The following is a 72089-nucleotide window of genomic DNA, read 5'->3' as shown; positions in this document are numbered from 1 at the left end:
TATGAGTTATGAACGTTATATCTTACAAGTTGCAAGTCTCATGCATAGTATACTAATAGTGCCCGCACCTTGTCCTAATTAACTTGGACTACCGGATCTTTGCAATGCACATGTTTTGACCAAGTGTCACAATGGGGTACCTCCATGCCGCCTGTACAAAGGTCTAAGGAGAAAGCTCGCATTTTGGATTTCTCGCTTTTGATTATTCTCAACTTAGACATCCATACCGGGACAACATGGACAACAGATAATGGACTCCTCTTTAATGCATAAGCATGTGGCAACAATGATTATTCTCTTATGAGATTGAGGATATATGTCCAAACTGAAACTTCCACCATGAATCATGGCTTTAGTTAGCGGCCCAAAGTTCTTCTCTAACAATATGCATGCTCCAACCATGAAGGTGGTAGATCTCTCTTGCTTCATACAAGACGGACATGCATAGCAACTCACATGATATTCAACAAAGAATAGTTGATGGCGTCCCCGTAAGCATGGTTATCGCACAACAAGCAACTTAATAAGAGATAAAGTGCATAAGTACATATTCAATACCACAATAGTTTTTAAGCTATTTGTCCCATGAGCTATATATTGTAAAGGTGAATGATGGAATTTTAAAGGTAGCACTCAAGCAATTTACTTTGGAATGGCTGATAAATACCATGTAGTAGGTAGGTATGGTGGACACAAATGGCATAGTGGTTGGCTCAAGTATTTTGGATGCATGAGAAGTATTCCCTCTCGATACAAGGTTTAGGCTAGCAAGGTTATTTGAAACAAACACAAGGATGAACGGTACAGCAAAACTCACATAAAAGACATATGGTAAACATTATAAGACTCCATACCGTCTTCCTTGTTGTTCAAAACTCAATACTAGATGTTATCTAGACTCTAGAGAAACCAAATATGCAAACCAAATTAGCAAGCTCTAAGTATTTCTTCATTAATGGGTGCAAAGTATATGATGCAAGAGCTTAAACATGAGCACAACAATTGCCAAGTATCAAATTATCCAAGACATTTTAGAGTTACTACATGTAGCATTTTCCAATTCCAACCATATAACAATTTAACGAAGAAGAACTTCGCCATGAATACTATGAGTAGAGCCTAAGGACATATTTGTCCATATGCTACAGCGGAGCGTGTCTCTCTCCCATAAAGTGAATGCAAGGATCCATTTTATTCAAACAAAACAAAAAAAAAACAAACTGACGCTCCAAGCAAAGTACATAAGATGTGACGGAATAAAAATATAGTTTCGGGGAGGAACCTCGATAATGTTGTCGATAAAGAAGGGGATGCCTTGGGCATCCCCAAGCTTAGACGCTTGAGTCTTCTTAGAATATGCAGGGTGAACCACCGGGGCATCCCCAAGCTTAGAGCTTTCACTCTCCTTGATCATATTGCATCATACTCCTCTCTTGATCCTTGAAAACTTCCTCCACACCAAACTCGAAACAACTCATTAGAGGGTTAGTGCATAATAAAAATTCACATGTTCAGAGGTGACACAATCATTATTAACACTTCTGGACATTGCATAAAGCTACCGGACATTAATGGATCAAAGAAATTCATCCAACATAGCAAAAGAGGCAATGCGAAATAAAAGACAGAATCTGTCAAAACAGTCCAGTCCGTAAAGATGGATTTTATTAGGCCACCAGACTTGCTCAAACGAAAATGCTCAAATTGAATGAAAGTTGCGTACATATCTGAGGATCATGATCGTAAATTGGCTTAATTTTCTGAGCTACCTACAGGGAGATAGACCCAGCATTCGTGACAAAGCAAAGAAATCTGGAACTGCGCAGTAATCCAAATCTAGTACTTACTTTACTATCAAAGACTTTACTTGGCACAACAAAACATAAAACTAAGATAAGGAGAGGTTGCTACAGTAGTAAACAACTTCCAAGACACAAATATAAAACAAAAATACTGGAGTAAAAACATGGGTTGTCTCCCACAAGCGCTTTTCTTTAACGCCTTTCCGCTAGGCGCAGAATGTGTATCTCAAGTAACATCAAAGGATGAAGCATCAACATCATAATTGGTTCTAATAATAGAATCATAAGGTAACTTCATTCTCTTTCTAGGGAAGTGTTCCATACCTTTCTTGAGAGGAAATTGATATTTAATATTACCTTCCTTCATATCAATAGTAGCACCAACGGTTCGAAGAAAAGGTCTTCCCAATATAATGGGGCAAGATGCATTGCATTCAATATCCAAGACAACAAAATCAACGGGGACAAGGTTATTGTTAACCATAATATGAACATTATCAACTTTCCTCAAAGGTTTCTTTTTAGCATTATCAGCGAGATTAACATCCAAATAACAACTTTTCAATGGTGGCAAGTCAAGCATATCATAGACTTTCTTAGGCATAACAGAAATACTTGCACCAAGATCACATAAAGCATTACAATCAAAATCTTTGACTCTCATTTTAATGATGGGCTCCCAACCATCCTCTATCTTTCTAGGAATAGAAGTTTCAAGTTTTAGTTTCTCTTCTTTAGCTTTTATGAGAGCATTTGTAATATGTTTTGTGAAAGCCAAATTTATAGCACTAGCATTGGGACTATTAGCAAGTTTTTGTAAGAACTTTATAACTTCAGAGATATGGCAATCATCAAAATCTAAATCATTACAATCTAAAGCAATGGGATTATCATCCCCAAGGTTGGAAAAAATTTCAGCAGCTTTATCACAAGCAGCTTCAGTAGCTTTAGCAGCTGTCAGTAATTTTGCGCGCTTTGCACTAGGAGTAGAAGCATTGCCAACACCAATTATTTTATCATGGATAGTAGGAGGTGCAGCAACATATGAATCATTAGCATTGCGAGTGGTGGTAATAGTCCAAACTTTAGCTACATTTTCCTTTTTAGCTAGTTTTTCATTTTCTTCTCTATCCCACCTAGCACGCAGTTCAGCCATTAATCTTATATTCTCATTAATTCTAACTTGGATGGCATTTGCTGTAGTAACAATTTTATTTTCAATATCCCTATTAGGCATAACTTTCGATTTCAAAAGATCAACATCAGAGGCAAGACTATCAACTCTAGAAACAAGAATATCAATTTTATTGAGCTTTTCCTCAACAGATTTGTTAAGGGCAGTTTGTGTACTAATAAATTCTTTAAGCATAGCTTCAAGTCCAGGGGGTGTATTCCTATTATTGTTGTAAGAATTCCCATAAGAATTAGCATAACCGTTACCATTATTATAAGGATATGGCCTATAGTTATTACTAGAATTGTTCCGATAAGCATTGTTGTTGAAATTATTATTTTTAATGAAGTTTACATCAACATGTTCTTCTTGGGCAACCAATGAAGCTAATGGAACATTATTAGGATCAACATTAGTCCTATCATTCGCAAGCATAGACATAATAGCATCAACCTTATCATTCAAGGAAGAGGATTCTTCAACAGAATTTACCTTCTTACCTTGTGGAGCTCTTTCCGTGTGCCATTCGGAGTAATTAACCATCATATTATCAAGGAGCTTTGTTGCTTCACCAAGAGTGATGGACATAAAGGTACCTCCAGCAGCTGAATCCAATAAATTCCGCGAAGAAAAATTTAGTCCTGCATAGAAGGTTTGGATGATCATCCAAGTAGTCGATCCATGGGTTGGGCAATTTTTAACCAAAGATTTCATTCTTTCCCAAGCTTGAGCAACATGTTCATTATCCAATTGTTTAAAATTCATTATGCTACTCCTCAAAGATATAATTTTAGCAGGGGGGTAATATCTACCAATAAAAGCATCCTTGCATTTAGTCCATGAATTAATACTATTCTTAGGCAGAGATAGCAACCAATCTTTAGCTCTTCCTCTTAATGAGAAAGGGAACAATTTTAATTTTATAATGTCACCATCTACATCTTTATATTTTTGCATTTCACATAGTTCAACAAAATTATTGAGATGGGCAGCAAGCATCATCGTAACTAACACTGTAAAATTGCTCTCGCATAACAAGATTAAGTAAAGCAGGTTTAATTTCAAAGAATTCTGCTGTAGTAGCAGGTGGAGCAATAGGTGTGCATAAGAAATCATTATTATTTGTGCTACTGAAATCACACAACTTAGTATTTTCAGGGTTGGCCATTTTAGCAGTAGTAAATAAAGAAAACTAGATAAAGTAAATGCAAGTAAACTAATTTTTGTGTGTTTTTGATATAGGAAACAAGACAGCAAATAAAGTAAAGCTACCAACTAATTTTTTTGTGTTTTGATATAATGCAGCAAACAAAGCAGTAAATAAAATAAAGCAAGACAAAAACAAAGTAAAGAGATTGGGAAGTGGAGACTCCCCTTGCAGCGTGTCTTGATCTCCCCGGCAACGGCGCCAGTAAATTTGCTCGGCGTGCGTGCGTTGACGTGGGAGTTAGAAATCTTTGTGGAGTAACTTTTCTTCAGGTCCCCGGCAACGGCGCCGTAAATTTGCTTGATGCGTGTAGTTGACACGTCCGTTGGGAACCCCAAGAGGAAGGTGTGATGCGCACAGCGGCAAGTTTCCCTCGAGAAGAAACCAAGGTTTAATCGAACCAGTAGGGAGTCAAGAAGCACGTTGAAGGTTGATGGCGGCGGGATGTAGTGCGGCGCAACACCGTAGATTCCGCGCCAACGTGGAACCCGCACAACACAACCAAAGTACTTTGCCCCAACGAAACGAGTGAGGTTGTCAATCTCACCGGCTTGCTGTAACAAAGGATTAACCGTATTGTGTGGAAGATGATTGTTTGCAGAGAAAACAAGAAAACAAGTATTGCGAAGCAGATTTGTATTTCAAGTATTAAAGAATGGACCGGGGTCCACAGCTCACTAGAGGTGTCTCTCCCATAAGATAAAAGCATGTTGGGTGAACAAATTACAGTCGGGCAATTGACAAATAGAGAGGGCATAACAATGCACATACATGACATGATAAGTATAGTGAGATTTAATTGGGCATTACGACAAAGTACATAGACCGCCATCCAACCGCATCTATGCCTAAAAATTCCACCTTCGAGGTTATCGTCCGAACCCCTCCAAGCATTAAGTTGCTAAACAACGGACAATTGCATTAAGTATGGTGCGTAATGTAATCAACAACTACATCCTCTGACATAGCGCCAATGTTTTATCCCTAGTGGCAACAAGCACAACACAACCTTAGAACTTTCTCGTCACCGTCCTGTGTGTCAATGCGTGCATGAACCCACTATCGAGCATAAATACTCCCTCTTGGAGTTAAAAGTAAAAACTTGGCCGTAGCCTCTACTAGTAACGGAGAGCATGCAAGATCATAAACAACACATATGTAATAACTTGATAATTAACATAACATGGTATTCTCTATCCATCGGATCCCGACAAACACAACATAGAGTATTACAGTATAGATGATCTTGATCATGTTAGGCAGCTCACAAGATCCAACAATGAAGCACAATGAGGAGAAGACAACCATCTAGCTACCGCTATGGACCCATAGTCCAGGGGTGAACTACTCACTCATCACTCCGGAGGCGACCATGGCGGTGTAGAGTCCTCCGGGAGATGAATCCCCTCTCCGGCAGGGTGCCGGAGGAGATCTCCGTAATACCCCGAGATGGGATCGGCGGCGGCGGCGTCTCGCAAGGTTTTCCGTATCGTGGTTTTTCGCATCGGGGTTTCGCGACGCGAGGCTTTAAGTAGGCGGAAGGGCAGAGTCGGGGCCGACGAGGGGCCCAAACCATAGGCGGCGCGGCCCCTCCTTGGCCGCGCGGCCCTATGGTCTGGCCACCTCGTGGCCCCACTTCGTATGCTCTTCGGTCTTCTGGAAGCTCCGTGGAAAAATAGGCCCCTGGGTCTTCGTTTCGTCCAATTCCGAGAATATTTTGTTACTAGGATTTCTGAAACCAAAAACAGCATAGAAAACAGAACCGGCACTTCGGCATCTTGTTAATAGGTTAGTTCCAGAAAATGCACGAATATGACATAAAGTCTGCATAAAACATGTAGGTATCATCAATAATATGGCATAGAACATAAGAAATTATCGATACGTCGGAGACGTATCATAACTCCAAGAGGGAGTATTTATGCTCGATAGTGGGTTCATGCCTCCATTGAATCTGGGACAGTGACAGAAAGTTCTAAGGTTTTCGATGTGCTGTTGCCACTAGGGATAAAACATCAATGCTTTGTCTAAAGATATTTGTGTTGATTACATTACGCACCATACTTAATGCAATTGTCTGTTGTTTGCAACTTAATACTGGAAGGGGTTCGGATGATAACCTGAAGGTGGACTTTTTAGGCATAGATGCATGCTCGATAGCGGTCTATGTACTTTGTCGTAATGCCCTGATTAAATCTCATAGTAGTCATCGTGATATGTATGTGCATTGTTATGACCTCTCTATTTGTCAATTTCCCAACTGTAATTTGTTCACCCAACATGCTATTTCTTATTGGAGAGACACCACTAGTGAACTCGTGGACCCCGGTCCATTCTTTTACATCTGAAATACAATCTACTGCAAACTCTGTTCTTTACTGTTCTTCGCAAACAAACATCATCTTCCACACTATACATTTAATCCTTTGTTTACAGCAAGACGGTGAGATTGACAATATCACTGTTACGTTGGGGCAAAGTACTTTGATTGTGTTGTGCAGGTTCCACGTTGGCGCCGGAATCCCTGGTGTTGCGCCGCACTACACTCCGCCACCAACAACCTTCACGTGTTCCTTGACTCCTACCGGTTCGATAACCTTGGTTTCTTACCGAGGGAAAACTTGCCGCCGTACGCATCACACCTTCCTCTTGGGGTTCCCAACGGACGTGTGTCTTGCACGCCATCAAGCAACTTTTTCCGGCGCCGTTGTCGGGAGATCAAGACACGCCGCAAGGGGAGTCTCCCACATCCAATCTCTTTACTTTGTTTTTGTCTTGCTTTAATTTATTTTATTTACTGCTTTGTTTGTTCTCTATATCAAAAATACAAAAAAATTAGTTACTAGCTTTACTTTATTTACTGCCTTGTTTGCTTTCTTTATATTAAAAACACAAAAAAATTAGTTACTTGCATTTACTCTACTTTATTTAGTTTGCTTTATTTACTACTGTTAAAATAAATACCCCTGAAAACACTAAGTTGTGTGACTTCACTAGCACAAATAATAATGATTTCCTATGCACACCTATTGCTCCACCTGCTACTACAGCAGAATTTTTTGAAATTAAACCTGCTTTACTAAATCTTGTTATGAGAGAGCAATTTTCTGGTGTTAGTTCTGATGATGCTACTGCCCATCTTAATAATTTTGTTGAACTTTGTGAAATGCAAAATATAAGGATGTAGATGGTGACATTATAAAATTAAAATTGTTTCCTTTCTCCTTAAGAGGAAGAGCTAAAGATTGGTTGCTATCTTTGCCTAAGAATAGTATTGATTCATGGACTAAATGTAAGGATGCTTTCATTGGTAGATATTATCCTCCCGCTAAAATTATATCTTTGAGAAGTAGCATAATGAATTTTAAGAAATTGGATAATGAACATGTTGCTCAAGCATGGGAGAGAATGAAATCTTTGGTGAAGAATTTCCCTACCCATGGACTGACTACTTGGATGATCATCCAAACCTTTTATGCAGGATTGAAATTTTCTTCGCGGAACCTATTGGATTCAGCTGCAGGAGGTACTTTCATGTCCATCACCTTAGGCGCGGCAACAAAGCTTCTTGATGATATGATGATCAATTACTCTGAATGGCACACTGAAAGGCTCCACAAGGTAAGAAGGTAAATTCTGTTGAAGAAACCTCCTCCTTGAGTGATAAGATTGATGCTATTATGTCTATGCTTGTGAATGGTAGATCTAATGTTGATCCTAATAATGTTCCTTTAGCTTCATTGGTTGCTCAAGAAGAGCATGTTGATGTGAACTTCATTAAAAGTAATAATTTCAACAACAATGCTTATAGGAATAATTCTGGTAACAACTATAGGACATATCCTTCTAATAATGGTAATGGTTATGGTAATTCTTATGGGAATTCTTACAACAATAATAGGAGTGTACCCCCTGGTCTTGAAGCCAAGCTTAAAGAATTTATTAGTACACAAACTGCTTTTAACAAATCTGTTGAAGAAAAGCTTGGTAAAATTGATATTCTTGCTTCTAAGGTTGATAGTCTTGCCTCTGATGTTGATCTTTTAAAATTGAAAGTTATGCCTAATGAATATAAAGATATTAAGTCATTTGCTACAGCAAACGCCACCCAAGTTCGAATTAATGAAAACATTAGATTGATGGCTGAATTGCATGCTAGGTGGGAAAAGAGGAAAAACTAGCTAAAGAGAATAATGTAGTTAAAGTTTGGACTATTACCACCACTATTAATGATGATGTTTCACATGTTGCTAAACCTCCTACTATTAATGATAAAATAATTGGTGTTGGCAATGTTTCTACTCCTGAAACTGCTGAAACTGATAAAACTGCTGAAATTTTTCAAAATATTGGGGACAATGATCCCATTGCTTTAGATCGTAATGGTTTAGATTTTGATGATTGTCACATCTCTGAAGTTATTAAGTTCTTACAAAAACTTGCTAGAAGTCCTAATGCTAGTGCTATAAATTTGGCCTTTACAAAACATATTACAAATGCTCTCATAAAAGCTAGAGAAGATAAATTAAAACTTGAAACTTCTATTCCTAGGAAGTTAGAGGATGGTTGGGTGCCCATCATTAAGATGAGGGTCAATGATTTTGATTGTAATGCTTTATGTGATCTTGGTGCAAGTATTTATGTTATGCCTAAGAAAATCTATGATATACTTGACTTGCCACCATTGAAAATTGTTATTTGGATGTTAATCTTGTTAATAATGCTATAAAGAAACCTTTGGGAAGGATTGATAATGTTCGTATTATGGTTAACAATAACCTTGTCCCCGTTGATTTTGTTGTCTTGGACATTGAATGCAATGCATCTTGTCCCATTATATTGGGAAGACCTTCTCTTCGAACTGTTGGTGCTATCATTGATATGAAGGAAGGTAATATTAAGTATCAATTTCCTCTCAAGAAAGATATGTCACACTTCCCTATAAAGAGAATGAAGTTACCTTATGATTCTATTATTAGAACAAATTATGATGCTGATGCTTCGTCTCTTGATAATACTTGATTCACACTTTCTCCGACGTATCGATAATTTCTTATGTTCCATGCCATATTATTGATGATACCTACATGTTTTATGCACACTTTATGTCATATTCGTGCATTTTCTGGAACTAACCTATTAACAAGATGCCGAAGAGCCGATTCGTTGTTCTCTGCTGTTTTTGGTTTCGAAATCCTAGTAACGAAATATTCTCGGAATTGGACGAAATCAAGACCCGTGGTCCTATTTTGCCACGAACCTTCCGGAAGACCGAAAGGGATACGAAGTGGGGCGACGAGGCGCCGCCACCATAGGGCCGCGCGGCCGGAGGGGGCCCGCGCCGCCCTATGGTGTGGGCCCCTCGTCGGCCCTCCGACTCGCCCTTCCGCCTACTTAAAGCCTCCGTCGCGAAACCCCGATGCGAAAAAACCACGATACGGAAAACCTTCCGCGAGACGCCGCCGCCGCCAATCCCATCTCGGGGGATTCACGGAGATCTCCTCCGGCACCCTGCCGGAGAGGGGATTCATCTCCCGGAGGACTCTACACCGCCATGGTCGCCTCCGGAGTGATGAGTGAGTAGTTCACCCCTGGACTATGGGTCCATAGCAGTAGCTAGATGGTTGTCTTCTCCTCATTGTGCTTCATTGTTGGATCTTGTGAGCTGCCTAACATGATCAAGATCATCTATCCGTAATACTCTATGTTGTGTTTGTCGGGATCCGATGGATAGAGAATACCATGTTATGTTAATTATCAAGTTATTACATATGTGTTGTTTATGATCTTGCATGCTCTCCGTTATTAGTAGAGGCTCACGGCCAAGTTTTTGCTCTTAACTCCAAGAGGGAGTATTTATGCTCGATAGTGGGTTCATGCCCGCATTGACACCTGGGACAGTGACAGAAAGTTCTAAGGTTGTGTTGTGCTGTTGCCACTAGGGATAAAATATTGGCGCTATGTCCGAGGATGTTTGTTGTTGATTACATTACGCACCATACTTAATGCAATTGTCCGTTGCTTAGCAACTTAATAATGGAGGGGGTTCGGACGATAACCTGAAGGTGGACTTTTTAGGCATAGATGCAGTTGGATGGCGGTCTATGTACTTTGTCGTAATGCCCAATTAAATTTCACTATACTTATCATGACATGTATGTGCATTGTTATGCCCTCTCTATTTGTCAATTGCCCGACCGTAATTTGTTCACCCAACATGCTTTTATCTTATGGGAGAGACACCTCTAGTGAACTGTGGACCCCGGTCCATTCTTTAATACTGAAATACAAATCTGCTCGCAATACTTGTTTTTACTTGTTTTCTCTGCAAACAATCATCTTCCACACAATACGGTTAATCCTTTGTTACAGCAAGCCGGTGAGATTGACAACCTCACTCGTTTCGTTGGGGCAAAGTACTTTGGTTGTGTTGTGCAGGTTCCACGTTGGCGCCGGAATCCCTGGTGTTGCGCCGCACTACATCCCACCGCCATCAACCTTCAACGTGCTTCTTGGCTCCTCCTGGTTCGGTAAACCTTTGTTTCTTTCTGAGGAAAAACTTGCTGCTGTGCGCATCATACCTTCCTCTTGGGGTTCCCAACGAACGTGTGAGTTACACGCCATCAAGCTCTTTTTCTGGCGCCGTTGCCGGGGAGATCAAGACACGCTGCAAGGGGAGTCTCCACTTCTCAATCTCTTTAGTTTGTTTTTGTCTTGCTTTATTTTATTTACTACTTTGTTTGCTGCACTTATATCAAAACACAAAAAAATTAGTTGCTAGCTTTACTTTATTTACTGTCTTGCACTCTATATCAAAAACACAAAAAAATTAGTTTACTTGCATTTACTTTACCTAGTTTGTTTTATTTACTACTGCTAAAATGGCCACCCCTGAAAATACTAAGTTGTGTGACTTCACTAGCACAAATAATAATGATTTCTTATGCACACCTATTGCTCCACCTGCTACTACAGACAGAATTCTTTGAAATTAAACCTCGCTTTACTTAATCTTGTTATGCGAGAGCAATTTTCCGGTGTTAGTTCTGATGATGCTGCTGCCCATCTCAATAATTTTGTTGAATTGTGTGAAATGCAAAAGTATAAAGATGTAGATGGTGACATTATAAAATTAAAATTGTTTCCTTTCTCATTAAGAGGAAGAGCTAAAGATTGGTTGCTATCTCTGCCTAAGAATAGTATTGATTCATGGACTAAATGCAAGGATGCTTTTACTGGTAGATATTATCCCCCTGCTAGAATTATATCTTTGAGGAGTAGCATAATGAATTTTAAACAATTGGATAATGAACATGTTGCTCAAGCTTGGGAAAGAATGAAATCTCTGGTTAAAAATTGCCCAACCCATGGACTGACTACTTGGATGATCATCCAAACCTTCTATGCAGGACTAAATTTTTCTTCGCGGAATTTATTGGATTCAGCTGCTGGAGGTACCTTTATGTCCATCACTCTTGGTGAAGCAACAAAGCTTCTTGATAATATGATGGTTAATTACTCTGAATGGCACACGGAAAGAGCTCCACAAGGTAAGAAGGTAAATTCTGTTGAAGAATCCTCTTCCTTGAATGATAAGGTTGATGCTATTATGTCTATGCTTGTGAATGATAGGACTAATGTTGATCCTAATAATGTTCCATTAGCTTCATTGGTTGCCCAAGAAGAACATGTTGATGTAAACTTCATTAAAAATAATAATTTCAACAACAATGCTTATCGGAACAATTCAAGTAATAACTATAGGCCATATCCTTATAATAATGGTAATGGTTATGCTAATTCTTATGGGAATTCTTACAACAATAATAGGAATACACCCCCTGGACTTGAAGCTATGCTTAAAGAATTTATTGGTACACAAACTCGCCTTTAACAAATCTGTTGAGGAAAAGCTCAATAAAATTGATATTCTTGCTTCTAAGGTTGATAGTCTTGCCTCCGATGTTGATCTTTTGAAATCGAAAGTTATGCCTAATAGGGATATTGAAAATAAAATTGTTACTACAGCAAATGCCATCCAAGTTAGAATTAATGAGAATATAAGATTAATGGCTGAACTGCGTGCTAGGTGGGATAGAGAAGAAAATGAAAAACTAGCTAAAGAGAAAAATGTAGCTAAAGTTTGGACTATTACCACCACTAGCAATGCTAATGATTCACATGTTGCTGCACCTCCTACTATTAATGGTAAAATAATTGGTGTTGGCAATGCTTCTACTCCTAGTGCAAAGCGCGCAAAATTACCTGAAACTGCTAAAGCTGCTGAAACTGCCTGTGATAGAACTGCTGAAATTTTTTCCAACCTTGGGGATGATAATCCCATTGCTTTAGATTGTAATGATTTAGATTTTGATGATTGCCACATCTCTGAAGTTATAAAGTTCTTACAAAAACTTGCTAAAAGTCCTCATGCTAGTGCTATAAACTTGGCTTTCACAAAACATATTACAAATGCTCTCATAAAAGCTAGAGAAGAGAAACTAAAACTTGAAACTTCTATTCCTAGAAAACTAGAGGATGGTTGGGAGCCCATCATTAAAATGAGAGTCAAAGATTTTGATTGTAATGCTTTATGTGATCTTGGTGCAAGTATTTCTGTTATGCCTAAGAAAGTCTATGATATGCTTGACTTGCCACCATTGAAAAACTCGTTATCCGGATGTTAATCTCGCTGATAATGCTAAAAAGAAACCTTTGGGGAAAGTTGATAATGTGCATATTATGGTTAACAATAACCTTGTCCCCGTTGATTTTGTTGTCTTGGATATTGAATGCAATGCATCTTGCCCCATTATATTGGGAAGACCTTTTCTTCGAACCGTTGGTGCTACTATTGATATGAAGGAAGGTAATATTAAATATCAATTTCCTCTCAAGAAAGGTATGGAACACTTCCCAAGAAAGAGAATGAAGTTACCTTATGATTCTATTATTAGAACAAATTATGATGCTGATGCTTCGTCTCTTGATGTTACTTGATTTACACTTTCTGCGCCTAGCTGAAAGGCGTTAAAGAAAAGCGCTTATGGGAGACAACCCATGTTTTTACTACAGTATTTTTGTTTTATATTTGAGTCTTGGAAGTTGTTTACTACTGTAGCAACCTCTCCTTATCTTAGTTTTGAGTTTTGTTGTGCCAAGTAAAGTCTTTGATAGTAAAGTAAGTACTAGATTTGGATTACTGCGCAGTTCCAGATTTCTTTGCTGTCACGAATCTGGGTCTACCTCCCTGTAGGTAGCTCAGAAAATTAAGCCAATTTACGTGCATGATCCTCAGATATGTACGCAACTCTCATTCAATTTGGGCATTTTCATTTGAGCAAGTCTGGTGCCCTAATAAAATCCATCTTTACGGACTGTTCTGTTTTGACAGATTCTGCTTTTTTATTTCGCATTGCCTCTTTTGCTATGTTGGATGAATTTCTTTGATCCATTAATGTCCAGTAGCTTTATGAAATGTACAGAAGTGTTAAGAATGATTGTGTCACCTCTGAACATGTTAATTTTTATTGTGCACTAACCCTCTAATGAGTTGTTTCGAGTTTGGTGTGGAGGAAGTTTTCAAGGATCAAGAGAGGAGTATGATGCAATATGATCAAGGAGAGTGAAAGCTCTAAGCTTGGGGATGCCCCGGTGGTTCACCCCTGCATATTTTAAGAAGACTCAAGCGTCTAAGCTTGGGGATGCCCAAGGCATCCCCTTCTTCATCAATAACATTATCAGGTTCCTCCCCGAAACTATATTTTTATTCCGTCACATCTTATGTACTTTGCTTGGAGCGTCGGTTTGTTTTTGTTTTTGTTTTGTTTGAATAAAATGGATCCTAGCATTCACTTTATGGGAGAGAGACACGCTCCGCTGTAGCATATGGACAAGTATGTCCTTAGGCTCTACTCATAGTATTCATGGCGAAGTTTCTTCTTCATTAAATTGTTATATGGTTGGAATTGGAAAATACTACATGTAGTAATTTGAAAATGTCTTGGATAATTTGATACTTGGCAATTGTTGTGCTCATGTTTAAGCTCTTGCATCATATACTTTTCACCCATTAATGAAGAAACACTTAGAGCTTGCTAATTTGGTTTGCATATTTGGTTTCTCTAGAGTCTAGATAACATCTAGTATTGAGTTTTGAACAACAAGGAAGACGGTGTAGAGTCTTATAATGTTTACAATATGTCTTTTATGTGAGTTTTGCTGCACCGTTCATCCTTGTGTTTGTTTCAAATAACCTTGCTAGCCTAAACCTTGTATCGAGAGGGAATACTTCTCATGCATCCAAAATCCTTGAGCCAACCACTATGCCATTTGTGTCCACCATACCTACCTACTACATGGTATTTATCCGCCATTCCAAAGTAAATTGCTTGAGTGCTACCTTTAAAATTCCATCATTCACCTTTGCAATATATAGCTCATGGGACAAATAGCTTTAAAACTATTGTGGTATTGAATATGTACTTACGCACTTTATCTCTTATTAAGTTGCTTGTTGTGCGATAACCATGTTTCTGGGGACGCCATCAACTATTCTTTGTTGAATATCATGTGAGTTGCTATGCATGTCCGTCTTGTCTGAAGTAAGAGAGATCTACCACCTTAATGGTTGGAGCATGCATATTGTTAGAGAAGAACATTGGGCCGCTAACTAAAGCCATGATTCATGGTGGAAGTTTCAGTTTTGGACATATATCCTCAATCTCATATGAGAATAATAATTGTTGCCACATGCTTATGCATTAAAGAGGAGTCCATTATCTGTTGTCCATGTTGTCCCGGTATGGATGTCTAAGTTGAGAATAATCAAAAGCGAGAAATCCAAAATGCGAGCTTTCTCCTTAGACCTTTGTACAGGCGGCATGGAGGTACCCCATTGTGACACTTGGTTAAAACATGTGCATTGCAAAGATCCGGTAGTCCAAGCTAATTAGGACAAGGTGCGGGCACTATTAGTATTGTAACACCCCAACTTTTTCAATCTTGATTAGTTGTCCATATTTCAAAAATCAGGGGGAACAAAAACTTTTTCTATAGACTAATTATGGTGAATTGCCTTGATCTGTTTGCTATGATGAATTGCCTTGATCTGTTGGTAGATGAATTGTCTTGATTTGCTTGTTGAATTTTTTGTCTTGAGCTACCTCATAGAACGACACCCCTAGTGGTTAAACAAGCAACTCACCAAGTAAAACACATGTGTGGCTTAGGAAGAATTGTTTTCCTTCTTACTACATCAAACCCTTCTCCCGATGGCAACTTGAGTGTACCATCTTGATATTCCTCCTTGTGATAATCTAGCTCAAATCTTCCTTAATTCAAAACTTGGTATCATCTACCCCTTGCTAGATCCTTCTCTTATACCCACTCATCCGGGTTGATTTTGAAGCCAAGTCAACAATCTGTTTCGGCAGACTTGTAAGATTCCAGACTTTGGCAGTTGATATCTAAGCACCCACCACTGTTATTGGTGACCTCAATGCATGGATCTCATCTATGCAACAACCTCTGCAACTTCCACGTCTTGCACGTCACATCCTCCACTTGCAACTCTTATATTCACTTGATCCTGTACCCTATCCAATGTTTAACCTCAAGATCACTTCCTTCACTTTTACCTCTTGTTTCCATTCAAGTTTAATCTTCACAAAACCAAGAGTGGGAATGATGGGTACATTTTGTAGCCACCATCTACTCTTGAGAACACTCCTCCCTAAATAAGCTAGTTTTCTTTCTCAGAAACTCTTTTGTTTTTCCTTCTCTAGTTTTGATCACAAAACTACTTCTAGTTTTATTAAAACTCTTCAAATGGTTTCTTCAAATAACAAGAGGGAATTGTGGATGGTATTTTATCATCTCATTTCCTTCTACCCAAAATACCTTTCATAAAAGAGTTTTATTCCTTCTTTTAAAGGCATGGTTTTGGTACATGTGCCATCCTTGCACCTTCTAAAACAAATGGCCTAAAGAAAACTCTACTATGCTTTGTTTTGCAAATAGACCTATTTCATTTTAAACCTCACTTTGTCCCTTTCAAAATGATTTCAAAGGCAAGTTAAATATAAACCCTATCCAAATATTTTGATCAACTCTCATAGTGGTGGAGACCCATCTCCGTAAAGTTCCATATCTAGTTAACAACTTCCATTCATTCATCACATCTCACTCTTGTATGGTTTACCATCATCATCTTGACCTCATGAATTGAAGATTTATGCCACCATATTCACCCTTGTGAGTATGGTTATTTTACTCACCATCTCTTTTAGTCTTTCTCTGCAATTGTCTAACTCACCATCACCCCCATCATCTCTTGGACAAATTGTTATTTTGATCAAATTGCATTATTCTTCAACATTGGCACCAATGTATATTATCATATCTCTCCCTAATTTGAAGACATCATCAAGCCACTATTATCCAACCCTCCCGACACTCAACCTTGGTCGACCGGCATTAAGTGGCGAGATGCACTTGACTTGTCCACTTGTAGTAACAAGAAGTAGCCGGCCATGCCAAACTCTTGGCATGCATGAGCTGAAATCTCTTCATCTCCATTCCTTCCTCCACAAGCCTTGCCTCCCAACTACCCCAATCACTAAATGTACAGCCACCCATCTTAGCCAATCACAAAGGAGGCAGCCAACTCACTCTCCCTCTATAAAAGCTCCTTGGCCGGCCACCACCTCCACCTTTGGCTTCATTTTTCACTCCCCACTCACTCCCCCACCTTATCTACACCCTCATAACTCTCTTCTACCTCTCTCCCACGAAATTGCTGCTGCCCCTTGCTCCCATGGCCGGCCATGGCCATGGAAACTACTCCAAGATGAAGCTCCCTCCTCCCTCAAGCTTTCCCTCACCATGAGAGCATCTCTCTCACTCTCTTCTCCCCTAACCTTGGATGAATCCAGCTCCCTTTCTCCCTTCTCCTCTCACAAGATTGGATCTTGATGCAGGTGCATGTTGGTCCAAGCATGGAGAAGGTTGAGCAATCCTCAGATCTGAAGCTCTTGACCAAAGTTCGTCCAAAATCTTGCTGTAATTTCTGCTTTCTTGCTGTTTCAGATTCTGGTACGATCTTGTAAAATCCGCCAAATCTCGTGTGCAGATCCAAATCGAGTGATTCAAAGTTCTGCAGATAGATACGGAAAATATCTACAGTTTGGCGTTGGTCTCATCCTCAAATTCGTTACGGATTGTCCGTGGTAAATAAAGTTCTGTAAACATGCAGGTTCACTGTTTGTTAGATTTGTTCCGTTTTACGAAACCTTTTTGAGCAAACTCAACTGTAGGTGAAAGCCCTCTTCAATACCTTCATTTTGGCGGTGGTTTCACTTCGATTGACCTCCTGAAACTGAAATGGTTCACAGATCAAAATCTGGTCAGATCTGACTTTGTCGAATTAAACCAGAAGCTTGGAAACGAATTTTGGAATGAAACCAATTGGGTAAGAACCAGCTTTTCAATGCCTTTCAGACGCAACTGACCTCATATTTTTATGATTGATGTACGATTTGTGGTGAATTAAACTTGTTCTGTGTGTTCTGCAGACATGGCTGTTAGCTTTTAATTCATCAAAAATCCATTTTTGAACCTAATTGAGTGATTCCACTTCTGTAGGATTACTGAATGTTTTCTTAATCATCTCAAACAAGTTTCAAACCTTCATCTATTATGCAACTCCATAGTTAAAGCAAATGGTGAAAACATGCAGTAAACTTGTAAATCCATTTATGAGAGTTTCAGAAATATTTTGAACCCAAATCCAATTGTGTGTGAATCTCTGTTTAAATATCGTTCAAATGCCAGTGGCCTCATATTTTTAGGATTTTTCTACGATTTATGGCTTACAGATCTTGTTTTCTGTACAGTCAGATTCAAAGAAATTCCTAAAATTGTAGGTTTAATATTTTTAGGTGATTCTAATTGGGTTAGTCTTGTACTAGTACTGGCTATATAGGAAAAATATTATTAGTCTCTGTTCATACATATTTGTTACTGTTAGTAAGGTATATGTGTGACATGCATTGTTGGACCAAAACTTGTTGGTCTATTTAAAACCCTTGACCAACTCTCTTTATTAGGAATGGACAACCTTTGTTTTATGCTTGCAAAACAAAACCTCTGCAACTTAACATTAGCCCTATTGTTTTGCTTAAGCTTTCAAATGATGTGGAATATGGTTTGCTTCCTATTTTGGATGTTGTGTTGTGTGAGCCAACTAAGTTAGGAAAACTGTTTTCTACTTTTCCCAAAATGTTTGAAAATGTACTCGTGAATGTGTTTGATGCCAAACTAATGCTCTTGTCCTCTTTATGATGTTATCTACCAGGGGATGTTTGGTTTATACCATGGTGATAACCGAGAGAGGCAATTGCTAAGTTGTGATGCACTCATACCTCTACTAGGTAAATAAATGGGGTTTTCTAAATTAAAACTCTTGAAGTTGTTTTGTGGTATCTATAAGTCCTTAGTATGTTATACCTTGGCTGCATGGTTAGTTGTTGATTGTTGAATGTTGTCTTGTTGATGCAATGTGATTGATTGTGTTCCTTTTATATTTTCCGGCGCTAGATGCGAACAATTACGGAGAAGAAGAAGAAGTGGAATTGGACAAGGATTTTATTTATATTGTTGGGATTCTTATATTGATAGAGTTGAAGAAGTACAGGGACAAATAAGCCAAGGCAAGCCATCTCTTGATCTCTGAATGTTGAATCACATATTGTGGTTACTTTGTTGTTATTATTGTCTCTCAATCTATCTTGTGTTGTTTCTACTTTTGTTGTTGGAGCATGCTCACCGTGAGCATGTTTAGTCTCTTTGGCACCTCACCGACAACCCCCTTTAGTGACATGGTGGTTGTCATCTTCATGATCTCGGTGTACCCTCTAAGTGTGATGGCTATACCCACTTACCTTGAGTGTGTCGACCTCTCGACACCCTTTTTGCACCCCTTCGTGGTATGATAGTTAGTATCGTGCCCTTGTTATATCTTCTACTTTGAGTGATGCTATGCATACTTACTCCCAAGTGTGCCGAACCTCTTGTTGATGTTATACATACTTACTCTCAAGTATGTTGCACCCCTTGTTGATGTTCTCGCATACTTACTCTCGAGTATGTTGAACCCCTTGTTGATCTTATGTATGCTTACCCTAAGCATGTATGCCCCCCCTTGACCATATCCATGTTGCCATCTTCTTAGTGGTATGATGATTAACATCATGACCCCTGTTTGAATCACCTTAATTATGTTGTCCCTATACATGCTTATCCTAAGTATGTATGATCCCCTTAACACCTCAATTTTCATCCCCTTAGTGGTATGATGGCTAGCATCATGTCATTGTGACTCTTAGTTCCTTCATAAAACTATAGGTTGGGAACCCCCTTGGAAAAATACCTTGTTGAAAAGAATTTTTGAAAACATTGGGTGAGTTGGACTTACCCAAGCGTGTGTTTATGAAAGGAAAGGATCTTGGCAAAGATGGTTGGAAAGAAAATCTTGTTTTCGAAAACTTTGGCGCCTAAGTATTCACCCGTGACAATTAACCCGCGCAACCACAGCTACTCCAACGTGGGCACGGAGCTTAGCTTGACGTTTGTTCTTCTTAGCATGAGGCACCGCACAACTATACAAGGGTACGGTTACCCCCGAGTCCGGGTTGTCATGGTTGGGACAATAGTATAACGGGAGGCCTTCGGGGCTGACCCGTCCGGAAGACACTATGGGTCTCCCGGCTTGGCGGTGGAGCCACGCTCAAAGGGAGGTGAGCTGCCACGGTGCCGGGGAGGTACATACTCCATAGGGTAGGACCTCTTGCTAAGTCGAATGGGCGAAAGGCTATGTTCGGGTATCCGTCGTGGCATATGTTGTTATGCGGGGATGATGCCCACACGATAGGTATCCGGATAGAGGTGGGGAAAGTGTGCAAACTCTGCAGAGTAAAATCTATTCGAATAGCCGTGTCCGCGGTCATGGACGGTTGGAATGGCTGTTGCTTAGCCTGATGAGTTTTGTTTTACAAAATTGTTTGACAAAGGAAAGGAAAGACTTGTTTGAAGTACCGAAAGGGTACGGGAAAGGATGTGTCGACCATATGGAGATGGTCGGGAAGGATAAATAAAATTGGGTTACCCCATCCTAGTGTTTTATGTTGTGGAACCCTTTTGAAGTATCTCCTTCAACAAAAATATAGAGATGTCATAGGATATCTTTTGAAGTATCTTCTTCAACAAAGATATAGAGATGTCATAGAACCCTCTTAGTGTCCCCTTCAACTGTGATGTGGGATGCTATATCCACAAGAGAAACTGATTCTCTTTCACATGCTATATCCACAAGAGGAACTGATTCTCTTTCACATGCTATATCCACAAGAGAAACTGATTCTCTTTCACATGTTATATCCACCAGAGAAACTTTTCTTCCTCTCTTGTCTTCTTTAGTTAGAATTGTTATCACCTTCTTGATGGTTTGCGAGTACAATTTAAATGTACTCACGGCTTTGTCCCTGGCTATTTACTTGGCCAGACCTGGAGGACTTCGACAGATGAAGAAGGAGTTGACGACGTCTATGCGAGCTAGGAACGTCTTCCCGGTCGGATGCTCGTAGGGTTATGGCAGATGACTTGGGTACTGCGCTGCTGAAGTGATGATGCTACTCTGATGTTTAGTTAGGCCCTTTGAGGCTATTATGTAATTATCGGTCATGTGACCATGTTGTAATTTTCTTATTCCGCTTTGTAATTGGATGGTGTAATTTGATATCAGTTCGGTTATGTGTTCACGGCGCACTGATCATGGGATCGTGAACTGTATACATAACAGGGAATTTCGGACCGTTAGTCCGAGGTCCCCACAGAGCTGGTATCAGAGCTATCCTGACTGTAGGAGACCTTAGTTAGCATGGACGTTAGTTAGGAACAAGTAATTGGGAAAAACTATTTACGAAACAAATTATTTCTTTAGTAGGAAGCATAGCTTCTACTCCTCTTATTTCTTCAAAGCTTCTAAATTCTTATCTCTCCGCTTTATTAAAATGTTTGAAAATTCTTACTCTATTGTCTCATCCACTTCAAACCCACATGTTAGACGATGTCCCCAACTCAGACCGGAGACTCAAACTCAAAGATGGATCAATCCCTCGGGAAGACTCGTGTATCTCCAACGACAGCTATTGAAGATTGGATGCCGACTTAGCCGTGCACATAAAGGGATAAAGGATCATGTCTTTGGTTGTCACCAAAGTCTGTCAGAGAGCTGACCTTGTTCCTCTTTGGACTCGCACTTTCGCAGTCGTCAAGGATCAAGTTCTCAATTTCTTGACTAGTTATTTTTAGGCCAGCCACGAGAAGATCTCTACTTCAGAAGCACCTCAACAGCTACCTCTTCGAAGACCTCATGTTTCCGGGATGTCGAGACTAGAAGTTCTACGCAGCTTTCTCCTCCGCCTCAACATCAACGACTCAACACCCGGCCCCTTCACCACCAACTGCTACAAGGATCCAAGTTGAAGCTGATGCTAATGTGATGAAGACGTCAACATATGCGACCAGCCCCAAACCTATAGGATGGATAGGACAAAACTCAATCGCTTTGATTGAGCTACCCCGCGCATTAGGAATTTCTGGGTACTTAGAGTACCATGTCTGGTGTGATGATTGCTTGTGGTTCCCTAGTGTGCTGCCTTGAGTGTTTGTATCTGTTTGCTGTGTGCATGTATGTCTTGCTATTTAGACGTTCCCGCCCTTTTTAATTGTTTGAAATTTGTGAAACAGAAATTAAAAATGGAAATCTACCAGTGTACTGTTTTGCTAATAAAAATAGTTTGGTAGCTCCGATTGATGTGATTCCAATTGCACTAGAACCAGTATGAAATTATCTTTCAGACGCCACTGACCTTGTATTTTTAGGATTTTTGTGCGATTTTTAATAAATAAAACTTGATCACTGTTTCTGGTTAGTATTTTGAGTCTCAAAAATTGAAAAATAAATATTTTTGAATGATTCCAATTGTGTTGATCTTGTTTTGTTACTGTGCATCTAGGAAAAATACCAGTAGCCTCTGTTAGTGGTATTGTGTCTCTGGTTATGGTTGTATGGGTGTCACATGCAATGATAGGATTAAAGTTTGCCTCGCCGATGTATTGCTAACTATTAGTTAAATTGGGTAGACTAACGAAAGACTCTAACTCTAAACCCGTTAGAAGTTGTTTTTCAACCGTCAAGAAAACTAACCCGACCCCTATCTACGCTGACTTCCTTCAAGATCAGCTGGAGCATCTCCACTACGCCAAGAAAGAAGAAGCCCTACCTTCAAGAGTGACTGCACCTCTACGAGAAGACATGCTAACTTGGTCTAACCTTGGAGTATACTCGCGCTAACCGCGAGGATATCTTTTTGAAACTACCCTCGAACACACCGTCTAACAAGTTGAGAGAACAATAGCGTCAAAGCCGAGCTACACCACATGGTTCATCTGGTCCTCATCAAATGAAGCTTCGAAGATACTCCAAGACTCAAGACTTTAGGCGTAGTTTACCCGCTAACTTCTTAGTTGTTACTGAAATCAGCACCGACCCTCAAGCTGAAGATTGTCTTCGACGACCCCTGTTGCTGCTTCATATGGGTACCAACCAGGCGTTTCTTCAACTTTCTAACTCGCCGCGCGTCCCATATGGTTCAGTTAACACCGTGAGTGCCTCTTGAAGTGGTGGTTTGCACGTCGCCCCCGAAGATTCTTCAGCTGAACAAGGAAGACCGATGACTTCTTCCGAAGCCCCAGACAGAACTACGAGGCAGAAGCTCCGAGTTTTTCCGAGAACCCGATGAAAAATCTTAAGGGTGGAAGACTTCGTCTTCCACTAAAATCAAGCTAACTCTAAAAAGGTTTTCAGCCCTGCTCAAGCACCGTTGGGTGCACTAACCCTCCCACGAGTCTTGAACCTCCGCCAGGATCGTGAAGAAGCTACGGATCCAACACCTGCATGGAGTAGTCAACCTCTTCATGAAGCTCGCCATCGGCCGAAATCCAACATGTCTCCCAGAAGATGAAGCAAACGACTTTCTCTACAACGGCACGTCTACAGAAGAATGGAGTCCGACTTTGGTTAAACTTTATAACCCCTCTAGTTCTACACTCAGTAATCTCGGGACGAGATTATTTTAAGGGTGGAAGATCTGTAACACCCCAACTTTTTCAATCTTGATTAGTTGTCCATATTTCAAAAATCAGGGGGAACAAAAACTTTTTCTATAGACTAATTATGGTGAATTGCCTTGATCTGTTTGCTATGATGAATTGCCTTGATCTGTTGGTAGATGAATTGTCTTGATTTGCTTGTTGAATTTTTTGTCTTGAGCTACCTCATAGAACGACACCCCTAGTGGTTAAACAAGCAACTCACCAAGTAAAACACATGTGTGGCTTAGGAAGAATTGTTTTCCTTCTTACTACATCAAACCCTTCTCCTGATGGCAACTTGAGTGTACCATCTTGATATTCCTCCTTGTGATAATCTAGCTCAAATCTTCCTTAATTCAAAACTTGGTATCATCTACCCCTTGCTAGATCCTTCTCTTATACCCACTCATCCGGGTTGATTTTGAAGCCAAGTCAACAATCTGTTTCGGCGGACTTGTAAGATTCCGGACTTTGGCGGTTGATATCTAAGCACCCACCACTGTTATTGGTGACCTCAATGCATGGATCTCATCTATGCAACAACCTCTGCAACTTCCACGTCTTGCACGTCACATCCTCCACTTGCAACTCTTATATTCACTTGATCCTGTACCCTATCCAATGTTTAACCTCAAGATCACTTCCTTCACTTTTACCTCTTGTTTCCATTCAAGTTTAATCTTCACAAAACCAAGAGTGGGAATGATGGGTACATTTTGTAGCCACCATCTACTCTTGAGAACACTCCTCCCTAAATAAGCTAGTTTTCTTTCTCAGAAACTCTTTTGTTTTTCCTTCTCTAGTTTTGATCACAAAACTACTTCTAGTTTTATTAAAACTCTTCAAATGGTTTCTTCAAATAACAAGAGGGAATTGTGGATGGTATTTTATCATCTCATTTCCTTCTACCCAAAATACCTTTCATAAAAGAGTTTTATTCCTTCTTTTAAAGGCATGGTTTTGGTACATGTGCCATCCTTGCACCTTCTAAAACAAATGGCCTAAAGAAAACTCTACTATGCTTTGTTTTGCAAATAGACCTATTTCATTTTAAACCTCACTTTGTCCCTTTCAAAATGATTTCAAAGGCAAGTTAAATATAAACCCTATCCAAATATTTTGATCAACTCTCATAGTGGTGGAGACCCATCTCTGTAAAGTTCCATATCTAGTTAACAACTTCCATTCATTCATCACATCTCACTCTTGTATGGTTTACCATCATCATCTTGACCTCATGAATTGAAGATTTATGCCACCATATTCACCCTTGTGAGTATGGTTATTTTACTCACCATCTCTTTTAGTCTTTCTCTCGCAATTGTCTAACTCACCATCACCCCCATCATCTCTTGGACAAATTGTTATTTTGATCAAATTGCATTATTCTTCAACATTGGCACCAATGTATATTATCATATCTCTCCCTAATTTGAAGACATCATCAAGCCACTATTATCCAACCCTCCCGACACTCAACCTTGGTCGATCGGCATTAAGTGGCAGATGCACTTGACTTGTCCACTTGTAGTAACAAGAAGTAGCCGGCCATGCCAAACTCTTGGCATGCATGAGCTGAAATCTCTTCATCTCCATTCCTTCCTCCACAAGCCTTGCCTCCCAACTACCCCAATCACTAAATGTACAGCCACCCATCTTAGCCAATCACAAAGGAGGCAGCCAACTCACTCTCCCTCTATAAAAGCTCCTTGGCCGGCCACCACCTCCACCTTTGGCTTCATTTTTCACTCCCCACTCACTCCCCCACCTTATCTACACCCTCATAACTCTCTTCTACCTCTCTCCCACGAAATTGCTGCTGCCCCTTGCTCCCATGGCCGGCCATGGCCATGGAAACTACTCCAAGATGAAGCTCCCTCCTCCCTCAAGCTTTCCCTCACCATGAGAGCATCTCTCTCACTCTCTTCTCCCCTAACCTTGGATGAATCCAGCTCCCTTTCTCCCTTCTCCTCTCACAAGATTGGATCTTGATGCAGGTGCATGTTGGTCCAAGCATGGAGAAGGTTGAGCAATCCTCAGATCTGAAGCTCTTGACCAAAGTTCGTCCAAAATCTTGCTGTAATTTCTGCTTTCTTGCTGTTTCAGATTCTGGTACGATCTTGTAAAATCCGCCAAATCTCGTGTGCAGATCCAAATCGAGTGATTCAAAGTTCTGCAGATAGATACGGAAAATATCTACAGTTTGGCGTTGGTCTCATCCTCAAATTCGTTACGGATTGTCCGTGGTAAATAAAGTTCTGTAAACATGCAGGTTCACTGTTTGTTAGATTTGTTCCGTTTTACGAAACCTTTTTGAGCAAACTCAACTGTAGGTGAAAGCCCTCTTCAATACCTTCATTTTGGCGGTGGTTTCACTTCGATTGACCTCCTGAAACTGAAATGGTTCACAGATCAAAATCTGGTCAGATCTGACTTTGTCGAATTAAACCAGAAGCTTGGAAACGAATTTTGGAATGAAACCAATTGGGTAAGAACCAGCTTTTCAATGCCTTTCAGACGCAACTGACCTCATATTTTTATGATTGATGTACGATTTGTGGTGAATTAAACTTGTTCTGTGTGTTCTGCAGACATGGCTGTTAGCTTTTAATTCATCAAAAATCCATTTTTGAACCTAATTGAGTGATTCCACTTCTGTAGGATTACTGAATGTTTTCTTAATCATCTCAAACAAGTTTCAAACCTTCATCTATTATGCAACTCCATAGTTAAAGCAAATGGTGAAAACATGCAGTAAACTTGTAAATCCATTTATGAGAGTTTCAGAAATATTTTGAACCCAAATCCAATTGTGTGTGAATCTCTGTTTAAATATCGTTCAAATGCCAGTGGCCTCATATTTTTAGGATTTTTCTACGATTTATGGCTTACAGATCTTGTTTTCTGTACAGTCAGATTCAAAGAAATTCCTAAAATTGTAGGTTTAATATTTTTAGGTGATTCTAATTGGGTTAGTCTTGTACTAGTACTGGCTATATAGGAAAAATATTATTAGTCTCTGTTCATACATATTTGTTACTGTTAGTAAGGTATATGTGTGACATGCATTGTTGGACCAAAACTTGTTGGTCTATTTAAAACCCTTGACCAACTCTCTTTATTAGGAATGGACAACCTTTGTTTTATGCTTGCAAAACAAAATCTCTGCAACTTAACATTAGCCCTATTGTTTTGCTTAAGCTTTCAAATGATGTGGAATATGGTTTGCTTCCTATTTTGGATGTTGTGTTGTGTGAGCCAACTAAGTTAGGAAAACTGTTTTCTACTTTTCCCAAAATGTTTGAAAATGTACTGTGAATGTGTTTGATGCCAAACTAATGCTCTTGTCATCTTTATGATGTTATCTACCAGGGGATGTTTGGTTTATACCATGGTGATAACCGAGAGAGGCAATTGCTAAGTTGTGATGCACTCATACCTCTACTAGGTAAATAAATGGGGTTTTCTAAATTAAAACTCTTGAAGTTGTTTTGTGGTATCTATAAGTCCTTAGTATGTTATACCTTGGCTGCATGGTTAGTTGTTGATTGTTGAATGTTGTCTTGTTGATGCAATGTGATTGATTGTGTTCCTTTTATATTTTCCGGCGCTAGATGCGAACAATTACGGAGAAGAAGAAGAAGTGGAATTGGACAAGGATTTTATTTATATTGTTGGGATTCTTATATTGATAGAGTTGAAGAAGTACAGGGACAAATAAGCCAAGGCAAGCCATCTCTTGATCTCTGAATGTTGAATCACATATTGTGGTTACTTTGTTGTTATTATTGTCTCTCAATCTATCTTGTGTTGTTTCTACTTTTGTTGTTGGAGCATGCTCACCGTGAGCATGTTTAGTCTCTTTGGCACCTCACCGACAACCCCCTTTAGTGACATGGTGGTTGTCATCTTCATGATCTCGGTGTACCCTCTAAGTGTGATGGCTATACCCACTTACCTTGAGTGTGTCGACCTCTCGACACCCTTTTTGCACCCCTTCGTGGTATGATAGTTAGTATCGTGCCCTTGTTATATCTTCTACTTTGAGTGATGCTATGCATACTTACTCCCAAGTGTGCCGAACCTCTTGTTGATGTTATACATACTTACTCTCAAGTATGTTGCACCCCTTGTTGATGTTCTGCATACTTACTCTCGAGTATGTTGAACCCCTTGTTGATCTTATGTATGCTTACCCTAAGCATGTATGCCCCCCCTTGACCATATCCATGTTGCCATCTTCTTAGTGGTATGATGATTAACATCATGACCCCTGTTTGAATCACCTTAATTATGTTGTCCCTATACATGCTTATCCTAAGTATGTATGATCCCCTTAACACCTCAATTTTCATCCCCTTAGTGGTATGATGGCTAGCATCATGTCATTGTGACTCTTAGTTCCTTCATAAAACTATAGGTTGGGAACCCCCTTGGAAAAATACCTTGTTGAAAAGAATTTTTGAAAACATTGGGTGAGTTGGACTTACCCAAGCGTGTGTTTATGAAAGGAAAGGATCTTGGCAAAGATGGTTGGAAAGAAAATCTTGTTTTCGAAAACTTTGGCGCCTAAGTATTCACCCGTGACAATTAACCCGCGCAACCACGAGCTACTCCAACGTGGGCACGGAGCTTAGCTTGACGTTTGTTCTTCTTAGCATGAGGCACCGCACAACTATACAAGGGTACGGTTACCCCCGAGTCCGGGTTGTCATGGTTGGGACAATAGTATAACGGGAGGCCTTCGGGGCTGACCCGTCCGGAAGACACTATGGGTCTCCTGGCTTGGCGGTGGAGCCACGCTCAAAGGGAGGTGAGCTGCCACGGTGCCGGGGAGGTACATACTCCATAGGGTAGGACCTCTTGCTAAGTCGAATGGGCGAAAGGCTATGTTCGGGTATCCGTCGTGGCATATGTTGTTATGCGGGGATGATGCCCACACGATAGGTATCCGGATAGAGGTGGGGAAAGTGTGCAAACTCTGCGAGTAAAATCTATTCGAATAGCCGTGTCCGCGGTCATGGACGGTTGGAATGGCTGTTGCTTAGCCTGATGAGTTTTGTTTTACAAAATTGTTTGACAAAGGAAAGGAAAGACTTGTTTGAAGTACCGAAAGGGTACGGGAAAGGATGTGTCGACCATATGGAGATGGTCGGGAAGGATAAATAAAATTGGGTTACCCCATCCTAGTGTTTTATGTTGTGGAACCCTTTTGAAGTATCTCCTTCAACAAAAATATAGAGATGTCATAGGATATCTTTTGAAGTATCTTCTTCAACAAAGATATAGAGATGTCATAGAACCCTCTTAGTGTCCCCTTCAACTGTGATGTGGGATGCTATATCCACAAGAGAAACTGATTCTCTTTCACATGCTATATCCACAAGAGGAACTGATTCTCTTTCACATGCTATATCCACAAGAGAAACTGATTCTCTTTCACATGTTATATCCACCAGAGAAACTTTTCTTCCTCTCTTGTCTTCTTTAGTTAGAATTGTTATCACCTTCTTGATGGTTTGCGAGTACAATTTAAATGTACTCACGGCTTTGTCCCCGGCTATTTACTTGGCCGGACACGGAGGACTTCGACAGATGAAGAAGGAGTTGACGACGTCTATGCGAGCTAGGAACGTCTTCCCGGTCGGATGCCCGTAGGGTTATGGCGGATGACTTGGGTACTGCGTCTGTCTGAAGTGATGATGCTACTCGATGTTTAGTTAGGCCCTTTGAGGCTATTATGTAATTATCGGTCATGTGACCATGTTGTAATTTTCTTATTCCGCTTTGTAATTGGATGGTGTAATTTGATATCAGTTCGGTTATGTGTTCACGGCGCACTGATCATGGGATCGTGAACTGTATACATAACAGGGAATTTCGGACCGTTAGTCCGAGGTCCCCACAAGTATACTATGCATGAGGCTTGCAACTTGTAAGATATAATTTACATAACTCATAGGCTTTATTACTACCGTTGACAAAATTGTTTCATGTTTTCAAAATAAAAGCTCTAGCACAAATATAGCAATCGATGCTTTCCTCTTTGAAGGACCATTCTTTTTACCTTTATGTTGAGTCGGTTCACCTATCTCTCTCCACCTCAAGAAGCAAACACTTGTGTGAACTGTGCATTGATTCCTACATACTTGCATATTGCACTTGTTATATTACTCTATGTTGACAATTATCCATGAGATATACATGTTACAAGTTGAAAGCAACCGCTGAAACTTAATCTTCCTTTGTGTTGCTTCAATACCTTTACTTTGATTTATTGCTTTATGAGTTAACTCTTATGCAAGACTTATTGATGCTTGTCTTGAAGTACTATTCATGAAAAGTCTTTGCTTTATGATTCACTTGTTTACTCATGTGATTACCATTGTTTTGATCGCTGCATTCATTACATATGTTTACAAATAGTATGATCAAGGTTATGATGGCATGTCACTTCGAAATTATCTTTGTTATCGTTTTACCCGCTCGGGACGAGCGGAACTAAGCTTGGGGATGCTGATACGTCTCCGACGTATCGATAATTTCTTATGTTCCATGCCATATTATTGATGATACCTACATGTTTTATGCACACTTTATGTCATATTCGTGCATTTTCTAGAACTAACCTATTAACAAGATGCCGAAGAGCCAGTTGCTGTTTTCTCGCTGTTTTTGGTTTCAGAAATCCTAGTAACGAAATATTCTCGGAATTGGACGAAATCAAGACCCGGGGTCCTATTTTGCCACGAACCTTCCAGAAGACCAAAAGGGATATGAAGTGGGGCGACGAGGCGCCGCCACCATAGGGCCGCGCGGCCAGAGGGGGGCCCGCGCCGCCCTATGGTGTGGGCCCCTCGTCAGCCCTCCGACTCTGCCCTTCCGCCTACTTAAAGCCTCCGTCGCGAAACCCCTGATGCGAAAAAACCACGATACGGAAAACCTTCCAGAGACGCCGCCGCCACCAATCCCATCTCGGGGGATTCGGAGATCTCCTCCGGCACCCTGCCGGAGAGGGGATTCATCTCCCGGAGGACTCTACACCGCCATGGTCGCCTCCGGAGTGATGAGTGAGTAGTTCACCCCTGGACTATGGGTCCATAGCAGTAGCTAGATGGTTGTCTTCTCCTCATTGTGCTTCATTGTTGGATCCTGTGAGCTGCCTAACATGATCAAGATCATCTATCTGTAATACTCTATGTTGTGTTTGTCGGGATCCGATGGATAGAGAATACCATGTTATGTTAATTATCAAGTTATTACATATGTGTTGTTTATGATCTTGCATGCTCTCCGTTATTAGTAGAGGCTCTGGCCAAGTTTTTGCTCTTAACTCCAAGAGGGAGTATTTATGCTCGATAGTGGGTTCGTGCCTGCATTGACACCTGGGACAGTGACAGAAAGTTCGAAGGTTGTGTTGTGCTGTTGCCACTAGGGATAAGACATTGGCGCTATGTCCGAGGATGTAGTGGTTGATTACATTACGCACCATACTTAATGCAATTGTCCGTTGCTTAGCAACTTAATACCGGAGGGGGTTCGGACGATAACCTCGAAGGTGGACTTTTTAGGCATAGATGCGGTTGGATGGCGGTCTATGTACTTTGTCGTAATGCCCAATTAAATTTCACTATACTTATCATGACATGTATGTGCATTGTTATGCCCTCTCTATTTGTCAATTGCCCGACCGTAATTTGTTCACCCAACATGCTTTTATCTTATGGGAGAGACACCTCTAGTGAACTGTGGACCCCGGTCCATTCTTTAATACTGAAATACAAATCTGCTGCAATACTTGTTTTTACTGTTTTCTCTCGCAAACAATCATCTTCCACACAATACGGTTAATCCTTTGTTACAGACAAGCCGGTGAGATTGACAACCTCACTGTTTCGTTGGGGCAAAGTACTTTGGTTGTGTTGTGCAGGTTCCACGTTGGCGCCGGAATCCCTGGTGTTGCGCCGCACTACATCCCGCCGCCATCAACCTTCAACGTGCTTCTTGGCTCCTCCTGGTTCGATAAACCTTGGTTTCTTTCTGAGGGAAAACTTGCTGCTGTGCGCATCATACCTTCCTCTTGGGGTTCCCAACGAACGTGTGAGTTACACGCCATCAGTGATCCTCAGATATGTACGCAACTTTCATTCAATTTGAGCATTTTCATCTGAGCAAGTTAAGTGCCCCAGAAAAATTCGTCTTTACGGACTGTTCTGTTTCGATAGATTCTGCCTTTTATTTCGCATTGCCTGTTTTGCTATGTTTGATGGATTTCTTTGTTCCATTAACTTTCGGTAGCTTTGTGCAATGTCCGAAGTGCTAAGAATGATTATGTCACCTCTGAATATATGAATTTTCGATTATGCACTAACCCTCTAATGAGTTTGTTTTGAGTTTGGTGTGGAGGAAGTTTTCAAGGGTCAAGAGAGGAGGATGATACAATATGATCAAGAAGAGTGAAAAGTCTAAGCTTGGGGATGCCCCTGTGGTTCATCCCTACATATTTTAAGAAGACTCAAGCATCTAAGCTTGGGGATGCCCAAGGCATCCCTTCTTCATCGACAACTTATCAGGTCACCTCTAGTGAAACTATATTTTTATTCCGTCACATCTTATGTGCTTTACTTGGAGCGTCTGTTTGTTTTTGTTTTTGTTTGAATAAAATCGGATCCTAGCATTCTTTGTGTGGGAGAAAGACACGCTCCGCTGTTGCATATGAACACATGTGTTCTTAGCTTTACTTTTAATGTTCATGGCAAAGGTTGAAACTGCTTCGTTCATCATTATTATGGTTGGAAACAGAAAATGCTTCATGTGGTAATTGGTATAATGTCTTGAATAATTTGATACTTGGAAATTGTTGTGCTCAAATAGATCATGTTTAAGCTCTTGCATCATGTACTTTGTACCTATTAATGAAGAACTACATAGAGCTTGTTAAAACTTGGTTTGCATGATTGGTCTCTCTAGAGTCTAGATATTTTCTAGTTAAGGTGTTTGAACAACAAGGAGACAGCGTAGAGTCTTATAATTCTTGCAATATGTTCTTATGTAAGTTTTGCTGTACCGGTTGTACTTGAGATTGCTTCAAACAACCTTGCTAGCCTAAGCCTTGTATTGAGAGGGATTACTTCTCGTGCATCCAAATCCTTGAGCCAAAAACTATGCCATTTGTGTCCACCATACCTACCTACTACATGGTATTTCTCTGCCATTCCAAAGTACATTACTTGAGTGCTACCTTTAAAATTCTATTCTTTGTCTTTGCAATATATAGCTCATGGGAAAATAGCCTTAAAAACTATTTGGTAAAGAATATGTAGCTTATGTATCTTATTTCTTATAAGTTACTTGTTGAGCGATAACCATGTTTCTGGGGATGCCATCAACTTTTACACCGTTGTTGAATATCATGTGAGTTGCTATGCATGTTCGTCTTGTCTGAAGTAAGGGCGATTTTCATGATCAAATGGTTTGAGTATGCATATTGTTAGAGAAGAACATTGGGCCGCTAACTAAAGCCATGGATCATGGTGGAAGTTTCAATTTGGACACTAATCCTCAATCTCTTATGAGAATATTATTGTTGAATGCTTATGCATTAAAGAGGAGTCCATTATCTGTTGTCTATGTTGTCCCGGTATGGATGTCCTAAGTTGAGATCTATCAAAAACGAGAAATCAAATGCGATCTATCTCCTTGGACCTTTGTACAGGCGGCATAGAGGTACCCCTTTGTGACACATGGTTGAAACATATGTTATGCAATGATAATCCGTGTTAATCCAAGCTAATTGGGACAAGGTGCGAGCACTATTGGTAATCTATGCATGAGGCTTGCAACTTATAAGATGTATTATGCATAACACATATGATTTATTACTACCCTTGACAAAATTGTTTCTATGTTTTCAAAATGAAAAGCTCTAGCACAAACATAGTAATCCATGCTTCTCTCTGCGAAGGGCCATTCTTCTACTTTATGTTGAGTCAGTTTACCTACTTCTTTCTATCTTAGAAGCAAACACTTGTGTCAACTGTGTGCATTGATTCTTACATGTTTACCTATTGCACTTGTTATATTACTTTGTGTTGACAATTATCCATGAGATAAACATGTTGAAGTTGAAACCAACTGCTGAAACTTATATCTTCCTTTGTGTTACTTCAAAGCTTTCTACTAAGAATCTATTGCTTTATGAGTTAACTCTTATGCAAGTTTTATTGATGCTTGTCTTGAAAGTACTATTCATGAAAAGTCTTTGCTATATGATTCAGTTGTTTATTCATTGTCTTTACCATTGCTTCGAATCGCTGCATTCATCTCATATGCTTTACAATAGTATTGATCAAGATTATGATAGCATGTCACTTCAGAAATTATCCTTGTTATCGTTTACCTACTCGAGGACGAGTAGGAACTAAGTTTGGGGATGCTTGATACGTCTCAAATGTATCTATAATGTCTTATGTTCCATGCTACTTTTATGATGATACTCACATGTTTTATACACACTTTATGTCATTATTATGCATTTTCCAAGCACTAACCTATTGACGAGATGCCGAAGAGCCAGTTGCTATTTTCTGCTGTTTTTGGTTTCAGAAATCCTACAAAGGAAATATTCTCGGAATTGGACGAAATCAACGCCCAGGGTCTTATTTTTCCACGAAGCTTCCAGAAGACCGAAGGGATTACGAAGTGGGGCGACGAGGCGCCGCCACCATAGGGCCGTGCGGCCTGGGTGGGGCCCGTGCCGCCCTATGGTGTGGGGCCCCCGCGCCGCCTCTAACCCTGCCCTTCCGCCTACTTAAAGCCTTCCTCGCGAAAACCCCAGTACCGAGAGCCACGATACGGAAAACCTTCCAGAGACGCCGCCGCCGCCAATCCCATCTCGGGGGATTCAGGAGATCGCCTCCGGCACCTCCGCCGTAGAGGGATTCATCTCCCGGAGGACTCTTCATCGCCATGATCGCCTCCGGATTGATGTGTGAGTAGTTCACCCCTGGACTATGGGTCCATAGCAGTAGCTAGATGGTTTTCTTCTCCTCATTGTGCTATCATGTTAGATCTTGTGAGCTGCCTATCATGATCAAGATCATCTATTTGTAATGCTACATGTTGTGTTTGTTGGGATCCGATGAATATGGAATACTATGTCAAGTTGATTATCAATCTATCATATATGTGTTGTTTATGTTCTTGCATGCTCTCCGTTGCTAGTAGAGGCTCGGCGAAGTTGATACTTGTAACTCCAAGAGGGAGTATTTATGCTCGATAGTGGGTTCATGCCTCCATTGAACTGCGGGACGATGATGGAAAGTTCTAAGGTTGTGGATGTGTTGTTGCCACTAGGGATAAAACATCAATGCTTTGTCTAAGGATATTTGTGTTGATTACATTACGCACCATACTTAATGCAATTGTCTCGTTGTTTGCAACTTAATACCGGAAGGGGTTCGGATGATAACCTAAAGGTGGACTTTTTAGGCATAGATGCATGCTCGGATAGCGGTCTATGTACTTTGTCGTAATGCCCCGATTAAATCTCATAGTAGTCATCGTGATATGTATGTGCATTGTTATGCCCTCTCTATTTGTCAATTGCCCAACCGTAATTTGTTCACCCAACATGCTATTTCTTATTGGAGAGACACCACTAGTGAACTGTGGACCCCGGTCCATTCTTTTACATCTGAAATACAATCTACCGCAAACTCGTTCTTTATCGTTCTTCGCAAACAAACATCATCTTCCACACTATACATTTAATCCTTTGTTTACAGCAAGCCGGTGAGATTGACAACCTCACTGTTACGTTGGGGCAAAGTACTTTGATTGTGTTGTGCAGGTTCCACGTTAGCGTCGGAATCCCTGGTGTTGTGCCGCACTACACTCCGCCACCAACAACCTTCACGTGTTCGTTGACTCCTACTGGTCGATAACCTTGGTTTCTTACTGAGGGAAAACTTGCTGCTGTACGCATAACACCTTCCTCTTGGGGTTCCCAACGGACGTGTGTCTTGCACGCCATCAAGCGTGTAAACGCACTGACCCAGCTATCATCAGCAGACGAAGTTTTCTGGAGGGAACAGTCGAAAGCTTCGACTGTCGCGAAGTTCCAAGACCGGGTCCAATAGGTGCATCGGTTCTTCTACAAGTGCAACAAGGGGCTGAGAGTAATATGGAAGACGATGTTTCCTTTGAACGCAGTTCCTCCCACGTTGTTAACTTTAATGTCAGAATTCAGCAATGCCAAGAAGATCCGAGACTTGGTGCGAGCTCAAGTTTTTGCGGGAGCCAGATTTACACTTGCCCTCGTCCTTGCGCGTTATCCTTCTGCAAACCTTCTGTCCATCGCCAATGCAGTGGGTGATTTGGAGCTTCTCTACCCGAAGGTAGTACTGCCTGCCAATATAATTGTCGACAGGCTAGAAAATGACTCGAAGGCACCTGAAGAAAAAGAGACTCCACAAGGGTAATTCAGGGTCATGCTCCTACTGTAAATAGAAGACTTTGGTTTCTTATTACACCCGAGTTTTTTGGGTCTTTAAGTTTAAACTACTTTTATTGGTACGTGCATGTACATGCATTTTTACCATCTTAATGTCGTTTGGCAAATTTTGAAGGAGCAAATCTTAATTGCTCGTTTAAGCGTATGTGTATTCGTTGGTCAGAAAATTGTTTGAGTGATCAGCTCATGTTGCGGGTCTTGCTAAACCCGTTGTATGTGCAACTTTGCTTTCAACCGATGCATGTCTTGACAGCAGCTCCCGAATATATCGAGAGCACTAATTCTGCCGATGACTCCGTCGTTCTTTGGTACTTCCATAAGCAAAGTGCCAAACGTGGGGTCATTAGTATATGTGTTTCACGTCTCTTGCTATTTACAGCACTCGTTGAGGCATCTTATAGCGAAAAGACAATAGCTGGGTCCTCGTTGTTTTCGCATCCTTTAGCACTTGAATTTCAGAGGCTTTGGACGTGTTCTTCATTGCCTCAACGTTCGCCAAAATATGCAAACCAGGCTCATGACGATGTGGTTTGGGTGTTCCGAACTACTGCAATACTTTTCAAGGAAACAAAAACTTAAGTTCTCATTAATAAAGTAAGCGAGGGACTTAGGGGCGAAAAGAAGCCCTGTTGAAAAGAAAAGAGAAAACTAAATGCTACCCATCCTCTTAAGAAAGAGGAGGGTTCTTCTTATCTTCTGGCTTGATCACCGCGTCAGCGATTTCGGAAGCGTCATTGGTTTCGCCAGGGGTCCCGGCAGTGATTGCCAGCGTTTTGTGTTCTTCTAAGGCCGCTGTACCATTGGCTGCTGAAGTTTTTACTGTCGAAGCTTCTAAAGTAAGATCGGCTGGCTTCTTCTTCGTCTTCCTGATGCGTTCATCTTCCTTGCTATCGCGTGCCGACGATTTTGGAGGGAGATCGACAGCCTCCTGCATGAGCCCAAACTTTGCAGCGATCCTCTGGAAATCGCGATCATAATTATCCGAGCGTGAAAAACTTCCATAGACTGTGATGTTTGTCCCGTTGTTCCCAGGCATTTTCAGCTTGAGGTATGCATAGTGCGGCACATCCATGAACTTGGCATAAGCTGATCTTCCGAGTATAGAATTGTACTGTGATTCTCAATTGACCACCTCGAACTCGATCTTTTCTTTCCTGAAGTTGTCGGGTTTACCAAAGACGACGTTCAGATACACTTTGCCAATAGAGTACGCCGGTGAGGTTGCGAGGATCCCATGAAAACAGGTATCTGTCTCTTCTAGCATCCTCATCGTAATTCCCGTAGTTTTAATTGTGTCGAGGAATATCAGGTTTAGCCCGCTTCCACCGTCCATAAAAACTTTGCTCATCTTAAATCCTCCAATTTGCGCTTCGACAACTAGCGCAGCATGTCCTGGCTTTGGGATTGTCATCGGGTTATCTGCCCTACTGAACGTGATAGTCTGGGATGACCAGTCGATATACTTAGGGATATTGGCCATGATACTTTCCGCCAGGTTGATTTCTTGGGTAAGCTTCTTCATCTCCCTCCTTGAAACACCAGTCCTGTGAATCATGCTCATTTGCCCACGAGGCGGTGGAAAGGACTCGTTAGGGTTGTGGGGCTGAACTCCGCTGGACCCGATGCTGAGGTGGAGGTGGTGGTGGTGGCGGTTGCTGCTGCTGAATGAGCTTCTGCATCTCGATGAACTGTCGACAATCTCTGAGCAAGTGGCTTGATTTCTTTTTATTGTCTTTGGAGTCGATGTATGCATGCAGATAGCAAGGTGCGTTTATCTGCTCAGCGAAGGGTTGCTCGGGGGTCCTCTGAGGTCGTGGCTTGTAGTTACTACGATTCCTAGAGTTGCTCTGATTGCCGTCCTGTCGATCATCTCGCCTATCATCATACCGATCATCTTGCCGACCGGAATATCCAGCGGCTACCAAATTGTTGTCGTCGTAGCGGCGGTCCTTCCTCTTCTTGCGACGATCCCTGCGACCACCCGAATCATTCTTCGGCTGATCGTCGTCCTCGTCGTCACTGCGTTGTCGCGGTCTTCGTACATTGTCTTCACCATCGGCTCGGCTGTTGGTGATTTCCATTAACTTGGTTATGGTTTTCAGCTTCTTGCGCCCGATTTCTTCTATGTACGTTTCACGTCGGATGCCATCGCTGAAGGTATCGATTGCTATGTCGACAAAAACGTCTTCGGCAGCGTTCAGGAGTTTGGTGAACCTACCGATGTATGCACGCATCGACTCCTTCTGTTTCTGCTGGCAATGCCGTAGCTCCTCGATCCCAACTGGCCTTTTGTACGTCGCTTGGAAGTTGGCGACGAAAGCGTCCACCAGGTCGTCCCATGATTTGATGGATCCCTTCGGCAGACCTCTCAGCCAGGCCCGTGTCGAGTCTTTCAGGTAAAGCTGTAGGCATTGCATGGCTGCTATCTGGTTTCCTTTGTGTAAAATCACAGTCTGCAGGTAATCGTCTATCCATGACCTTGGCTCCTGCTGCCCGTCATACTTCGCGGCGTACGTAGGGGTAGGTTTGAACTTCTTGGGTGGCATTGTTTCGCGGATCTTGTAACTCAGGCAATCAGCACCCTCAGTTCACCGTCGTACTCCTCGCTTTCTTCCGAGGCGTCACTATCGTCTTCTCCCCTCGCGGCTCGCCGTCGCCTGGCTTTATCCATTCTGCTCTGAGTAATCTCGTCTCGGGCGTCCCTTGAACGGTGCTTTGAACCTCCGACTTGGGGCGAGGCTTTTTCTTTTCGTGGAACTAGTTTGTCTCCCAGGATCGCGAGGCTTTCCAAAGCGCCCCGGTGTGCTTGAACCATGGAACCTTCGGGTCGTTGGTTAACAAGGTACGCTGCGAGGTTGGCAGTTGCTCCCTCGACGGTTTTTGGCCTCAGCATCCCCGCGGTATCCGTGGTCATGAACGATCTAGATAAGTTTGACGTTATTTCCCTAGCATCGTCTTCCGATAATCTGGATAACCTTGATCGATGTTTCCCCGCGCCTTGACTGCTTCGGGAAGCGCTTCCTCGCGAGCCCCTCCGCCGTTCGCTAGATTGTTCTGCCGCAAGCAGGTGTTTCTCGAGGGTGGTTTGCTCGACTAACAACCGCTCCCGATTCTTGTCCAATATCTCGCGGTAGGCATTAAGGGTCCCGACTGAAGTTCCAGCGGGGAGTGGGGTGTTATTAAGCACGGCTGCCCTGGCAGCTGCCCATTCTTCCTCCGCGATGGTGTAATCGCTAGTATTGTTACTGGCACTGTTTTGAAAGCTTCGTCGCCTGCTGGAGTGAGGAGTGTGCTCTCCGCCTCCCCCGTTCCTTGCGTTTCCTGTGTTGTTGGCAGCGTAGACTTGATGGTGCGCCGCTTTCCAGGTGACTTCCTTGGTGACACTGTCGACGCTGTCTTCTCCCGATGAGTACTGGGCGCTGCAGATGAACGACGTGTCGCTCGATCCCAGCCCGTGCCTGGTGTCGCAGTTCAAGCAGTAGTACGAAGTCATCTCTGATGACGCGGGGTTATCAGATCCGACTGACATTGAAGACGTCGATCGAGGAGTCGATGGCGGGGAGGAGTTTGTCGAGTCCGTCAAGCCAGCCGAAAGATCGACTGACGACGACAGGCTTGGCCCCATGGCCAATGGTGGTGATTTTCTTGCTGATCTGGGAGCGCACGACTCCAGCAGTTGGAGGACTCCTTCTGCGTTGACGTTGTAGTGGACACTGCCAAACATCATCTACATGTTCCCTTGCAGATCTGAAAAAGTAGAGCGAGACGAGTCGCTGTGCGGGGTGAACTCGTAGGAGCCGAATCGAATCGGGCTTCCCAAGATCGGTGATGATGATGGCGTCGATGAAGCTGTCGACGACATGACTGGATCTACCGATGACGGATCTTGTGCCGACAGGGTTCCCACATACGGCGCCAATTGTCGGGGGTGCTCCACGACAATGCCCTCCAGTAGGGGCTTAGGGTTGATGGAATCCTGTAGGCTGATGCGAACAATCGGTTAACAGACAAGCGGGGAGAGCAATTTACCCAGGTTCAGGGCCCTCGATGAGGTAACACCCCTACGTCCTGCCTGTCTGATCTTGATTATGAAAATATCAGGTTACAATGGGGTGCCGAAGGTTTCGGCTGTGATCTCGTCGAGAGGTTAAGTGCTACGGCGACCTAGCTCTAGACTTATGGTGGCTAAAGTTGCCAAGATTGATTGTGTCCCTCGATAGCCCCTCTCCTGGCCTTTATATAGGAGGCCAGGTCTCAAGAGATCTGTACGAGTACGACTAGGTTTACAAAAGACCTAGCTCTAAACTTTCCTTGTTCGGCTCCTCTTCGTCTTGTTCTTCAAGGAATCCTCTTCGGCACCGCCCTAGTGGCCCACCTTGCCATCGGTATCTTCATGGGCCTCCCGTTGGGCCGCACAGGATAGGGCAATGTCGGTTACCCGAAGGGTAATGCCCACGTCAGTCTCTCACTCGAACTAATCGTATTGGAGAGCTCAACACTATGCAAGGATGCAAAGAAAGAACACCAAGAGAAGTGCTCAAATCCTTCTCTCTCAAATCCCACCAAAGCAACAAATGCTATGAAGGAGCTAGAGAGGAAGAACAAGGGTGGAAATCAACAAATGACTCCAAGATCTAGACCCCAAGCATTCCCCTCACTTAGATGAGGAAATGATTGGTGGATGTTTGATGTCTCCGCACGCTTCTATTCTTGTAGACAGTATTGGGCCTCCAAGTGCAGAGGTTTGTAGAACAGCAGCAAGGTTCCCTTAAATGGATCTGTTGACGTCAGAAACCCCCTGGCGGGCAGAGACGGGCAACACGGTAGAGCCGGGAACAACTAGGGCTGCGGCTGGCCCCAGTCCCTCTGAGCGACGGCCCGCAAAGTCTCCTGGTCGCACGCGCCGATGTTTATCACAAGGGCGTGCCACCTGACCTATACCCGGTCGGGAAGGTGTGGATGATGCCTCGCTTAGTTTCCTGCAGGGCACACACGTAAACGTTAAATACGAGCCTCGATCGGCTCTCGGGTTATCCCGTGAATCGGCTCAAAGAGCCAATCCACCCATGATTCGGACGGGGTGTCCGAATATATGGTGGTCCCGCTTGATCAAGGTAAAGCTAATGAGATCTACGACGATTTAGGGTTTTCACCGCATAATCGGATCATCCTACTCCGGGTTGGGCCTCGCGCTCGCGCACGGTGATCATAAGCCGATCCTAGACAGGGCCTAAAAACCAACACGAGGTTGATCCCCGGAACATCCTTTCTAGGGCTAGCAAACGTCACCCTACACGCCGCTGGATCCTCCCCCTTTGTAAGGCCTAACTATTGCGAGATATTAAACTAATCCTTGTAGAACAAGGAGCAATCGTAACGGATCAGATCTACTAAACTATGATCAAGCGGGGTGCCGCCCCTACGCCTAGGATAGGCGTAAGGGCGGCTAGACATGCAAGGGTTGCACTACGAAAGCATGTAACGTGAAGAACAATGCTAACCCTAACATGTCTAAGATAACTACGTTGCTCGCCATCAAAAAGGCTTCAGTACGAGCAACGCATGAACAACGCGGGCAGGCTTGCGCTGCCTAGATCGCAAGATGCGATCTAGGCAGCATGATGCTTACCGGTAGAAACCCTCGAGACGAAGGAGTTGGCGATGCGCCGAGATTTGTTTGTGGTTGAACGTTGGTTTTTGTTTATTCCATAAACCCTAGGTACATATTTATAGTCCGAGGGACTTTCTAATGTGGGCGTGCACTAAACCGTGCACGAGATAAACTCTAACTTTTAATCTAGATTCAATCTACCATAATTAAAGATACACGGGCAACCTAGCCCAAATTCCCCGAGCAAGGCCGCTTTAGAGATCTTCTACGTGTAATCTTCCAAGCCCATCTTGATCGCGGCCCACCTCTTGATTAGCCAAAATCTGGTGATAACACATGCCCCCCTGGTTTTGGCAATGATAATTTCAAAACCACTCTGTTTTTCCTCCGAGGGGTCATGTCGTGGCAGAGCAGAACCGTCGCAGTACGCTTCATCATGACGACTTGCCTTCCCAACTCCTCTGCACGATTTGACAGTTTTGGCACCATGTCCTCGAAAACTGCTCGAAAATTAAATCCTCGTCCCCTTTTATTTAACCGCATCGAGCAGCTTCTCCGCTCCATCCCCTTCGCATTAGCACTCCCCAAAAACCCTCCCGTACCACCATGTCTTCTTCTTCCTCTTCGTCTTCTTCGTCTCGCGCGCCGACGCCGGAGCCGAACCCGGCGGAGGCCCACGCGGCCGACATTCGCCGCGCCATTGAGGCCGGGGAGGAGTCTAGCCACGACTTCTCCCTCTGGTCGGAGGACGACAAATCCTCGACGGACGGGGAGAGCGACCTCCGCTTCCTTGCCGACGAGGAAGCGGAAGAGGAGAGCGATGACGATCGCTTCTCCTGGGACGACTTCACCACCTCCGAGGAGATGGAGGAGGATGAAGAGGAGGACGACGACGACGACAGCTTCCCCGATGAGCCGGTGGCCAAGCGCCATTGCCCCTGGCCGGGGAATCTGAGCGACTTCGACAGCGACGACGACGACGACGAGGAAGACGAGGACAACGAAGGTCCTGCCGGCGGCCGCTGGAGCAGCGACGACGAGCCGGCCGGGAGCAGCGCCGACAGCGGCGACGGCGACGATGAGGGCAGCAACGGCCCGTAGATAGGGCCCTTAGCATAGGGTTAGGAGCAGTAGCAGACGGGGCAATGTATCCCCTAGCATTTTCTTTTGAGAGCAATCAGCTCTTCCATGTAAGAAATCTGGTTTTATCAATGTAGAAATTCCCCAAATTGATTTTGCCGATTCCCTTTACGATAATTTAGCCGATTGTCTTTCGTACTAGTTCTGCCGATTGCCAAACTGGTCAATGCCCAACAAGCCGATAGCATTGCATCGGTCTCTCACGATAAATTTCGAGATAGATCCATCCGGGCCCAAACTCCTGGTCAAACAAGGCCAAGCCATAATCGTGTAAACCCTAGGCCTTTCAGACATTCTTCTGCCGCATCCTTTCCTTCCAGATCCTCTTTGCCTTCAGAAGAACCCTAGGACTGTTGCTGGATCAATTTAAACGCCGAAGCTGCCACTTCTGCAGGACAGGCATCACTTATAATCCTGCTCTGTTCCCTTTCAGCAACCATTGCTCAACATCAAACTGAGATGCAAAGCCAACCGATTTTAGCAAAATCGGCTTTCCTATAGCAAAGGACCTCTCGTAGCAAGTTGCCCCCCGAGCCTCGGCTCGGGGTGGAAATAATGATGAGGACCCGTAATTCAGGCCTGGACTCGATCATGTCCGAGAGTGCTATCGTGCGTGGTCAATCAATTGATCACCTTTCATCCGTTGACAGTTTATACAACCGATCCAGCAGGCTAGTAATCTGGCGCTGAGTAGGGGCCCTCAACAAAGTTCTGGGCTTGTCACTGGATCGTCTTGCATACTGAAACTAATAATTTCGCAACATCAGCACCATTCTTCAGGCAAGTTGTGATGCAGAGTTAGCCGATTCCAACGAAATCGGCTCTCCAGAACAGAGAACCTTCAAGGTGAGCTGCCCCCCGAGCCTCAATCGGGGCGAGAATAGCAGTGAGCCGACCACATCGATCATCCTCGGTTTCCAACTCGTAATGCAATTTCAGGGCGAATCGCCCTCCCCCGAGCTTCTTCAGTTCGACCCTTGCGCCTTGCTGATCAGATCGGCTCATTATCTTCGGCAGGCTGCAGCAATCTTCTGATGAAGGTGTCCCCGCATTTCTGACGCCCTCCAACCCTGGGCGCAACATCCCCTGGAAGTGACAGTTTACTGAGTCAACACGTGACAGCCGATGGCTTCGTCATCGGCGGTTCTCCTGGTCTTGGAAGAGATATGCTCCCTTCGTCAGGCTCACCCCTACCCTGACTTGTACGTTCAGTCAGGGTCTTAGAAGATGTCACGTTCCTCGGTCCTTGAAGGGAAGATCCACCCCCTGCTCCATTGATTCTTAAGTCGATGTCTGCGCATCGGCTATGCTCGAAATTTTTTGAATTTTTCGGCCGACTTGTGTATCGGCCCCCATACTCCCATACCCATCATCAAAAGATGAGACGCTTCTACTGCATATCCTCATGTTTTATCCACCTGGGTGCCCCCCGGAGCCGATTCTGTCAAGAGAATTGATGGTATCGGCTCTGTTGGATAACATGTTGAACCCAGGCAGAATGGATGGTGAGGATAATTTTGGCCGATCGCTGGAATCGGCCTCCCGTTGCTTTCTCGGTGAAGGTTTTGTGATGTCTCTTCACAAATCTTTTGGGGGCCGATCACAAGGATCGGTCTCGCTACGTTTATCCATCGACATTTGCTTTTGTTACACGGTCAGGCCGGTGGATAAAACCAGCCTAACCCCGTTCTTTGTCACGTTGATGCGCTCACAGTCGTCCAAATTGATACCTGAGAGCGGCTCTTGGCCCGATGTCTCCCAAATGTCCATGCCGGCTGTTGAAACCTCGACTGAATCATCTGCACGGACGACTTCTACTTCATCTCCATCCCACTGTATCAGGCATTGGTGCATCGTGGATGGAATGCAACAGTTGGCGTGGATCCAATCCCTCCCTAGTAGGACAGCGTAGGTACTCTTGCTATCGACGATAAAGAACGTCGTAGGGACAATTTTTCTTCCTACGGTCAGATCCACATTCAGAACACCTTGTGCGTCAGACGCTTGGCCGTTGAAATCGCTCAGTGTTACGTTGGTCTTGATCAGATCCGAGCTGGAGCGTCCCAACCGACGTAGCATGGAGTATGGCATAATGTTGACTGCCGCTCCGGTGTCCACCAACATCTTGTTGACAGGCTGCCCATTGATGTAACCTCGTACGTACAGGGCCTTCAGATGCCTGTAACTCCTTTCCTTTGGCTTCTCAAAGATGACCGGCCGTGGGCCACAGTCTAATTGCGCTACAGGTGCTTCATATAATCTTGGAGCGCTAAACTCCGTTGGAAGAATGAAGACCATGTTTGTGCCAGCCGATGTATCATCATCGGCTTTCCTCTGCTTGGGGCGCCACTCTTTTCTTTGTGGCCGACCTTCTTCGTCCAGGGCTCGCCGGATTTTGGCGGCCAGATCAGGCCGTGCCTTCCTTAGCGTGTGCAGGTACAATCTTTCGGCTTCTTCCAACCCACGCAGACGCTGAACCCTTCGCTTTTGGGAACGGCTGAGCCCATCAGGGCACCACCTGGGCCGATGATATTTATCTTCTTCATCGTCCTCTGGTTCCTCGAGATCTTCCACCCGAGCGGACTCAGCGTGCTTGTTCCGAGGCGGGAGAGGCCCTAGACGCTTGAACACGGACACGTTAGCGGCATCCTTCTTCCTTTGCTTGCATTCTGGGCAGTTCTCGATTGTTGGCAATCGGCTCATTCCTGAGTCCCAGCAATGTTTGAAGAACGGACAGTCCCAGTGCCTATCCATGTTATCCTGCCCCCTTGACCTTCCTTCAGCGCGACGATTGTACCCGTCGTCGCTTCTATCATGTTGACGGTACCTCCTGACCTCTGCATCAAACCGACAATTCCTCTCATCATCTACATCGTAGTGCCGACGTCGGTCGTGTTGCTGCTCATATTTGCGGAGGAGGTGCTCGGAGAGTGGACGCTGATACCGCACGCGTCTTATTCCCTCCCCTGTCAGGTACCGCCTGTCATCATCTTGGGGCCGGTCGCGCGGATCGGCCTCCTCTTCATTGTTGCCACGGGAGTGGCTGCTTTCTGCTTCGTCTTTGCCGTGGCGGCTTGCAAGCCCTGCCATGTTGACACCAAAGGAGAACTTTGGCTGGCTTATGGAGTGGCTGAGATCCACCATGTTGACGCCGGGCGACGGACTTGAGTCTCTATTGAGCTTGATATCGTGCGGCCGGGTCTTCTCAGAGGAGCCGATGAGGTCGGCTTCGAGGGTTGCCTTGATCTCGTCATATTTCTTTTTGAGGTCCTCGGGCAGATCCTCGTACTTCAGCGACCTGGTGCGTTCTTCTGACGGGGCGGACAGGTCCACTCCATCGAGTGCGCCTTCAGGTGTGAAACCCTTCCACCTGACGCCATGGGAGCGGGTTCGGTGGAAGGAGCCGATGAGTCCGGCTTCGAGGACTGCCTTGATTTCGTCATGTTTCTTCTTGAGCTCATCAGGCAGATCCTCGTACGTGACCGGAGTGTCTTCCGCCATCTCGGATGTAGATGGCGATGTCGTGGATGTCGTCGACTGTCCCACCGGGCGTGCGAGAATGTGTTGACGTCAGAAACCCCCGGCGGGCAGAGACGGGCAACACGGTAGAGCCGGGAACAACTAGGGCTGCGGCTGGCCCCAGTCCCTCTGAGCGACGGCCCGCAAAGCCTCCTGGTCGCACGCGCCGATGTTTATCACAAGGGCGTGCCACCTGACCTATACCTGGTCGGGAAGGTGTGGATGATGCCTCGCTTAGTTTCCTGCAGGGGCACACACGTAAACGTTAAATACGAGCCTCGATCGGCTCTCAGGTTATCCCGTGAATCGGCTCAAAGAGCCGATCCACCCATGATTCGGACGGGGTGTCCGAATATATGGTGGTCTTGCTTGATCAAGGTAAAGCTAATGAGATCTACGACGATTTAGGGTTTTCACCGCATAATCGGATCATCCTACTCGAGGTTGGGCCTCGCGCTCGCGCACGGTGATCATAAGCCGATCCTAGACAGGGCCTAAAAACCAACACGAGGTTGATCCCCGGAACATCCTTTCTAGGGCTAGCAAACGTCACCCTACACGCCGCTGGATCCTCCCCCTTTGTAAGGCCTAACTATTGCAGATATTAAACTAATCCTTGTAGAACAAGGAGCAATCGTAACGGATCAGATCTACTAAACTATGATCAAGCGGGGTGCCGCCCCTACGCCTAGGATAGGCGTAAGGGCGGCTAGACATGCAAGGGTTGCACTACGAAAGCATGTAACGTGAAGAACAATGCTAACCCTAACATGTCTAAGATAACTACGTTGCTCGCCATCAAAAAGGCTTCAGTACGAGCAACGCATGAACAACGCGGGCAGAGCTTGCGCTGCCTAGATCGCAAGATGCGATCTAGGCAGCATGATGCTTACCGGTAGAAACCCTCGAGACGAAGGAGTTGGCGATGCGCCGAGATTTGTTTGTGGTTGAACGTTGGTTGTTGTTTATTCCATAAACCCTAGGTACATATTTATAGTCCAGGGGACTTTCTAATGTGGGCGTGCACTAAACCGTGCACGAGATAAACTCTAACTTTTAATCTAGATTCAATCTACCATAATTAAAGATACACGGGCAACCTAGCCCAAATTCCCCGAGCAAGGCCGCTTTAGAGATCTTCTACGTGTAATCTTCCAAGCCCATCTTGATCGCGGCCCACCTCTTGATTAGCCAAAATCTGGTGATAACAGGATCACCCAAGGTTTATCAAACTCAGGGAGGTAGAGGTCAAAGATATCCCTCTTAAGCAACCCTGCAATTACGATACAAGAAGTCTCTTGTGTCCCCAACACACCCAATAAACTTGTTAGATATATAGGTGCACTAGTTCGGCGAAGAGATATTAAAATGCAAGTGATATGGATGAATATGAGTGGTAATAACAATCTGAAATAAATATGGCAGCAAGTAAACATGCAGCAAAACAGTAAATAAACGGTGATTCGATGTTTGGAAACAAGGCCTAGGGATCATACTTTCACTAGTGGTCACTCTCAACAATGATATCACAAAAGGAATATAAATATATGCACTTCAATATGATACTCTGAAATACTCTCCGGTTGGATAACGAACACTAATACATTGCGTAGGGCTGCAAAAGAAAACCTTAAAGATGTATTCCCAAGTACTAATGAACACCCCACACTGTACTTTGAGCATTCATAGGAGGTACTAACACACCACAATTTCATAGAGACATCCAACTAAAATCATAATTCAGTGAACAAGTATTCTGTGAAATATAGCCTAAGAGACTCACACGGTGCACACACTCCACCTTTACACACGTGGGACAAGGAGTCTCCGGAGATCACATAAGTAAAATCCACTTGAATAGCATAACGACATCTAGATTACAAAGCTCGTGGTCACATAAACATCACACCATGGGAGAGAGAGACAGACCACATAGCTACCGGTAGAGCCCTCAGCCCTGGGGGAGAACTACTCACTCCTCATCGTAGGAGTCAGCAACGGCGATGGAGATGGTGGTGGAGTCGATGGAGATGGCTCCGGGGGCAATTCCCCGTCCCGGTAGGGTGCCGAAACAGAGACTTCTGTCCCCCGGATCTTGTCTGCGACGACGGTGGAGCTACGAAACTTTTCGTGGGCGAAGGCTTGTATATTTACGGTTTTTGCACTGGGAGCTTTATATAGGCGGAAGGGCGAGGTCGGTGGAGGCTTGGTGGCCCCAGACCACCACTAGGCGCGGGCCAGGTCCAGGCCACGCCTATGGTAGGTCTGGCCACCCTGTGGCCCTCCTCCGTCTCTGCTCTGGACTCTGTCTTCGCTCCGGGAAAAATAGGAACTTTGACTTTTGTTTCGTCCAATTTTGAGAATATTTCATGTACAACTTTTCTGAAATACAAAAACAGCAGAAAATAAGGAACTGACACGGTGGCATCTTGTCAATAGGTTAGTTCTGGAAAATGCATAAAAGTGCCACGAAGTGTAAACAAAACATATATGAATTGGTGTAAAACAAGCATGGATCATCAAAAATTATAGATACGTTTGAGACGTATCAAGGTTGTAAATCTAGATCTCCTCTTTCAAATCCCTCAACAATATGCAAGAATCATGGGAGGAAAGGAAGGGGAAGCAAGCTCAAGAAGATCAAAAATGGTGGTAAAAAATTGTGCCTAAGAACCCCTAGAACAATGAGGAAGAAGGCCTTTTATAAACCCTCAAAATATGACCATTTTGGGCAAAAAACCGAGCTACCCGGCGCTGAGCCCGTCAGGCCAGCCAGGCTACCGACCTACCCGGCAGTAGTACCCGACATGCTGACCTAGACTCCGAAAATGCGACAACTTCTGCATCCGGACTCCGATTTCGATGATCTTGGGCTCGTTTAAATCACGACAACAAGCTCTACAACATTATGGATAGAAACATCATAGTCCAACAATTTAGTAAGAGCAAAAATATGAAAGGTTTGGCCTATCTTTAAAGAACAAACCGGTAAAAACCTCCAAACATGAAAACGCAATAGAAGATGCATACAAATTCCTTTTTCTATGAACTTGGACTTATTGTAAAGCTAGCAACAAGCTCAAGAACCTAAAATAAAGAAACACCAAGAAGCAATAAGAATAGGGATGCAAAGTATGCAAAGCATTGATCTCTCTAAAATGATGTGATCAAGTTACTCAACCGAAAGCCCCTCTTGATAATGCGTCTATCTATCCTATAACCTAGGCTTCCAACAACCACCTTGATACTGGTAAAAGGAAAACCTAGCAAGGCCATACCTTTACCTTGCGCATCCCGCTTGATCTCGATGACAACGCTTCAAGCTCCACTCAGGTCGGGATGCGTCACGTGATCGTTGTTGCTTCGTGAAGAGTCACAATTGCTCCCCCATGCACCACTATGGGATAGCTCCATTGAGGCACATCCTCACATGTCCATTATCACCAAATGGACGACAAGATTCAAGCATGATATCTTCGATATGCTCATCTTGAACTTGCCCTTCTCAACCTTGATAACATCCAAGCTTGATGTCATCCTCCCATGGTCTATATGAGATCATACTCTTGATGCATGCCAATGGCAAGATACCTAACCCACATAGACAACACAAATGCACATATATAGTGGGTTAGCTCATGAAGCATAATTGATAAGGCTTACCATCCACAAGATCACAAGATCCAAAGTGGTACAATCTTTATGCTTCATGTGTTGGCCAAGTTGAATTCAGTCTTCACTCTTAGTATTGGTCAACCTTGTATCTCTTCATGCTCTATCATAATATCTTGATCATTCATTGCTTAACACATAAGCTAGAGCATGGCAAACTTGATTTCCACACAATAACTCCATTTTCATTTCTTCTTCTTGATCATATCATATTCTTCTCTTCAAATCGATGATCTTGATGCCAATAGCAAAGGTATAACATTATATTCATGTCATACCCATTTGAATTCAACATATGGACTTCAAGAAATACCTATGGAATATTCCTTCATATAAACACAACAAAAAATATTAGTCCATAGAGGATTGTCATTAATTACCAAAAACACACTTATGGGCAATGTACCCTTACACACGCGAGGAGGCCACCATCGGCTACTCGCCTAGGATGTCCTCGCCGCCCAACATCGGCTCCTCGTTGATGATGGCCGCCTCCCGCATATCCTCGATCGCCATGTGTACACGACGTTTCTTAGTGACAAACAGTAGACCCGACAGTGTACTTGGTTTGGAGATCTCGGGAACCCATGACGTGCAACTTATTTGCATGGCTTATGGCCAAATAAAATGATGTACAAATGATAGGCTTGCCCAACATTGTCTCCCGCACTAGGCCATGTGAACCCTTTATGACCAGGAGCCGGAGACACTAGAGCACCTAGTACTTCACTGCGTCGTCGCGAGGGGGGTGTGGCACTTCATCTTGAGAGAGTGGGGGGCTCTTGGATTGGATGGCGAGTACAAAGATGGGCTTGATTGAATGATGGACCAACATGAGTGTGCAGGGCCAGGATCGTCGGGATGTTTGGATGATGATCATCATTGGCCTTTAGGGATACACAAAGCTATACAATACAAAATACAAGATATGTAGAGAAGCTACGTATATACAGAATCTAAGGCCCTCCCTCAACTTAATTGTGCCCTGAAGTACTAAGAAACTTAATATTGCATCGACAACCTTCAAACAGAGGTGTCGATTATGGCTTCGCGAAAATGTTAACAAGTTGATCTTTAGAGGAGATAAACTTGATTTCGAGTAGGTCCTGTGCAAGACGTTCACTCATAAAATGATAGTCAACTTCGATATGTTTCGTTCGGGTATGAATTAAGGATTACAAGACATGTATGTGGCACCGATGTTATCACAACAAAAGAACATGTGGTTGGTCTTGAGAGATCCCAACTCAGTGAGCAGAAACTATAGCCATGAGGGGTGTAAACGGATAGCATAATTTCCGCGCCGAAACTGACCCCAAATCCGTTTTAATGTGTCCATAATCTATTTTAATGAATCTGGTGGATAAGGATATCCGATTTTGAAGTGGTGGTCCGGATACGGTATATGATATGGTATATCAAATAGCATGCATATATGAATTATTCAAAATTTAATTAGGATAATCGTAAGGTTTTAAACCGATATTCCGATTTTGAGTCAAAAACCAAGGCCGGTCTCACAAGTTAGTAGTATTGAGTTACTGAATTCATTTGGCAAGCATGTTTAGCTCTAAATTCTATCAATGCTTGAGTTTTAGAGTAAATTGTGTCTCTTTTTCTTACCTACACAAGATTAAAATTTTAAAATTCTATCCAGATTTGCAAAAACTATATCTATCTACCAACGAGAGCATGTATCCAACTATTTTATTTTCGGTCCGAGTTCGCCCCATTACAGATTTGAATCCGCAGTTTGATATATCCGCATTCGAATTTGAAGCTAGTCAATATCCGCTCCTATCCGAATTCAAGAAAATATGTATGGTAGTAAAAGACATGGTATAAGCGAAATCCAATCCAATCCGTTTGCATCCTCGTAGTAGCCATATAAGTTTAGTTGTGACATTGACGGTCGTTATATATTCAGCTTCGATACTAGTATCAGTTGCACAACTTCCCAATGACAATCACCAGATTCAGGAAGATACAGACAAATCTGATTAACTGCGTAGGAGATATCCAGTACGGTGATAACCCAGCAACAATGTTGCGATGCTTAGTGCACATCTCTGACGACGTAACCACAGTCGTTGTATTAGCGGCTTCACACGGCCGAGGGGCACCAGCGAAGGAGACGTGGGTGATGGCGTTAAGAGAGGAGAGCGCCATTACTTGTTTCAGCCAGCGTGCCAAACGGCACCGAACAACCAAGCCAGAGGCCCGCGCCCGCGCGGCCTGTCTCGGTCCCGGCCTACCTACCGCTCCAAACGGTCCCTACTCGACGGATCGACGCAGAGCAGACTCCCTCCACCTCCGTCGCCTCATCGCCTCTCCCGCCTATATATTCCCCGTGCCACCCTTTGCCATTCCATCACTCCAACTTGCGCTTCGTCTCTCACTCCCACCCATCAAAACCGGCAAGCAACTTGGCAGATCACAATGGCGCGCCCTGCCGTCCTGTGTGCTGCGCTCATCTGCCTCTTGGCGACGCATTCCCTCGCGCAGTCACCCGCAGCCGCTCCGGCCAACGCGCCGCCCAAATCTCCACAGGCCGCGACGCCTACCGCCACTCCTGCCGACGCCAAATCCCCCGCTGCTGCTACCGCGCCGCCCACCACCCCAGCCACGCCTGCCGACGCCACATCCCCCGCTGCTGCCGCCGCGCCGCCCACCACGTCAGCCACGCCTGCCAAAGCCACATCCCCCGCCGCTTCCGCCGCGCCACCCACCACCACGCCTGCAAAAGCCACATCACCCGCCGCTGCCGCCGCGCCGACCACCACGCCAGCGACGCCTGCCAAAGCCACATCCCCCGCTGCCGCACCCCCCACCACCCCAGCCACGCCTGCCAAAGCCACATCCCCCGCCGCCGCGCCACCCACCACCACGCCTGCAAAAGCCACATCCCCCGCCGCCGCGCCGCCCACCACCCAAGCCCCGCCTGCCGACGCCACATCTCCCGCCGCTGCTGCCGCGCCACCCACCACCCCGGCCGCCCCTGCGCCCAAGTCCTCCCCGGTCACCCCTGCACCCAAGCCTTCCCCAACCACCCCGGCACCAAAGCCCGCGCCAGTCACCACTGCCCCTGTAGCCGCGCCTACCACCACCCCCGTCACACCGGCGCCGGTCAAGGCCCCGGCCGCAGCTCCTCCCATGCCCAAAGCCAAGGCCCCCGCGGCGGCACCGCCTGCCAAGGCCACCGCACCTGCCCCGGCTGCCCTCCCTCCCACCGTGGAGGCACCGGCGGCACTCCCTCCCACCGTAGAGGCACCGGCCGCGCTCCCACCCACCGTAGAGGCACCGGCCGCCGCTTCCCCCGCGCCCGTCGTTGCCGACGTGCCAGCCGCCGCGCCGGCCCCGGACACGAAGCCCACCAAGGCCCCCGCCCCGGCGCCCGCCAAGACCAAGAAGCGCTCCTCCAAGGACAAGAAGAAGAAGGCTGCCGCCCCTGCTCCGGCCGCCGTCGCCCCCGTCGCCAAGACCGCGTCACCCGCCATCTCTGACGCCGAGGCTCCCGGGCCCAGCGGAGACTCCACCGCCTCCGACACCGCGGTACGCTCACTAACTTACTATACCAACTGTGCGATCGATCCACACACTAATGCCGCCTTGTCAGGTGGAAATGCACAAGTAATACTCATATAGTGGTACTGGTAGGCAAGTACGTAGGCGTAGTCATTGTTCTTGATTCATGCACCGCTGCACCGACGAACGGTTTGCCAATCTTACTAGGGAGGAACCGCCGCCCGAACGTTGTTCAAGCATGGCAACTGCTTCGATGCCTTTTATTTCTATATCAACACAGACATTGTCATCTCAAAGAGAAAAAAACACTTGTCAATCGTGCACAGTGTATTGTAATGCACATACACTTGTGTAGAGTGACCCACAAGCCGGTACCAACAACCTATTTAGTAGCACGTACACGGGTATCAAGGACCGTCCATGTTCCGGAGGCGTGCACACTGTATACTTGCGTTTATCTGCACTTGAGAGTTCAAACCGAACTAACGTGTACATTGACATTGTTTGTTGCAGAATGCCGCGGGAAGAAGTTCCGAGAGGATGGCGGGAGTGATCCTAGTGGCGCTTGCGGCGGTGGCGATGCTCGCCGCTTAGAGTCCGAGAATCCGTATGATCCCAAGCGATTGATGCTCGTGGCCATGTCACACTGGCCGTGCCTCCGTTGTCTCTTTTCGTTTGTGTATGTACTAGAGTATGTAATTTTACAAGGGCCGGACTCTTGGGCCTTTTCCAGTGTGCATTAGATCTCACATTGTGCGGATTGTTTTATTTGCCTTCAGAGAGAGGTCAGAGAAGATACGGGAGACAGAGAGGGAGTGGGGACATTGCCTGTGTATTGTTAAATTTATTCATATTTATATAAACGTTATTTATTCCATTTTTTGTCACATTATTGCGGATTGTTCATGCGTTACCAATACGGTCATGAAATCTTGACTACTGTAAATAAGGTGTTGTTTCTCTCCACACGAATTCTCCACTTCTCCCCCCCCCCCCCCACCCCCCACACGTTCTTGTAGCCGCCGCCCCAACTCTTGCTCGAGTTTTCTTCCGCCGCCGTGAACGCTGGTCGATCCTACCTCCAACCGTTGTACTGGCGTCAGTAGGTGCGGGGATCTCATTTCTGTGTTTGGCAATGTGAGAAAACAAAAATAGGTTAACTAAGTGGAACCTGATTTGCAGACCTAAGGATCAAGGTGGTCTTGGAATTGAAGTTCTTGAGACTAAAAATTCTCGGCTACTTAGTAAATGGCTATTTAAACTCCTTTCTGAAGAAGGGTTATGGCAACAACTTTTAAAAAACAAGTACCGTTCACAGGAAACTTTGGCTGAAGTTGAAAGTAAGCCTACTGATTCACCCTTCTGGAAAGGACTAATGAAAGTTAAAGGAAATTTTTTTTAGCAGAGGAAAATATGAGGTACGCTTCGGAGAAGGAGTGCGATTTTAGGAAGATAGATGGTTAGGTGATCACACCCTTGCATCTCAGTATCCCCAGCTATACAACATAGTCCATCGTATGCATGATATTGTGGCAAATGCTATGAGTTCAACGCCGTTAAATATTGGTTTTCGGAGAAGGCTGATTGGTGATAAATGGGATCAATGGGTACACCTGTGCCAAAGATTAATGGCGATAAATTTAAATGATGATCAAGATAAGTTTGTTTGGGGTCTAACGCCTTCAGAGAAATTCACTGTTAAATCTATGTATGGTGATATGTTAAATGGGCATACAAGATATCTTCGTAAATATCTTTGGAAAATAAAAATCCCACTGAAAATTAAAATCTTTATGTGGTTCCATGGTAAGAAATTCCTCTTGACTCGTGATAATCTAGCAAAGAGGAATTGAAATGGAAATATGAAATACTCTTTCTGTGACGCTGAGGAATGTTGAACATTTGTTTATTTCCTGTCCTTTTGTTAGGCTTATTTGGCGGGTGGTTTTTTCTCCATATAATATTCCACCTCCATCCAATGTCACAAACATGTTTGGGAATTGGCTTAATGGAACTGACAAAACTAATAAAGCTAGGATTCGCATCGGTGTTTTGATGGGTTCGCAACATGGAAAACAGAAAATTTCTACCGTGAACAAGAACAAAACCAAGATCCAATCTAGGAAAAGCCAAGATCTAATCTATGAAGATCGAAGCAACGAGAGAGATGAGAGACTAACCCTCGAAGATCCAAAGACTTAACGAGACAGATCTCGTGGTTGATGTAGTCGATTGTCCCGGTGCTGCAATCCGGTAGCACTTTCGTACTCGGTCGTGCGTACGGTGTCGGTGAAGTCCTTCCTTCCCCGTTCCAGCGGGCAACAAAGGTGAGGTAGATCCCCTCGGAATCCCAGCAGCACGACGGCGTGGTGGTGGTGGTGGAGGAGAATCTCAGCAGGGCTTCGCCTAAGCCGGAGCAGAGAGAAAGAGGAGGGAGGAGACGTGGCGGCTAGGGTTTCATGTGGGGAGCCTTGGTCGTCCACCCCTCCCCTCTTTATACAGTGGGGAGGGTCGGTTGGGGTGGCCCCCCCAAGACCAAACCCATCTAGGGCCGGCGCAAGGGGGGTACTTTCCTTCCCCCCAAGCCTTCCCCCTTTAGGGTTTCCCCTAAACCCTAGGGGTGTGGCTGGCTCGGGCCTTTAGGGCTTGGTGCACCTGGCTCATTAGGGCAAGGCAGCACCCCCTTGGCCCAAGTGGCCCCTCCCGGGGTCGTGGGCCCACTAGGGGTCCCTCCAGAACCTTCTCGGTCTTCCACCGGAAAATCCCGAACTTTTTCCGAACCCCAGAAATTAATTTCCCTTATATGACTCTTATTCTCCGGACCATTCCGGACCCCCTCGTGATTTCCTGGATCCCATCCAAGACTCCGAAAAACATTCGGTCTCCATCTCATATTCCGAATCTACTTATACGACATCGAACCTTAAGCGTGTCACCCTACGGTTCGTGAACTATGCGGACATGATCGAGACACCTCTCCGATCAATAACCAACAGCGGGACCTGGAGATCCATAATGGCTCTCACACATTCAGCGAGAACTTAGTGATTGATTGAACCATTAACATACGATACCGATTCCCTTTGTGACGCGATACTTTACTTTTCCGAGGTTCGATCATCGGTATCTCCATACCTAGTTCAACCTCGTTATTGACAAGTACTCTTTACTCGTACTGTGGTATGTCATCTCTTGTGACCTTGTGAGATGCTTGCAAGCTAATTAGACGATATTCCACTGAAAGGGCTCAGAGTATATATATCCATCATCGGGATGGACAAATCCCACTCTTGATCCATATGCCTCAACTCATACTTTTCGAATACTCAATCCCATCTTTACAACCACCCATTTACGCAGTGGCGTTTGATGTAATTAAAGTACCCATCCGGTGTAAGTGATTTACATGATCTCATGGTCTAAGGACTTGGTTACTATGTATCGAAAGCTTATAGCAAGATGAACTTAATGACTTGATCTTATGCTACGCTTATTTGGGTGTGTGTCCATGATACCTCCATTTTGCATCACTATTTTATATCATAATTTACTGTTATTCATTGATATATTTCATATTTAGAAATGATACTTATGTTATTTCACCTATTTTGCATGTTTCATGATTATTGGAGAATCACTCACCGGAGTCAGGATTCTGCTGGAAAAAGCACCGTCAGGATGCAATATTTCTGAAGATCAACAATTGATGGAAATTACACCGAAGATCTTATTTTTCCAAAAGAATGAGCCAACCAAAAGGAGGGACCGAGGAGGGCCTCCATGGCCCCCCCATAGGTCGGCGCGGGCCCTGCCCTGGCCGCGCCGCCTTGTGGGGAGGGGGCCCACAGCCCCTCTCGGCCGCCTCTCTTTCGCGTACTTCATCTACCCGAAAACCTAAGGTGCGGAGAATAATCGCGAGGAGACACAGCCGCCTCTGCGGGCGGAAAACACCAGAGAGAAAAGAGCTCTCCGGCAGGCTGAAATCCGCCGGGGAAATTCCCTCCCGGAGGGGGAAATCGACGCAATCGTCACCGTCATCGAGCTGGACTTCATTGGGATCATCATCATCATCATCATCTCCACCACCGTCGCCGTCATCTCCACCGCTGCACCTCGTCACCGCAGTAACATCTAGGGTTGAATCTTGATTGTTTCATAGGGGAAACTCTCCTGGTATTGATTACTCCTTGTTATTGATGCTATTGAGTGAAACCATTGAACCAAGGTTTATGTTCAGATTGTTATTCATCATTATATCACCTCTGATCATGTTCCATATGATGTCTCGTGAGTAGTTCTTTTAGTTCTTGAGGACATGGGTGAAGTCTAAATGTTAATAGTGGACTATGTTGAGTAATATTCAATGGTTTGATATTTAAGTTGTTGTGTTATTCTTCTAGTGGTGTCATGTGAACGTCGACTACATGATACTTCACCTTTATGGGCCTAGGGGAGTACATCTTGTATTTGTTTGCTAATTGTGGGGTTGCCGGAGTGACAGCAACCTGAACCCCCGTTGGTATATCGATGCAGGAGGGATAGCAAGATCTCAGAGTTTAAGGCTGTGGTTAGATTTATCTTAATTACTTTCTTGTATTTGCGGATGCTTGCAAGGGGTATAATCACAAGTATGTATTAGTCCTAGGAAGGGCGGTGCATTCGCATAGGTTCACCCACACAACACTAATCAAAACAATGAAGATTAATCGACTATATGAAGCGAAAGCACTAGACTAAATTCCCGTGTGTCCTCAAGAACGTTTGGTTATCATAAGTAAACAAATCGGCTTGTCCTTTGTGCTAAAAAGGATTGGGCCACTCGCTGCAACCATTACTCTCGCATTTTACTTACTTGTACTTTATTTATACGCTATATCAAAACCCCACGAATACTTGTACGTGAGAATTTACGGTGAATCCTTCGTTGAAACTGCTTGTCAACACCTTTGCTCCTCGTTGGGTTCGACACTCTTATTTATCGAAAGTACTACGATACACCCCCTATACTTGTGGGTCATCAAGACTATTTTCTGGCGCCGTTGCCAGGGAGTGAAGCGCTATTGGTAAGTGGAATTGGTAAGGGAAACCTTTACTATACGTGCTGATTTTATTTCTGCCTGCTGCTATAATTCATTATGGAGAGATCTCCTCTTGAATTCCTATTTGGAAAATCTACTACTACTGCAAAGGTAGTGGATGAGGCGCCAGGTGAGAAAGAGGTTCCATACAAAATACCTATGAAAATTATTGAACGTGTTGTGGATAACCGCTATGAAGGGGATGGAGCTGTCCATCACTGGAGATCATTTCTTGTTTTTACATGAATTATGCGGGTTATTCAAGTGTGCAGGTATTGCTATGGATGAAGTTAGGAAGAAACTATTCTCTATATCGCTGTCTGGTAAAGCGGCGCATTGGTATAAATTGCTGAAGAATGGGGATTCTCTTGATTGGAAGGATATTGTGCCTCTATTTTATTCTAAACTCTATCCTCCGAGTGAAATTCACAAAGACCGAAACCGCATATATAATTTCTGGCCTCATGATGGAGAGAGTATTTCCCAAGCATGGGGGAGATTGAAGTCTTTAATGCTCAAATGCCCCATTCATGAGCTTCCTGGTAATATCATCATTGATAATTTCTATGCAAGACTTTCTTTTCAAGATAAAACCTTGCTGGATACTACTTGTTTAGGATCATTTACACGCAACAAAGAAGAGTTTAAAAGGGACCTTCTTGATCGGATTCAGGAGAATACTGAAGGATGGGATAACGACAAAGATAGAGAGTCAGGTATAAATTATGATTATGAATGCATTGAAACTTTTATGGATACTGATAAATTTCGTAATATGAGTGCTACTTATGGTCTTGACTCTCAAGTTGTTGCAAATTTTTATAAAGCTTTTGCCTCTCAGTTTGAATTGCCTAGGAAGAATTTTGATAAGTATCATGAACCGTACAAAGATAAAACTGATTCATCCATAAATAAATGTGTTGTAATTGAAACCGTTGATCATATTCTTCCTGAAGCTTATATTGAAAAAACTCCTTCCCCTGCTAAAATGAAGGAGTATTCTGTTATAACTAGTGCGGTTAATAAAAGTGCAAAGAAACCTATAGAACCTGAAGAACAAATAAAGGTTGAACCTGCTATTGCAATAGTTAAAGATCTTGTGACTGAAACTGTAGAAGATGGTCATATTATTTTCTGTGAAGATGCTTCTAATATTGTTTCGCATACTAATAAGTCTAGAAAAGCCAGTGTTCCTATGCTCTCTGTTAGAATTGGTGATCATTGTTATTATGGTTTATGCGACATTGGTGCGAGTATTAGTGCCATTCCTTATGAGCTTTACACGGAAATCATGCATGAAATTGGTTCTTGTGAACTTGAAGATATTGATGTGGTTATTCAGCTAGCTAATAGACAAACTATCTCTCCTATTGGTATTGTTCGAGATGTGGAAGTTCTATGTGGTAAGATTAAATATCCTGCTGACTTTTTAGTACTTGGTTCTGCTGCTAGTAAGTCTTGTCCTATTATTTTTGGTAGACCTTTTCTAAATACTTGTGGAGCTATTGTAGATTGCAAGAAGGAGAAAATTGTAACTAAATTTGCTGGTGAATCTTATGAGTTTAATTTCTCAAAAATTGCCAAAACTCCTTATAAAGCTGATTTGCCTAATCATGATTTTAGAGTTGAACAGTGTGCATCTATTTCCCTTGCTCCTAGTAATCCTTTGCAGCAACATTTGGAAGACAGTGAGAGTGAAGTCTTTAGGGAAGAAAGAAACGAGCTTGATGAAATTTTCCTTCGTCAACCTATTCTTAAACATGATTTGTCGGTTGAGGATCTAGGTACAACACCACCACCAAAGGAAGATCCTGTTTTTGATTTAAAACCGTTGCCTGATAATCTTAAGTATGCTCATATTGATGATAAGAAAATAAATCCAGTTATTATTAGTTCTAAGCTTTCAGATTTTGAGGAAGAAAGGTTATTGGAAATATTGAAGAAACACCGAGGAGCTATTGGCTACACTCTTGATGATTTGATGGGGATTTCTCCCTCTATTTTCCAACATTCCATCAACATGGAAGATGATGCAAAGCCTGTTGTTGAACATCAGTGTCTTCTAATTCCTAAGATCAAGGATGTGGTAAGGAATGAGGTATTAAAACTTCTTGAAGCTGGTATAATATATCCTATTGCTGATAGTAGATGGATTAGTCCTCTGCATTGTGTTCCTAAGAAAGGAGGAATAACTGTTGTGCCTAATGATAATGATGAGCTCATCCCTCAAAGAGTAGTTGTAGGATATAGAATGTGCATTGATTATCGAAAAGTTAATAAAGTTACTAAGAAAGATCATTACCCTTTACCTTTTATTGATCAAATGTTAGAAAGGTTGTCTAAAAATACTCATTTTTGTTTTCTTGATGGTTATTCTGGGTTTTCACAAATTGCTATTAAAACTAAAGATCAAGAGAAAACCACTTTCACTTGTCCCTATGGAACTTATGCTTATAGACGTATGCATTTTGGTTTATGTAATGCTCCTGCTACTTTTCAAAGATGCATGTCTGCTATTTTTCATGGCTTTTGTGAGAAGATTGTAGAGGTATTCATGGATGATTTTTCTGTCTATGGGAATTCTTTTGATAATTGCTTGCGAAACCTTGATAAAGTTTTGCAGAGATGTGAAGAAAATAACCTTGTTCTTAATTGGGAGAAATGCCACTTTATGGTTAATGAAGGAATTGTATTGGGACATAAAATTTTCTGAGAGAGGTATTGAAGTTGATAGAGCTAAAGTTGAAGCAATTGAGAAGATGCCCTATCCTAGGGACGTTAAAGGTATTCGTAGTGTTCTTGGTCATGCTGGGTTTTATAGGAGATTTATTAAAGACTTCTCCAAGATTTCAAAGCCTCTTACTAATCTTATTCAAAAAGATGTACCTTTTGTTTTTGATGATGATTGTAAGGAAGCTTTTGAAACTCTAAAGAAAGCCTTAACAACTGCTCCTGTAGTTGAACCTCCTGATTGGAACTTACCTTTTGAAATTATGTGTGATGCTAGTGATTTTGCTGTAGGTGCTGTTCTTGGACAGCGAGTAGATAAAAAGTTAAATGTTATTCATTATGCTAGTAAAACTCTTGATGCTGCTCAAAGAAATTATGCTACAACTGAAAAAGAATTATTAGCTGTAGTTTTTGCTTGTGACAAGTTTAGATCTTATATAGTTGATTCAAATGTTACGACTCATACTGATCATGCTGCAATTAGATACCTTATGGCAAAGAAAGATGCTAAGCCAAGGCTTATTAGATGGGTGCTTATTTTGCAAGAATTTCATTTACATATTATAGATAGGAAAGGTGTTGATAATCCTGTTGCTGATAATTTTTCTAGATTGGAAAATATTGCTTATGATCCTGTTCCTGTTAATGATAGTTTTCCAAATGAACAATTGGTTGTAATAAAGGTGAGCTCACGAGATAGTCCTTGGTACGCTGATTATGCTAACTTTATTGTTTCCAAGTACTTGCCTCCAACCTTTTCAGCTCAGCAAAGGAGAAAATTCTTTTATGACTTGAGGCATTATTTTTGGGATGACCCACACTTATATAAAGAAGGAGTGGATGGTATTATGCGAAGATGTGTTCCCGAATATGAACAACAAGAGATATTGAGTAAGTTTCATGGTAGTGTTTATGGAGGACATCACGCCGGAGATAGAACCGCGCAAAAGGTTCTACAATCAGGTTTCTATTGGCCAACTCTCTTTAAAGATGCAAGAAAGTTTATTTTATCTTGTGATGAATGTCAAAGAGTTGGTAATATCTCCAGACGCAATGAAATGCCTATGAATTATACTCTTGTTATTGAACCATTTGATTGTTGGGGATTTGACTTCATGGGACCTTTCCCTTCTTCAGAAGGTAACACTCATATACTTGTCGCTGTTGATTATGTTACTAAATGGGTGGAAGCCATACCCACAAAAAGTGTTGATGGTGAGACCTCTTTAAGAATGCTCTTAGATATTATTTTTCCTAGATTTGGAGTTCCTAAATATCTTATGACTGATGGAGGTTCTCATTTTATTCATGGTGGTTTTAGAAAAACTCTTGCTAAGTATGGTATTAATCATAGGATTGCTTCCTCTTATCATCCTCAAACTAGTGGGCAAGTAGAATTATCAAACAGAGAAATTAAATCTATCTTGGAAAAGACCGTTAGTAAAACTAGAAAAAATTGGGCTAGTAAGTTGAAGGAAGCACTATGGGCTTATAGAACTGCTTATAAAAATCCTATGGGGATGTCACCTTATAAAATGGTTTATGGGAAAGTTTGTCATTTACCTTTAGAACTAGAGCACAAAGCTTATTGAGGTTGTAAGAGAACTAAATAAAGATCCTAAACTTGCCGGTAAGAAGAGATTGCTACAATTGAGTTCTCTAGATGAATGGAGAAGTGAAGCTTATGAAAATGCTAAACTCTTTAAAGAGAAAGTTAATAAATGGCATGATAGAAGAATTATCAAAAGAGAATTTAATGTTGGGGATAAAGTCATGTTGTATCGGTCCCGTCTCAGATTTTTTGCAGGGAAATTGATCTCAAAATGGGAAGGACCATATGTCATTGTGGAGGTGTATCGTTCAGGGGCAATCAAGATTGGTTCTCTGAAAGGTGATGCCACACAAGTAGTGAATGGACAAAGGGTCAAGCACTATATTTCTGGAGATTCTTATAATGAAGATGTTGATGTTATTCGAGTGGTGACTCCGGAAGCTTTCATCAAAGGTCAAATTGACTTCGACTTTGAATAGGTAACAGTTCTGGTAATAAAAAGTCCGCGTTTAACTTTCTGAACAATGTTTTTGCTATTTTCAGAAAATATGAAAAATTACGAGATCGAAACGGAGAGGATGAGACGCACGAGGGTGTGCCCCCATAGGCCGGCGCGGGCCCCAGCCTGGCCGCGCCGCCCTATGAGGACGGCCCCTCGGAGTCCCTCTCCAACTCTTGTTCGACCTGGTACTTTCCTTCTGTCATGAAAATTTATGCTATATAATCCCCCGGACCCCTAGAGGTCCGTATATCGTTTTCTCGATGTATTTTGTTTCGAGCTGTTTTCTGCCAGGATCTGTTCTTGATCTAGAAGCACCATGGTCTCCAACAACAAGGACAAGGAGCCTTTTGAGGAAGATATAAAAGACCCCGAGTTCAAAGAAGAAGTTGAGAGCGAAGATGGAGAAGAAGTGGAGGAAGACTCGCGTGCATACCCGCCTGTCACCATCGCAAGCATTGGAGTGGTGGAAGATCCTTCTAACCCCAAGAAGAGCGCACGAATTCGCACCGGGGGAAAAGTTCCACGTCACTTCCTAGCTCCAAGGACATCTCCTCCAGGCACCTACAACCCCTTCCACACTCTAATTCATAATAGTCAAATTGAAAGGATTCCCAAGGCGTATTGCCTAGCGGTTGGGATATAGATCGTTCTAACACTCGCGGGAAGGATGAAGCCTGAAGGCTGAAGAGTGGGGAAACAACTCTAAGAGTTGGGACTCGCCGTCGGACATACTTCTAAACCGCGTCGAGCACAATTCGGAGATGATCCGCAACCTCATGTACGAGATTGATGAGCTAAAGGAGCTTGTTAAGAAGCTTATCAAGAATTCATCACCACCACCGCCGAAGGAGTAATTCATCATTGGTATTGGCACCCCCTTGGTTTGTTCCAAGCTTGGGGGAGTGCCGTGGTATCACATCATCACTATCTTTTATCTTTTTACTATCAAGTAGTGTCAAATCATGAGTAGGGAAGTTATCATATAAGATGGTTGCAGTGTGGAAGTATCTCTCTTTAGTTGGTTATCTATGTATCCCTTGGTGTGAGTTATCGTTATGGAATATTAATGAGAAGTTTATTCATTTACATATTTCACACCTTATTTTAGTTTGCAATCTCTATTATATGATTGATCTTGTTGTTAGTATTGGTATCACTTTGGGAGCATTGAGTAAATCTATTTGGTTTTGGCAAACTTAGCATTGGTCAATAGCAACAATACATTGAGTTTAAGTAGAAAAGAGGAAATACATGTAGATATGTTGTTTCATTATCTTTGTTTCTTGTTAGCTATGAGCTTACTATTCTGAAGTTAAAATTTGTGCTTACAAGAAAGATGCATGATTGTTTCTATCACATGTATATTTGTTTGTTTCCCTCAATTCTTATGCTTGCTAACCAACCTTGCTAGCCAAAGACCTGTACTGAGAGGGAATGCTTCTCGTGCATCCAAACCCTTAAACCAAACCTATGCCATCAGTGTCCACCATAACTACCTACTATGTGGTATTTCCCTGCCATTCCAAGTAAATACTTCATGTGCTACCTTTAAACAATTCAAAAGTTATCATCCCTTATTTGTGTCAATGTTTTATAGCTCATGAGGAAGTATGTGGTGTTTCATCTTTCAATCTTGTTAGGCAACTTTCACTAATGGACTAGTGGCTTCATCCACTTATCCAATAATTTTGCAAAAAGAGATGGCAACGGGGTTCCCGGCCCCAATTAATTAACTTTCATTAATAATTCTCTTCACATGTTTTGCCCTGATTCATCAGTAAGCAACTTAATTTTGTAATAGACACTCCTCCATGGTATGTGAAATGTTGGAAGGCACCCGAGGATTCGGTTAGCCATGGCTTGTGAAAGCAAAGGTTGGGAGGAGTGTCATCCTTAAATAAACTAAAGTACATGTGTAAAAAAAAGAGAAGAGGGATGATCTACCTTGCTGATAGAGATAACGTCCTTCATGGGAGCCGCTCTTTGGAAGTCTGTTTGGCAAGGGGGTTAGAGTACCCATTACCATTCGTTGACAACAACAAACACCTCTCAAACTTTACTTTTATGCTCTTTATATGATTTCAAAACTTAAAAAGCTCTAGCACATGATTTAATCCCTGCTTCCCTCTGCGAAGGGCCCATCTTTTACTTTATGTTGAGTCAGTAAACCTATTTCCCTCTATCTTAAGCAAGCAATTGAGTTGTTGTGATCAAACCATTTATATTGTGATCTACTTAATCATGCCTTTTACTCTTCCTTGTTTAGTACAAGTTTTATCCGAATGAATATAGCTTTGAAGGTTATCAATGATTATGAGGAGATTATTATGATTGAGTATGCAAGTTTCGCTATATAAGCTTTAATATAAGAACGATGTTCGATAGATAAGTACAATCTGTTAACTGTTCCTTGACCAAGAACGAAGTTTGCCATCACCAATTATGATTTCCTAAGCACCTTTATTTGTGATTTCCTTTTACTTGTTTCAAGTTGAATTATATGAGGAAGTTGTTCACTAGAATGTTTTGTGTGAATCAATATGATGCTTCTTGTCCGTATTTTATTTATCGACTCTTCACTCCATAACCATGTGGTCTTGTTTACTGAGTTCAGTTTCGCTTGGGGACAAGCGAAGTCTAAGCTTGGGGGGAGTTGATACGTCCATTTTGCATCACTATTTTATATCATAATTTACTGTTATTCATTGATATATTTCATATTTAGAGATGATACTTATGTTATTTCACCTATTTTGCATGTTTCATGATTATTAGAGAATCACTCACCGGAGTCAGGATACTGCTGGAAAAAGCACCGTCAGGATGCAATATTTCTGAAGATCAACAATTGACGGAAATTACACCGAAGATCTTATTTTTCCAGAAGAATGAGTCAGCCAAAAGGAGGGACCGAGGAGGGCCGCCATGGGCCGCCCCCCATAGGCCGGCGCGGACCCTGCCCTGGCCGGGCCGCCTTGTGGGGAGGGGGCCCACAGCCCCTCTCGGCCGCCTCTCTTTCGCGTACTTCATCTACCCGAAAACCTCTGCGGGGCGACACAGCTGCCTCTGCGGGGCGGAAAACACCAGAGAGAAAAGAGCTCTCCGGAAGGCTGAAATCCGCCGGGTAAATTCCCTCCCGGAGGGGGAAATCGACGCCATCATATCCGTCATCGAGCTGGACTTCATTGGGATCATCATCATCGTCATCTCCACCACCGTCACCATCATCTCCACCGCTGCACCTCGTCACCGGAGTAACATCTAGGGTTGAATCTTGATTGTTTCATAGGGGAAACTCTCCTGGTATTGATTACTCCTTGTTATTGATGCTATTGAGTGAATCCACTGAACCAAGGTTTATGTTCAGATTGTTATTCATCATCATATCACCTCTGATCATGTTCCATATGATGTCTCGTGAGTAGTTCGTTTAGTTCTTGAGGACATGGGTGAAGTCTAAATGTTAGTAGTGAACTATGTTGAGTAATATTCAATGGTTTGATATTTAAGTTGTGGTGTTATTCTTCTAGTGGTGTCATGTGAACGTCGACTACATGATACTTCACCTTTATGGGCATAGGGGAGTACATCTTGTATTCGTTTGCTTTGTGGGGTTGCCGGAGTGACAGCAACCTGAACCCCCGTTGGTATATCGATGCAGGAGGGATAGCAGGATCTCAGAGTTTAAGGCTGTGGTTAGATTTATCTTAATTACTTTCTTGTATTTGCGGATGCTTGCAAGGGGTATAATCACAAGTATGTATTAGTCCTAGGAAGGGCGGTGCATTAGCATAGGTTCACCCACACAACACTTATCAAAACAATGAAGATTAATCGACTATATGAAGCGAAAGCACTAGACTAAATTCCCGTGTGTCCTCAAGAACGTTTGGTCATCATAAGTAAACAAACCGGCTTGTCCTTTGTGATAAAAAGGATTGGGCCACTCGCTGCAACCATTACTCTCGCATTTTACTTACTTGTACTTTATTTATCTGCTATATCAAAACCCCCTGAATACTTGTCTGTGAGCATTTACAGTGAATCCTTCATCGAAACTGCTTGTCAACACCTTCTGCTCCTCGTTGGGTTCAACACTCTTATTTATCGAAAGTACTACGATACACCCCCTATACTTGTGGTTCATCAGTCCATTATATCATTCACCCAATGGCATAACCTTGTTATTAACAATATCCAATGTTCATGATCAGGAAACCATGATCATCTGTTAATCAACAAGCTAGTTTAACAGGAGGCTTACTAGGAACTCTTTTCTGTTTACATAACACACAAGCATTAATGTTTCCGGTTAATACAATTATAGCATGGAATGAAACATTTATCATAAACACAAATATATAATAATAACCAGTTTATTATTGCCTCTTGGGCATATCTCCAACAGTCTCCCACTTGCACTAGAGCCAATAATCTAGATTACATGGTAAGGTACCTAAGACACATGTCATTTTTGTGTAGGTCATCCTTTGCTCTAGGGAAAGCTTTAGTCAACGGATCTTCCACATTTAGATTTGTGTGTACTTTGCAAATCTTTATGTCACCATCTTCGACATACCCGCGAATCACATGAAAACATAGCTTATAAGCTTCAGCTTATTGAGTGACTTTGGCTCTTGTGCATTGGCTATGGCACCCATGTTATCACAATAGATGGTCAATGGGTCCAATGCACTAGGAACCACACCAAGCTCAGTAATGAACCTCTTCATCCATATTGCTTCCAACGAAGCCTCCAAAGCTACTATGTATTTAGATTCAGTTGAAGATTTCTCCACCAAGCTCTGCTTGGCACTCATCCAGCTAACTACAACACATTCAATATAAATAAGTACGCAAATTGAGACTTAGAGTCATCTGGATCAGTGTTCCAACTAGCATCGGTGTAACTGGTTACAACAAGCTCTTGGTCACCTCCATAACAAAGAAACATATCCTTAGTCCTTTTCAAGTACTTCAGAATATTCTTGACCATTGTCCAGTGTTCCATTCCTGGATCACACTGATATCTGCTGGTCAAACTAACAACATATGCGATATCCGGTCTAGTACACAGCATGGCATACATGATAGAGCCTACTGCCGAGGCATAGGGGATCATGTTCATCCTCTCTCTTTCTTATGCCGTAGTCGGACCTTGAGTTTTACTCAAGACCTTACCTGGCAACATAGGCAAGAAACCCTTTCTTGCTTTCATCCATTCTAAACTTCTTTAGAATCTTGTCCAGGTATGTACTCTGTGAAAACCCTATTAGGCGTCTTGATCTATCTCTATAAATCTTGATGCCTAAATATATGCTGCTTCTCCAAGGTCTTTCATTGAAAAAAAAACTTATTCAAATAACCTTTAACACTGCTTAGAAGTTCTACATCATTCCCAATCAATAATATGTCATCTACATATAATATCAGGAATGCTACAGAGCTCCCACTCACTTTCTTGTAAATACACGTCTCACCATGAGTCTGTATAAACCCGAAGTCTTTGATCACCTTATCAAAGCGTCAGTTCCAACTCTGGGATGCTTGCTTCAGTCCATAAATGGAACGCTGAAGTTTGCATACCTTGTCTGCATTTTTAGGATCGACAAAACCTTTGGGTTGTACCATATAAAACTCTTCCTCAATGTCACTATTAAGGAACACCGTTTTGACATCCATCTGCCAAATCTCATAATCAAAAAATGCAACGTTTGCTAACAAAATCCTCACAGACTATAGCTTCGCTACAGGTGAGAAAGTCTCATCGTAGTCAACTCCTTAAATTTGTCGGAACCCCTTCGCAACAAGTCGAGCTTTATAGACAGTAATATTACCATCAGCATCTGTTTTTCTTTTGAAGATCCATTTATTCTCAACAGCCTTGCGGATATCAGGTAAGTCTACCAAAGTCCATACTTGGTTATCATACATGGATCCCATTTCAGATTTCATGGCTTCTTGCCATTTGTTGGAATCTGGGCTCATCATTGCTTCCTCATACGTCGCAGGGTCTTCATCATTGTTGTCCACAATCGAGATATTTAGACAGGGGTCATACCAATCAGGAGTGGTATGAGCCCTCATCGACATGTGAGGTTCAGTAGCTACTTCGTTCGAAGTTTCATGATCATCATCATTTGCTTCCTCTCTTATCGGGGGCGGCACAGGAACATCTTCCGGCGCTGCGCTATTCTTAAGTCCGAGAGAAGGTTCAATAACCTCGTCGAGTTCTACTTTCCTTCCAGTCACTTCTTTCGTGAGAAACTCCTTCTCAAGAAAGGATCCGTTCTTGGCAACGAAAACTTTGCCTTCGGATCTGTTATAAATGGTATACCCAATTGTTTCTTTAGCGTATCCTATGAAGATGCATTTCTCCGCTTTGGGTTCTAGCTTGTCAGGTTGTAACTTCTTTACATAAGCTTCGCAACTCCAAACTTTAAGGAACGACATCTTAGGTTTCTTACCAAACCATAATTCATACGGTGTCGTTTCAACGGATTTAGATGGTGCCCTATTTAAAGTGAATACGGTTGTCTCTAATGCGTAACCCCAAAACGATAATGGCAAATCGGTAAGAGACATCATAGATCAAACCATATCTAAGAGAGTTCAATTACGATGTTCGGACACACCATTGCGTTGTGGTGTTTCCAGCGGTGTCAACTGTGAAAGTATTCCACATTTCTTTAAATTCCTGCAAAAATCATAACTCAGATATTCACCTCCGCGATCAGAAAGCAGAAACTTAACCTTCTTGTTACGCTGTTTTTCTACTTCACTCTGGAATTCCTTAAACTTCTCGAAAGTTTCGGACTTATGTTTCATAAGGTAAATATACCCATATCTACTCATATCATCCGTGAAGGTTAGAACATAACGATAACCACCGCGTGATGCTACACTCATTGGTCCGCACACATCGGTATGTATGATCTCCAATAAGTGTGTAGCTCGCTGCTTGTGACGGTAAAGCACATGTCCTTTGGGAACCCCAAGAGGAAGGTATGATGAGTACAGCAGCGAGTTTTCCCTCAGTAAGAAACCAAGGTTATCGAACCAGTAGGAGATGAAGATCACGTGAAGGTTGTTGGTGAAGGAGTGTAGTGCGGCGCAACACCAGGGATTCCGGCGCCAACGTGGAACCTGCACAACACAATCAAACTACTTTGCCCCAACTTAACAGTGAGGTTGTCAATCTCACCGGCTTGCTGAAAACAAAGGATTAAACGTTTGTGTGGAAAATTATGTTTGCTTGCAGAAAACAAAAGAGAACAATGATTGCAGTAGGTTGTATTTCAGATGTAAAAAAATGGACCGGGGTCCACAGTTCACTAGTGGTGTCTCTCCAATAAGATAAATAACATGTTGGGTAAACAAATTACAGTTGGGCAATTGACAAATAGAGAGGGCATAACAACGCACATACATATCATGATGACTACTATGAGATTTACTTAGGGCATTACGACAAAGAACATAGACCGCCATCCAGCATGCATCTATGCCTAAAAAGTCGACCTTCGGGTTAGCATCCGCACCCCTTCCAGTATTAAGTTGCAAGCAACAGACAATTGCATTAAGTTTCTGTGCGTATTGTAAACAATACAAATATCCTTAGACAAAGCATTGATGTTTTATCCCTAGTGGCAACAACACATCCAAAACCTTAGGGGTTGCTGTCACTCCCCCAGATTCAATGGAGACATGAACCCACTATCTAGCATAAAAACCCCCTCTTGGAGTTACAAGTATCAACTTGGCCAGAGCCTCTACTAGCAACGGAGAGCATGCAAGATCATAAACAACATATATGATAGATCAATAATCAACTTGACATAGTATTCCATATTCATCGGATCCCAACAAACACAACATGTAGCATTACAAATAGATGATCTTGATCATGATAGGCAGCTCACAAGATCTAAACATGATGGCACAATAGGAGAAGACAACCATCTAGCTACCGCTATGGACCCATAGTCCAAGGATGAACTACTCACGCATCAGTCCGGAGGCGGGCATGGTGATGTAGAGCCCTCCGGTGATGATTCCCCTCTCCGGCAGGGTGCCGGAGGAGATCTTCTGAACCCCCCGAGATAGGGTTGACGGCGGCGGCGTCTCTAGAACTGTTCTCGTATTTTGGCTCTCGGTGCTATGGTTTTCGGAGACGAAGGAATAAATAGGCGAAGGGGCTGCGTCGGGGGAGCCAGGGGGCTCCCTCCCCACATCTTGGCGCGGGGGCCCCCAATGCCGCACCGCCCTATGGTGTGGGCCCCCTGCTAGCCTTCCTCGACTCTTCTTCGGTCTTCTGGAATACTCCGTGGAAAATAGGGCCGTGGGCTTTTGTTTCGTCCAATTCCAAGAAAATTTGTAAACCAAGTTTTCTGAAATCAAAAACAGCAGAAAACAGGAACTGACACTGTGGCATCTTGTTAATAGGGTTAGTCCCAGAAAATGCATAACAACATTATAAAGTGTGAATAAAACATGTAGGTTGTAACATCCCAAATTTTAAAACAAAGAGAATAGATTTCCTTTTTCCAAAAATGAGAACCAACAAAAACTTTTATTAAATTAAGTGTGATACATAGTGATCATGCTCCAATGTTGTGTTATTGCCATGATAGTTTGTTTACTACTTTGAAATGATCTTAAACCCTAAACCTCACCCCTAGTCTCACCACCCAAGTCAAATTAAAATAAAAAGAAATTAAATAAGAAAAAGGCCTATGTGCCTATGACTATTTTTGTGAAACTTCTAATTAGACCTTTCTACCTTTTTTAGATGTTTTGAAAACATCAACAAACTTCATCTAGTACTTCCCCAATCAAAACCAAGGTG

The 72089-nt window shown here is 43.1% G+C and overlaps 1 protein-coding gene across 1 annotated transcript; it reads left to right on the top strand.

The window, feature by feature from the left end:
• The first annotated feature begins 52293 nt into the window (after positions 1-52293).
• On the top strand, positions 52294-53973 carry LOC124695819 (lysine-rich arabinogalactan protein 19-like). Its single transcript, XM_047228632.1, has 3 exons — positions 52294-53049; positions 53092-53406; positions 53893-53973. Exons 1-3 carry the CDS (start codon positions 52294-52296, stop codon positions 53971-53973), a joined length of 1152 nt encoding a protein of 383 aa, XP_047084588.1.
• The last annotated feature ends 18116 nt before the right edge of the window (positions 53974-72089 follow it).

This window comes from Lolium rigidum, chromosome 3 (genome assembly GCF_022539505.1).
Source record: "Lolium rigidum isolate FL_2022 chromosome 3, APGP_CSIRO_Lrig_0.1, whole genome shotgun sequence".
NCBI lineage: Eukaryota > Viridiplantae > Streptophyta > Magnoliopsida > Poales > Poaceae > Lolium > Lolium rigidum.
Note: the sequence above shows the minus strand (reverse complement) of the source record. Positions and strands in the feature narration are given on the sequence as shown.

Excerpts from the sequence above, each read along its gene's own strand:
- LOC124695819 (XM_047228632.1), top strand. The coding sequence starts at position 52,294 with ATGGCGCGCCCTGCCGTCCTGTGTGCTGCGCTCATCTGCCTCTTGGCG. Across the intron at positions 53,050-53,091 it reads CGGCGGCACCGCCTGCCAAG|GCACCGGCGGCACTCCCTCC; the intron begins GCCACCGCACCT and ends CCCACCGTGGAG. Across the intron at positions 53,407-53,892 it reads CCACCGCCTCCGACACCGCG|AATGCCGCGGGAAGAAGTTC; the intron begins GTACGCTCACTA and ends TGTTTGTTGCAG.